General features: G+C 38.4%; 1 long non-coding RNA gene across 2 annotated transcripts; it reads left to right on the top strand.

Annotated features, from left to right (window-relative positions):
* Positions 1-33,229: 33,229 nt before the first annotated feature.
* LOC129426404 (uncharacterized) lies at positions 33,230-61,533 on the top strand. 2 transcript variants are annotated; one of them, XR_012368151.1, is made up of 6 exons: positions 33,230-35,738; positions 41,287-41,380; positions 47,243-47,850; positions 47,965-48,103; positions 60,854-61,041; positions 61,118-61,533. It is a non-coding gene; the product is annotated as an uncharacterized lncRNA (long non-coding RNA). The 2 variants fall into 2 exon arrangements; XR_012368150.1 differs by having other exon boundaries at positions 60,854-61,533.
* Positions 61,534-72,089: the final 10,556 nt, after the last annotated feature.

Raw genomic sequence — 72,089 nt, 5'->3', positions numbered from 1 at the left:
CATTCCAATTAATATCAATTCAACTGCAGTTGGTTTGTTTTGATTTAAACATTCATAACTTAAAAATACAGCTACGTAGCACCATAAAACAAAATAATAACACGATAACATCATAATAAACATGTTTTGACAAAAATTTTAAAAATGTATTTATCTCGTTTTGCAACGAAAATGCACTTGTAAATTGCCTTTTAATTATTAATACACAACATATATTCATTTCAGATCCACATTTAGACAACCAAAAAAAAAAACAGAGCACATGCATGAGAATCAGAGCGAAGAAGGCCGAGACAGATGAATGAGGGTCTGGCTGTTTTAATGGAGCGTCTCACAGCAGACACACATGCGGTAGAGTCATCCTGCAGCCTCTCTAAAGGAGGCAAATGCCTCTCCTCCCCGCACACAGGGCCTTTGATCATTGCCTGTTGTTATACATAATGATTTTGCCAGCGTCAGAGCAAAATCAAGAACACAGGCCGGGTACGAGTGTAGCTGTAGTTCATTATAATAGGCTCATCGATGCTGCGCTTGTATCAAGCCCCTTATTGGCATCATTCTGTAATGTGTGATTTATTTTATTTGCTCATTTTCCGCAGTCGCTTGTGATGGTTGTGCTTTCAAGGCTAAAGCCGCCTTTGAGGAAACCTCTCATCTTCAAATGTCAGAGCGCAGAAAAAAAAACGCACACATGCGTGCACTTGATCTGCATATGAGTGGGTTTTTTGGGGGCTTGCCAGGGTTTCGCTGAAGAAGACATCAGAGATGGTTTTTCCCACCTGGAGCCAATGCTTATTAGCCCCAGAGCAGCGAGGGGAGGAGGTCTACACCAACAGCTGTGAAATTACAACCTGCTTAATTCAATTACCCGTGCTAATTAATTCATATCTACAGCCAAAGGAAAAGGACTTGAGTAAAGAAGTCATTAGCCTAATTACTTAATGAATTGTCTGTGGCGCCCGTTCGCGCTGCGTCTTCATTATCCGATGTTTGGCCTTGGCACCAGTTTAGCATGTTTGATGAAATCCCGTCCCGGCGATAATTTCTCCCCGTCACGCTCTCGTAATGAGAGGTGTAGACGCTCCATATGGCAGCGTTTGCGCTCGAGTACCCGTTGAGAATGTCGCTTCCTCGTACTAAATCACACTGCTTTCCGAGTGCGTTTGTGTGAGGGTTCCTGAGGTAGCTGTATAATTTGCGTATGCATATATATATATTTTCCCTAGATGTGCTTCAAAGATATGAGATGTTTATTTTCAGCGTGACGTGATCCGGAGAGGGTGTGTGTCACCATCCATCAACAAACTACGACTGCTGCCAGCCTTTTGAGCTCCTCTATCTTTTCGCTCTCTTTTTAAATGTCTGTATGTCTCTCCCTACTCGAAATCTATCACTTTTCCTCAGTCGTACAGTCAGATCTGTTTTGCCCTTTGCTTTTGCACCCCGTGCTCACGTTGGCAAATCTCTGTCATCTTTACATTGGCAGGCAGGTTGGCAATCTGTCAATTCGATTTGACTTGCTGTGTTGGCATGTTGTATTCCTGTTCCTGGTATTACTGAAAATTCGTATGGCTTTATTAAGTGCAAAAATTATACGGAGACCGTTTTACAGTTCATTTACTACCCTAGGATTTGCCTTTAGTATGAAATAGTCTATTATTACCTTATTTGAAAGAGGTCTGCTTTGATTGACGGTTATGTTAGAGCCTGTATCAGATGAAGATACGTAATTTGAGGAATATCAATTGTTTGGAGATTGTTAATGGACGTTTCTGAGTAATAATTGTATGTTTTTTCAGTATAGACCCGCAAATATAACGTAAATAGAACTTCAGCTTAAATGTTAGCATATAGCGCTAACTTTGTTTTTAGCATTGTAACAACATTGTAATAATTTAATGTTGGGGACATATCTGCAGTGGCAGATTGGACGATTGCTAGTGATGGACTTTGTACTTGTATTTGTTCTTTTGGTGCCTTCCAAACATCTGCCATTGAGATGAATGGGAATGCAAATCGAGATTTTATAGTCAGGACATTGTTTTGATCACATAGTGTTTATGCTCATTGAGGAAATTTGCCTACAAATGGCTTGCTTATACTTGCCTTTACACATTAGGCTGAAATAGGAGAATGTATTTTAACACTGAAAAGATTTCAAACATCATTTGTATGCTCTCACTGTTTGTCTAAACACTAAAACTGACAACGGTACTATACATCTCCATCTAGCTTTTTCCAACATACCCTAATGTTACGCATTTTGCATGCGTTTAATCTCTTCGCATTGTTCCCTCGCATCCAGATCTAATTTTTACCCTTCTTCTGCGAAGAACAGCCCCGTCGCATCGCCATTTAGGACGTTAGCATACATTATCGAATTCTGTGTATTATTATCCCGAGAACATTTGGCTAACTGCACTTTTACGACCTCTGTGTTGGGTTTTCGGGCAAACAGGAGTGGCGAGGGATGTTTTACGCTGCTGCGGTGACTTAAGCAATTGGATAGAAATTGATTGAGAGCGTTTGTCCACAGAAGGCCTGGTTCGGGAAAAGCTAGATATAGGGCTTAATAACCAAGTCTCTGGTTCCAGTGTCAGTTCAGATTATATTAAATATTCAAGTGATACCTAGTGTTTGTGCTGAAAGCTAAGAAGCTTTTTTTCAATTTTAACACCATTGGCTGTGGTTTCTGGGAAAGCATAACCTGCGTCATTTATAGACTCTATAGATAGGCCCTAAATAATCCAAGTTTTATGGTCCTCTGCACGTTGAGGTAATGGACCGTCAATGTGATCAGCTGTTCTTGTGGAAACTGAACTTGTTATATTGATGAATCCATATATATAGGTAGCTGCATGCATATACATTTTTCCCTAGATGTGCTTCAAAGATATGGGATGTTTATTTTCAGTGCAGACGTGATCCAGGAAGGGTGTGGGATAAAAAACAAAGTCTTATATATATACGGGTTCCCACGGGTCCTTGAAATCCTTGAAAGTTTGTGAATCTGGGGGAAAAATTCAAGACCCTGGGAAGTTTTGGAAAATATACATACATAGATACAGGTCATTGAAGGTGCTTGGATCTATTTTAAGTTTTCTGGAAAAAAATCCATATTATTCCCTGTGTAGTGTAAGATAATATCATAAAAATTCTAGACTTTTTAAGCACACGTGCTAAACTGTTCACTTTAAATGCTTATATCTTCTGTATGCGAATGTTGATTCATACCAAAATGCTTTTTGCATAGTTCTGTTTGACAAATGAAAACGTCTCAGGTATGTAACTGTTGTTCCCTAAGAAGAGAACGAAACGCTGCGTCTCTCTTGCCATACTTCCTGCGTCCCTGTAACACCGTCTTTGACAATATTTCAGATAGCGATATACTTCCTGGCTCCCGCGTCAGCCTGTCTGTCTTAAGCCTCATCATTGGTTGAATTTGATATACACATTCAGACACACTTACTCCTGGAGGCATCCACAAAGTGTCTCCGCAGTGACGCAGCGTCAGTTCCCTCGAAAGGGAACTGTAACAATGTATCTTAAAAGGTAACAAGATGTAACCTTGCTCTTACTTGAAATGTCTCCCCACATTTAGCCTTGAATTTGAGGGTATTGGACCTGGAAAGTCCTTGAAATGTCCTTGAATTTGAAGTTAACTAAGGTGTGGGAACCCTGTATATACCAGCCCAGTGACATGAAATTACGTACCTATAGTCACATAATTTTTTTTATTATTTTTCGTGATATTGTCATGAATTTCTGCGTTTTTTCGTGATCGTATCACGAATTTCTGTTTATGTGTCATTGTCACGTATTGGTTACTCAACTGTTTTGTCCTATTACCTTTGTCGCTTCGGTTTAGGCTTAGATTTACATAAAATGACGTCCTTACCCAAACCCAACTATAACCCTAACGCCAGGGGACAATTTTTTTAAATGTAGAAAATATAAAAATAATAAATCAGAAAAATGAAAATGGTTTAAAAATAGGAAAAAGCAGTTGAGTAACCAATATGTTACAATGACACAAACAGAAATTCGTGATATGATCACGAAAAAAATGCAGAAATTCGTTACAGTATCACGAAAAAGAATAAAAAAATTATGTGACTATAGGTAAATAATTTTGTAAGTATTTATATATAGACTTTTTGTTTTAGAAGTTTTAATGTCCATCCATATTTATTTTTCAATCTATTTTATTAAGATACCAACAGAAAATACAGGAAATATGTACAAAAAAGAAAAATATAAATTTTCAGGACTAAATGTCTTCTTTGGGCATCATCGGTGTTTAATGTGACCTCTCTTGGCACTAAACACATTTTGAGCAGAATAAAGTAAAACATGTATTTAAAATTTGAAATTAGGATTTAATTTTATTTAGGTTTAAGAGACCTTGCAGTTTCCTTCTCAAGTGAAAGGGGAGTTTACCCTAAAAACTTGACACATCAGTGTACATTTATATATATATATATATATATATATATATATATATATATATATATATATATATATATATATATATATATATATATATATACAAACACACGTAAAAGTGAATGCCTGTTGTAAATGAAACCTCTATTTTTCCTTCTTTTCTGCATCATGCACAATAAATTATCAGTTTGTATCCATGGAGTACACTTCATAATGCCTGAAAAATCACGCTCTCTCTCATGTGTACATGACTCACCTGAGCTGGCTTGTGAATGGGAGATTGATTACTCTCCCTTGACGCAATCATAATAAATACACTCCATTTACCACAATGAAACTTTTCTAGGAATGCGCAAGTAAGGCTTTATCTCCGCCATAATGGGGTTGCGAGTTGATCATCTTGCGGCTCTATGCATCATCAGGCCACGAAGCATGTGAATGTGAAATAAGATTTTGACCTTGATGACCTCTTGGCCCATTTAAGCCCAGGCGCATGATGGGTTACAGTGAAGCTGCCATTGTGGCCTCGGCATTTACTCAAAAGGCTGTTAAGTGGAAAAACATGGGACATTTCAATGGTTTAATTATTTCGAAGGATAAAGCTCTATGCTGTTGCAGGGAAGGAGGGTTATTAATATATGTCAAAGATGTATTGTATTTACCTCTAGTCTCAATCTGTGCTTTGTGTCCGGATGCAGTACAATGATGATGGATTCTGCAGACAGTATAGTCGTCTTTAAGTTTATCTGTAACAGAGATTTAAAATCACCCACCTTCCTCTGTCACTTTAAACTTTCGCTGTCTTTGAGGTACGTCCTTGATAAATCACTTTATTTCATAACACCCGGACGGCTCTTAAAGCCAGTCTAACTAGCACATTGTCCTGGTTTCGATTTCATTAATATCTGGAGTGTTGGAAGAGCTTTGGCCAATCAGGGATTAAAGCAGGCGGGTCTCTCAGCCACAGGATTCGGTATTGGACTGAATGGGACACACAGACCCAGTTGAAATCTCCAGGGGGACTTTGATTGGCAAAATAATTAGCTTATTATGTCCTTTCCAGATAGGTCCCTTTCTCTCGCCAAAGCCCTGTGAAATAATATTTAGGTTTAAGCCCTCATTTCACATTTAGCAATTTGATATTCTATTTGGAGCTCTTCCGTTCAGCAGGGGTCAATTGAGACGTCAGAAATTATAAAATGAAGTTTTCATCATCTGATTTGCCGGTTTGAACACTATGGCCTTACGCAGCCGTGCCTTACGCAGAAGTAAGATCCTAAACGGTTATCAATTTTCTCCATTGAGTCGGAAAAGGCGTGAAATTTACTGTTCTTTTCACGAGACTAATTTCCACACAGTTTTGCTCTGTCCTGGAGATCTTTTGGAAATTGAGAATGAATGGAACAATCAAAACGGTTTTGAACAAATGATCGTGCCGCGCTGTTAGAAATGTTATGTCAGTCAACCTAAAATATACTTTGTATAATGACATATAAATTAACAGTTTTTAGAGAAATTTGACTACACTGTCTGAAAAGTACTCTTTTAAAATGTCCTATTATATACCATATTGGTGCTTTTCCATTGCATAGTACCCCACGGTTTAGTTTGGGGTGGGTTAGCTTACTTTAGGGGGCTTCCAAGCGACCCGAGCTGGTGCCAAAACGTGACGCGAAAACACTGTAGATCACTGATTGGTCTGAGAGAATCGTCACTACCAGCGTCATCGCTAAAATGTAAAAAATTAGCTTTACCTTCATGCTAGCCTGCGCTGTGCCGAGTAAACATGTTGTCATCTGTGCTTTGCTGTAAGTTCCCAAACTCCCTTTTAGCGATGAAAAACATCCACAGGTTGAGAATCAGGAACAGTTTTTTTCCAGACTTGCAGTTTGTGGCGGCACATTCCCGAAAAGCACGTCCGCATATATTCTTAAATGCAACTTAAATGAGGCTAAGCGGAGTGCGTCGACTGACACCACCGGTGTTTGTACAGAAACTTTCATGTGAGACAGAGGTAGTGATAAACACGATGTGCAAACATCTATTTGTGGTGGTCAATTTTAATTTTGTGGCGGACTGAGAAATAATTGAATGTATGGGAATGTACAACGAAGCAGGCAGCGCAAATATAACGACACGGCTATAATCCCTCCTACTCCGAAGTGTTACTAAACTCGATGGAAAAGCTAACAAAGGAAAGTGAGGTGAGCTGACCCGACCTGACCCAAACTACCCAGTCTCATGTAGATGCGTATAAATAGCACAAAGTGTGAAAATCGTGCAATACATACGCCAAATTCCAATTTGGCGTGCATATGATACGCCCTACCCATTCTCACCAAGATGCGTACATATGACACACAGTGTGATTATCGTGCAATAGATGCGCCAAAATCCGCTTTTGTGTTCATATGATACGCCAGTCCTTCCCATTCACTTATATGGTGAATCGCTTCGTGTCATTTTATTTATTGTTTTCTCATTTGTTTTCTGTTTTTTAAACCATTTTCGCTTGGGTTTAGGGTTAGATTTCAGATTTGTTTAAGCAGGTTTTTTAATATACAGGTTTATTTTCTATATTTAAGCCATGGTCGCTTGGAGTTGGGGTTAGAGATGGGGTTTGGGTTAGGATGTCATTTTTACATAACATAAAAGTTGTTCTAACCCTAAACCCAAGCGACAATGGTAAAAAAAAACAGAAAACAAATGAGAAACTAATAAATAAAACGACGCGAAAACGATTCGCCATATAAGTGAATGGAAAGGACTGGCGTATCATATGCACCCAAAAGCGGAATTTGGCGTATCTATTGCACGATAATCACACTGCGTGTCATTTGTACGCTTTTTGGTGAGAATGGGTTCGATACGCCAGTCCTTCCCATTCACTTAAACAGCGCATCTTTTTTTTGTCATTTTATTTATTGGTTTCTTAATTTTTTTTCGTTTTTGAAACCATTTTCGCTTGGGTTTAGGGTTACATTTGAGATTTGCTTAAGGAGGTTATTTAATATACAGGTTTCTCCATGTTTTTTGTGTAGGCCATGGTCGCTTGGAGTTGGGGTTAGAATTGGGGTTTGGGTTAGGAGGTTTTTATGTAACAAAAAGTTGTTCTAACCCTAAACCCAAGTGACAATGGTAAAAAATAGCAAAAAATTGAAAACCCATAAATAAAACGACAAAAAGATGCTCCGTTTAAGTGAATGGGAAGGACTGGCATATCATATCCACCCAAATTGGAATTTGGCATATGTATTGCACAATTTTCACACTTTGTGCTATTTATTTGCAACCCTGTGAGACTGGGTTGGACTCAAACCAAACCATGGGGTACTATGCAATGGAAAAGTGCCAAATATGTATCTTTGAAGTACTAATATGCACTCTTTGGGTACAAGGGTGTACCTTTTTGAAAAGGGACTGTCCCAGTGACAGCTTTTGTACCTTTATTTCTGAGAGTGTACCTTTGGGGTACTAATATATAAAGGTGCAAAGGGGTATTTTTTGACAGTGTATATTAATTTAACTGTACTGTGTTTTGGCAATTAAAAGCATACAATTGTTCAGGTTTGGAAACGACAGCTTTGGAAAATCATAAATGTTATCAACGTTTTCCTGTTTTCAACTTTATTTACTTGTTTTCATCTCTTTTACAATTTGGCTTAAGACATCACTGGAAGGCAGACTGCTGGAGCAGATGGGTCAAATATGAGATTCAGTAACTTTCGCTGCAACTCACCACAGAGCTGAACAGCCCATGACTACAGGCGCGCCTCGAAGACTAAACAACACCTTACAAAGCGAACAAAACGTTTTAACCACTGAGGTTTGTTTCTCTACACCTTTTCCACTTTCTCCTCTCCGGCAACACTCCCACACTCTTTACATTGCAACTATTTCTTACCCCATTCACCTGCGCTTTCAACTTTGCACAATGCACTGTGACCTTCCTATCCACAGATAAGAAACACAGAGAACAAACTCCACAGCCGCAGAGCTCAACTGCTAGACAATGAACTCGAGGGCAGAGCAGGACTTGGAAATGGTAGGGTTGAGATCTTTATTCCTGTCATAAACACATACTCTTCATTTTCTCGGAGACTCCAAATACTCCTAACGAAACTCGGAAAGATTCTGATAAAAACAGAGCTTCCACTGAAAATTATTTGAATTAGTCATTACCACCTTATATCCTTCCTGTCACCAGACATGTTGATGAAACCTATGGTAAAAAATTACAAGGTTTAGGTTTTTTATCTTAAGATCCTTCACGGATCTCACTAATTGGCTCGTGGTATATTGAGAGGTTTAATTGGCCTGTAGCAATGTTTTACCCGAAGGAATTTTGTGTGGCTAGCTGGTGAGATCAGAATTTCCCCTGGAGTTGGTTGTGTGTGCTGTTCATGTGTATATCTGTAAATGTGTATAAATGTATATAATATATATATATGTGTTCATATAATATGATTGTTGTTTGGTCTGCTGCTATCATGTATTTTTATATGACTGGGGGTTTCCTTCCCTACCAAGTCTATTCTCAGATCGCTAGTGAATCCCCAGATATACTGTGGTCTGCCTAGAGATATTCAGCTTATGTGTCTGTCTGTGTGTTAGTAGGGAACATTAAAAGTCCCTCACACATCCCAGCGTTGCCTCAGATAAATGTGAACCTCTAGAGTCCTTGCAGTCGCTGAGCGTCTGCTGTGGAACCTCCTGAGGCCACAGACGCTCCAGTCACTGCGCAGATCTGCTTTGTCTGCTAGAACGTTCCCTCTCGCTGCAATATGACAGGGCATAATGACACGCTTTCAACACACTTTATGCTGAAACACAAAGATGTTAAAAAGATGTGTTAGCTGACAAAGCTTTTACTGTGTGAATTCTCCTGTGCTATATACACATATGGGTGTACACAGTATGTGCAGCTATACATTACTGTTTACAGCTATACACTACTGTTACACTACTTAATCATTCTTAATTTTTTCTACATTTTAGAGTAATTGGAAACTCATGCAACTATGGAATAAAACATGTAACTTTGTGAATAATGTTCAAATTTAAAATGAATCGATACTATGTTATATTTTATATTTTTACATCACCCTTTGTCTAGAATTTGTAAAAAATGTTTTCTTGGCATTTTATCAAGCAGCTTCTTTTGAGGTCTTACTTTGAAATGCTTTATTAAATAGTATTGAAGGATTCTATTCTGTATTAGTTGGCTTTTGTTTATATTCAATAAAATCAATAAAATTGTAAACTTAAATATAAAAATAAAATTAACTCAGAAAATTTTTATATTTGACCCAACAATAGGTTGAAACAACCCAGCATAGGTTGAATTTGAGGGGCAACCTTCTGATATCTCTGATTAAGCCAATACGAAAGTGATTTAAACTGCAATTCACAGACTGACTGGTAGAGGCTGGCTCCAAAAGGGAGTCAATTCGACCTCCATGTTAAAATTCCCAACTTTACAGTAGAAAATAATGTTTACAGCCTGGTACAAAAATTGTTTTGGTCTATATAGCTAATTTTTTCCCTTTATGACAACTGTGAGGGGGTGAATTTCTCATCCGTTTAAATTATATTAAGCATTACTGTGGGTTCACACCAGCCGTGTTTAAGGCGTCAAAATCGCGCCTACCGTGTCTAGTTTGCCGCTTGAACATTTTGAGTTTACTCGCTTCATTCGCGCGTGAAATTCTAGTCATCGAGACATTCACTCGGAAATTCGCGTCATGGGAGGGGCTTCTGCTACTCCGCTTGCTTTCTGTAATCATGTCACTACTAGGACAAGCTCCTGATTAGTTAACGCGGCGCGTTTTTCTGCCAAAGTTCAAAATTTTCAACTCGCACATTTGCTGTGGCAACGCTCAATTCGCGCCATTTGCACAAACTAGACGCGAGAATGAGGTTGAACCGCGTCTACTGCTCCGCACTAAATGCCTCATTCGCGCCACGAGACCTCCAGACCCGCATCAACACGTCTTCACATTGACTTAATATTGAAATCACTCGCGCTTGACGCCTCTACCGCGGCTGGTCTGAACCCAGCATTAAAGTTTTGCATAATTAAGGGCATGGTCACTTGATTGAGGGGTAAACTGTCACTGCTATCACTAGAATCAAGCTAGGCGGGCATGTTTTATGCTGCGTTTACACCAGCCGCGGTAGAGGCGTGAAGCGCGAGTGATTTCAATGTTAAGTCATTGTGAAGACACGTTGACGCGCGTCTTGAGGTCCCGCGGCTGCGAATGAGGCGTTTGGCGCGGAAGACGCGTTTCCACCTCATTCGCGCATCTAGCTCGCGCGAAAGGCGCGAATTGAGCATTGTGCTCAACGCTTATGGTGGTTTTTGTGCATTTTGTGTTTGACGCGAATTGCCGGCTGACGCCCGGGTTAAACATTTTTAACTTTGGCGGAATACATAAGTGATTTAAACCGCAGTTCATCGACTGGCTGGTAGAGGCTGGCTCCAAAAAAGGAGTCAATTCGACCTCCATGTTTAAATGCCCAATTTTACAGTAGAAAATAATGTTTACAGCCTGGTACAAAAATTTTTTGGTCTATATAGCTAATTTTTTCTCTTTATGACAACTGTGAGAGGTGAATTTTTTCGTCCGTTTAAATTATATTAAGCCTTACCGTGGGTTCACACCAGACGCGTTTGAGGCGTCAAAATTGCGTCTACCGCGTCTAGTTTGCCGCTTGAACGTTTTGAGTTTACTCGCTTCATTCGCTCGTGAAATTCTAGTCATCGAGACATTCATAATTAGGGCGTGGTCACTTGATTGAGGGGTAAACTGTCACTGCTGTTTTCGGGTATCCGCGAATGATGCACGGTGACGCGCGGCCAAGATGGTGATGGCAGGCATCGCCTACTTTAATTTTCAAAAACGCTTTTCACAAACCTATGGGTGACGTCACGGCCACTACGTCCATATTTTTTAAAGTCAATGGTTGAATTACAAACCAATTGGGCTGGGTTTGACCCATTTTGACCCAAAGCTAGTTTGAAAATAACCCAACATACAAATATTTAAGCATACACTTTCAGATGAAATATGTTATGATCCTAAGAAAAAATGTAATGAAGTGTCCATAAACTTTTAAATGGCAGTGTGTGTGTACATTAAAAAAGTCACTATCATATTGACGTCATGTGGTAATGGAACACAACATTTTTCAGTGAGATCCTGAGCTTGACTAATACATATATCCAACACTGTGTCCTAAACATACGCGATATGATTCCAGCGACAGTCAAATTTTCTGTCCATACTGAATGCAAAAAAGGGGCGTGGCATGACACAATCACAATACAGATCCATTCAGAACAGGTTTTCTCTGTTTGTGCGCCCTTTCACTCTGCAGCTGAAGAGCGGCCACACATACAGAGATGCATAACTGTGCTTTTTATGGCTTCCCTTGTGCAATTTAAGGGATTTGGTATATATTTCTGCTTCAGTATTTCCTCGTTCATGTTTGATTAATAATATTTATAATGCGCAGAACTTTCATTAAATGAGATCTTTGTGTAGGCGGAGGCGGAGCTGTTAGTCGGGACATTGCATAAATAGAAGCGGTTTCTAAAATAAAATTCACAGCATCACACCGTGACTGGTTAGGACAAAAACTCCGATTAACATGGAAGGACACATTGCATTGCTGTAAAATTATGACATGCTGTTAAAGTCTGGATATATCCTATATCCCAATTTACTTGTTATTCAAAAGTGTACTATTAGTATATATTAGTATGTAGTTGAATTCATTCATGTCTCTCATTCAGTTTTGTTTTTTCTTTAATAATGCACAGGCAGAAACACAATCCGAAATGTGTGGGCATGATTTGGTTTCTCTCTGATAACTCACTGTCACATACAATCATAGCAGTTTATTGTAATGAAACAGCGGCCATTTTGTCCTCTCTCAGTTGTGACAGAGCGATGGCTGTATGTTTTGTGACAGTGTTTAAAGACAGCTTTTGTTGCAAATACAAATCCTGAAGTGAAAGTGAATGTATTAGTAATAGACTTTTCTAGCACGTTCCCGTAAGTGTTGTTTCTAATGGACAGAGTGATCCACAGAGCTTTAATCTTTCATTCAACATAGATGCGCTTGTCATTGGAGAAGACTCTCAAGGCAATGAAAGGAGCTCTCACCAACTTAAAAGAGCCAGGTGTTCAAAATCGTTCATTGTTGTCAGAGACGGTTTGGGGCTTTAGCTATCGGAAGAAGCCTTTCTCCAAGTTGAAGGCATTTGAAAGCCGAAATTTCCCTGTAAACTCGTTTCCCTAGAATTCCCAGTCTACATGCTATCTTTAAAAAACATTCAGTCTTTGTGTTTTCTCGTTGCGTGCTACAGACCTGACAGTGATGTGGAATTTACTTGTGGGTTATTTGTCAACACGCTTGGCATGTGTAAACTGGAGTAAGATTTTTTTAATCTGAATTTTACCAAAGTTTCTCAGTCTGTTCAGAAGAGTGTTTACTTTTTGCCTTGCTAGATTTTCACAGTTATCATATTGCATGAGACAATCTCTATGAAAATTTAAAAGGTAAAGTTACTAAGAATTTACTCCGCTTTTGCATGTTGAATTTTAGGACGAAAAATTTAGTATTCACTGTAGACAGTGCAATGTAGACAATTGTGTATTTTTTAGGCTTCAAAATTCATGCCAGTGGTTAAGACACCATTGTTATTTCTTATGCGGATAAAATATAATGCATCAAACATAATTCAATTCAGTTTGAAGCTAAAAGTTGCACAAAAATAACACACTTAACCTTTAACATAAAAATATAATGTAAAACAAGTTTAACTCATTCCCCGCCAGCCATTTTTTGTAAAGTGGCCCACCAGCATTTTTTTGTGATTTTCACAATATGCCTTCCAGGAAAATTTTCTTCTAAAAATATGTAAACATACAAATATATCAAATGAAAGAACAGACCATCTGCTTTCAAACAAACAATACAAATAAAAAAGGTGAAAAAAACCTCATCCTATCTATATTTTTTTCTCTGCTTATATACTCTTAAATATGTGTATTTTCTTTTAAAATACACATTTTTAAGCAAAAAGCTGAAATAATTGCATTTTTGTAAATTAATTTTGTTAGAGAACGAGATTCAGAACGATTATCAAAACATGCACAGGGTTTAAAATTAGTAAATAACGTTTTGACTGTATCATCAGGATTTTTTTAATGGAAATGTTTTTTCTTAATTGACGAGATGGGGGGGAAGGGGTTAAATACACTACTTACCTATTTATCCAAATCTGTTTTTCATCACCTGTGATTAGGGGTGCACCGAAATTTCGGTCGCCAAAAATTTCGGCCGAAAATGGCATTATCGGTTTCGGACCGAAATAAAAAATCCAGCCGAAAATGTCAACCGCGCCCCTCCCATCCGTGCGCGAGCCCTTGGGTTTCACTCAAGGTGATCAGTCGTCACCCACCCTTCCCATTCGTGCTCAAGCAGGTTTCACTCACGGTCGAGCTCTTTGCACGCGTCTGCAAAGATTAAGCATGTCCTGATGTGTAAACTTCAGAGAGAGTCGCGCTAATGTGTCTCATACTGTAATCCATTAACATACATTTGACGAATAAAGCAATGATAAACAACGTAACGTTTTTATGTGGAGCGACTGTTGCGCTGTTTGAGATTCACCCTCCGTCTCTGTGTGTGCGCGCGCGTTTAAGTGCCCTCAATAGTGCACACGAGAGAGACGCGTTTAAAAAAAAAAACAAACAAACATAAAATTATTATATTATTATAGTTATTGACAGGGCACATATAAACAAAATTATATCCACATTATTCTTTTTCTAATAAAAACATTTGTTTATGTCTTAAGTGTATATATAGATTACAGTCAGAAACCAGTCTGTGTTTAAAGATTAACCTACTTAAGTCTGTGTCATTAATGTTAATCAAACAACCCCTGACAAAGAGACAAATAGCTCTAAAAATAATAATATATTTAATTTATACAATAAAGACAGTGTTATGATTCATTTAATTTGATTTCTGTACCTAATGCTAATTTCAGACCTTATTAATGTACAACTTTGTTCTTTTTTATAAATGTTTGTAATTTCTTTATTGTTTATTAGATTTTTCCCACCCACTTTTTGCTGATCCGAAAAATAATCTGATCTGTGCCTCAAAAACTGTAATGTGATCCGAACTGTAAGATTTGTGAGTCGTCACACACCCCTAGTAAAGTTAGTACACAGTGATAGCCATAAATGCAATTGTACTAATAATTGGCATAATCATTTCTTTCAGTGTTTCGGTTTTCGGCTTTGGTTTCCTTTTTTTTAGATTTCGGCCAAGAATTTTCATTTTGGTGCATCCCTACCTGTGATAAAAAAGTTATCTTTAAATTTTGTCAGTGCATCAACAAAAACATGAGTTTAACATTTCTGCTTTTAAATATTTCAACCCACTTGCCTTTTAGCCTTTCATTGTAAAAGCATTACCATATAAACTGTTTTGTATATTTTACAAACTTGGGGATGAGTTGAAATTATAAATAACTGTTATATTAAGTGTATTACTAAATCCAGTTTGAGTCTGTCAGCAGCTCAAGGTTGTGCCAACATGCATACTATTCCCTACAACCTGCAAATCAATGTCCAACCAATAGAGTTTATTTCCTGTAGAGTTCATCACAGACAATAGTTAATAACCAAGAGCTGCTCGCCCCTGCAGTGGATTGGGCTTGTGCAGAGTAAATGAAGGACTTTTTCTTCATTTGAATGTCATTTTGAGCGGAGATGTGAAATAGTGAATTTAACGTTTTATGACTTCCATTGAATAATAAATGAGAACATTAAGGAAGCATACTAATGATGAATATAATTGGGTTTGGATTTTTCCTTTAAGCACTTTTCGCTGATTTTCCTCGGCTGGTGCATGATGGGATAGCTCATTTGGAGTAGCCAAACATTTTGCCCTTGAGAAAACAAAGACGCCAAATTTCAGCAGCTAGTTTCTGATATCATTGTCTGACCTTTAAAGTTCCTAAACACACCTGTTCGGATTTAATATGTCACTCGTTAGCTATTCACATTTTTAGCCGGGTTTTTGTTTTAATATTAATCACTAATGTAAGATCTGAAAGCAATCAGAAACCGGTGGATCCGGTTAATAAATAATGATTATCTTTAATAGTTAATAGCTGTCAGAATGGATAAATATCCGGATGGACAATGAGTAATTTGCAGTGAAGTATTATCAGATCAATAGAAATGTGTTTCAGCAGAATCGTCCCTCTTATTGAATTCTCATTTCTTGTTGTGGATGTGGAGTCCATGTAAACCTAACAGCGTGTACAAGCATCTTTATTTACCCAGGCTTTTGGAACATGCTGTTTATTGATAAAGCGATGTTACACACTCTAAAGTACAAATCTATACGTTTCACTGCAGTTTTTTTCCATAAGCTCCAGGATTTTACAAAGCAACCTTTCTATTTGAAAATCTATCTTGTAGTACAGCAAAAAAAGCTAATCTTTTTAGATTATATAATGTTTTAGGCATAACTACTTTCTTTACAAGGTAAACTGCATTACTATAACTACTGTACTGTAATTTGCATATACTATAGTTTTGTAGATGTTTAAAAAAAATACTGAGAAATTCGCCTTTAAAGTATTCCAAATGAGGTCCTTAGCAACTCATATTACTAATAATAAATACATTTTAGTATATATTTATGAAATGCACAAAATGTCTTTATGAAACATGATCTTACATAATATCCTAATCATTTTTGGCATAAAAAATCGACAATGTATTGTTGGCTGCTGCTACAGATATACCTGTGCGACTTATGACAAATTTTAAGGCTGTTATGATGTTGCATTAAGTACATGACCAATGCAGCATTACATCTGTCTATAGGAAGTTGAAATGATTGTTTAAAGTTATTTAAAGTTGGCCAATTAAAAACGATAACAAGCCAGCTCCTTGTCAGTACGTATATGATCATTGGTTACCGAGTCATTACATAAAATGCAAGAACCAATGATCGTTGCATGTAGGGGTGGGTGGATACCACTTTTTCCATACCGTTCCGATTTTAATACCTGAATTCTGAGTATCAGCCAATTCCATTCACAATACCACAATACTCATGTCAAGTGTAAAAACTTGTAAAAAAAGAATAATTGTGTTCTTAAATATTTATTGATAATGCCAGTTTTGAGTGGCCATACAACTGAGCAAATAAATAGTCAAGGGTAAATTTTTACTTAATTGTTTTTTGTGACCTTAAAGGATTAGTCCATTTTCTTAAAAAAAAAAAAAAAATCCAGATAATTTACTCACCATCATTTCATCCAAAATGTTGATGTCTTTCTTTGTTCAGTTGAGAAGAAATTATGTTTTTTGAGGAAAAAACATTACAGGATTTTTCTCATTTTAATGGACTTTAATGGACCCCAACACTTAACAGTTTTAATGCAGTTTAAAATTGCAGTTTCAAAGGACTCTAAACGATCCCAAACGAGGAATAAAGGTCTTACCTAGTGAAATGATTGTCATTTTTGACAAGAAAAATAAAGAATATGCACTTTTAAACCACAACTTCTCGTCTATCTCTGGTCCTGTGATGTGCCAGCGCGACCTCAGGTAACTGGGTAACGCCGTGGAAAGGTCACGTGTTACATATATGAAATGCACATTTGCGGACCATTTTAAAACAATAAACTGACACAAAGACATTAATTAGTATCATTCCACATACAACAACGTCAGAGCGGTCCTCTTTCTCCACACTTGTAAACACTGGGGAGTTTCGCATACGTCATCCGTTACCTTTCGGCGTGATGACGTATAACATGAGGTCACGCTGGCGCGACACAGGACCGGAGATAGCCAAGAAGTTGTAGTTTAAAAGTGCCTATTTTTCTTGTCAAAAATGACAATCGTTTCACTAGATAAGACTAGATAAGACGCTGAGCGTCGAGAGGTGAAAGAGATTCAACTTTGGGAGAAAAGCTCCGCTCATCAATGTCAGTTCTCACACGGCCGCCCAATCACAGTGGAGGAGGGGCGGGACATTACCACAGCAACCAACCGGCTCGCAGCTGAAGTATCACAGCTACCAAAGCGCTCAGCTGAAGAAAGCTGGTACTCAGCTGAACAACAGCTGGCATTCGGCGTCCTCAAGGCTTTTACAGCCGCGTTTAAAAGTTTTGTTGTGTCCAGCCCCTTATGCCTCGTTTGGGATCGTTTAGAGTTCTTTGAAACTCCGTTGAAACTGCAATTTTAAACTGAATTAAAACTGTTAAGTGTTGAGTTAAGTGTTAAGTGTTGGGGTCCATTAAAGTCCATTAAAATGAGAAAAATCCTGTAATGTTTTCCTCAAAAAACTTAATTTCTTCTCGACTGAACAAAGAAAGACATCAACATTTTGGATGACATGATGGTGAGTAAATTATCTGGATTTTTTTTTTAAGAAAATTGACTAATCCTTTAAAAAGTTTTTGTGACCTTAAAAATCTTTATATATGCATTTGTTTTTTGTTTTTTCGCATAAAGCTGTCGAATATATTATGGAAGACTTTATATATAGGTTATAAAAAAGTTATAGTTTGACTTTTCTATAGCATGATGGTAACAACCACAAGTAACGCACAGTATCGGATTTGGATCGGCCCCGTTAGCCCGATACCCGATCCAGCAAAAAAGGTCCGGATCGACCCAATACCCGATCCCAAGTATTAAACGTTTTTTATCTATATGCGTTTACATTCAAATGCGACGTATCGCTAAATACGTTCAAAATATGATTTTTTTCTTTCACAAACGTATTATTTCGCATCAAAATACAAATACCTCTATTAACCCACTAGAGTCATATGGATTCCTTTTTGATGATGATTGGGCTTTAAAAACCAGGCACTATACAATGCCATTGCTAAGCTATGAAGATCCAGGATATTATTTAAAATAACTCTAAATGTGTTCGGCTGAAGAAAGGAAGTCATATACACCTAGGATTGCATTAAGGGGAGTAAATTATGGGTCATTTTAATTTTCCTTTAATTTCTCTCCTATTCTCTTTCACTATCTCTGTTTTAGTTGCAGGCCAACAAGGAGAAAGTTAATAGCCCGGGCTTAGAAGTGGGCCCGTTCGAGTCCAAATTACAGGAAAAGACAGAACCGTCTCAACAGCTGCAGGATCAAATTCTCAAGCAGCAGGAGACTTTAAGTAGGGCAAGCCAAACTCTCAAAGACACCAGGAAAACAGCTGGCAATAAGGTAAAACGAGTCAAGAGTCTCTCTCTTTCTCTTGCTCGCTCACATTCCCATTGACTCCTCCACCCTCTTAAAGAAATAATTTCTTGAACTCCTCTCCCTTCCTGTGATGCCGAATGTGTTGTTTAAAAGAATATGGAGTCTATTACACAGATTTTACAGTGTCTTATCTAAATTTCACCAGTCAGAGACAGCTTGTATTTGTGTTGGCATCGGCTGAAACATGCACGCTTCAGTATTTTATAATCGCAAGGACTAACTTTCGGTGGAAAGAAAACAGAGCCGCTCTGTCAAATCCAAACTGGCGAATGTCTCTGTACTTAGTAATGCAAAACTGTCGTCTTATTTTCACTTGAAATAAATGTCAGACGAAGAGAGGGTGGAAATGTCTAAGTGTGACGCTTTAACCTAATTTTCTCTGAGATGAAGATGTTTGGTGATTTACCTTTAATTCCCCTGCTGCACAAACAACCGTCTATTTAACCCCATAACCCCTTTGAATAAATATACACATAGCCAAATTATTCAATGGGTTTCGAATAATCTCCTGGACTTTTATCTTCAGATGTCCTAGGCAAACAAAACAGACGTTAAGTTCTGCTTGGGTCCTGTTACTGTTTCACATCTGGTTCTGTTTCACTGTGAAAACCTTTTCTCTGATCTCATATGTTGAACTACTGTAACTTCGCCACTGTCTGTTTCCTGTTGGAAAAAAGGAGAGGAGGCAAAAAAATGCATTGAACAGTAATAGCTTTTGTTCCAGAAAGGTTCCTCCGTTAGCGCAGCTGAACAAATAGTCTTAACAGTTTGGTTTAAAGAAACCCTCCTCCTATTTGCTGGTGTTATGATATTTATGCTTTCAACAGAGCCGGACCAAGCCCCTCGTTTGTATTTCTAGACAAAAAGAAACTGTGTTTTTCTGGATTTGTTTGAATAGATTATCCTTTCCCCACAATGGAACGAAGTACATGGGGCTTGTTTTTACCTCCGTGCCTATGGTTGGATTTTCCAAATGCAACTAAATTAATAAGACGTCAAAAATTGCAAACTCAGTGGCCTCCATTAGAGAGAAGAAATGGGGAAGATCATTTGTCCTTCTGAAGTTAGTGCACATCAGAGGAGAGAGACAATTACATAGCCCTCGATCCGCTGTGGGGGTTATGATACGTTCCATCCATGCATTACCCGTAAGCCCCTGCTCCTGATATTAGGGCTTTGCAGTACTCTGCACTTCTTATCAAATGTCAGAATCACATCAAGTCCTGCTGTCTTGGAGTTTCAGTGTCTTTTCATGGATTTACAGTATGCTTAGGGTCATTGGGTCTCATTCACTTAGCATGCGTACGCACAAATTTGTTGGTAAAATGTGCATACGGACGTTTAACTTACAAATCATGATTTAACAAAAACTTTCATACTAAAATTTATTTTAAATGGCCTACCTGAGCATTGTTTCTGACCATGTCCATCCCTTTATGACCACCATGTACCTATCCTCAGATGGCTACTTCCAGCAGAATAATGCTCTATGTCACAAAGCTCGAATCATTTTAAATTGGTTTCTTGAACATGACAATGAGTTCACTGTACTAAAATGGCCCCCACAGTCACCAGATCTCAACCCAATAGAGCATCTTTGGGATGTGGTGTAATGGGAGCTTCGTGCCATGAATGTGCATCCCACAAATCTCCATTGCTATCCTATCAATATGGGCCAACATTTCTAAAGAATGCTTTCAGCACCTTGTTGAATCAATGCCACGTAGAATTAAGGCAGTTCTGAATGCAAAGGGGGTCAAACACAGTATTTGTATGGTGTTCCTGATAATCCTTTAGGTGAGTGTATTATAGGGTTCTTTTTCCTTGTTCATGATTATTGCACAGGTGTGGTGTAAGTTGTTCGTTTTTGCATACATTTAAAATACATTTTTGTATGAAAGTTTTCATTGAATCATGATTTGTAAGTTAAAACGTCCATACGCACATTTTACGAACAAATTTGTGCGTACGCATGCTTAGTGAATGAGACCCATTGTTTGCGACACGACAATTGTATCTCAGTTTAATCTTGACAGCGATTCTTTATAGGCTTCATGTTAAGGTAAACAAAGTGTCATAGTTAGATTAAATGAACAATTTGATTACTTAATAATTGTATTTTAAAATACGTTTTTATTTAAGATGGCGAATGCTTGCATGTTTATAAAGTACCTGCGTGATTTACAAGTGAGGGACGTCAGCCTGGTTCAGTTTACAAAGTCTCAATAAACTACCTGACTTTCTTTTCCCCTACATATTGGATGTGTGTGTCACTCAATTTGTTTTCTGTTTGTTTGTTCGTTGCATTTATCACTCTTATTCCCCGCACTCTTTCTGTTCTCTGTATAGGATGTCTAAACGTCAGCTGGGATCGTCTTATTGTCAGTATTTGAAGCCAGGGAGCGGGTTGAGGGGAGGGGCCGTAGAGATGCAAAAGGTAGTGATTGATTTAAAAATACCTTCTCTTTGATTTCAGTGGCTTTGTGTCCGTAATGCACATCTTGAAGTTCTCGTCTAAAAGTTTGTGAGTGATTGACCCAGTTGGCGGTGGGTTTGAGCTTTTTGCCAGCTGGTTGCGACTTGCCTTTCTTCGCTAAATATTCAACAAAGGCCCCCGCCTGTCACAAAACGACAGCCGCACAACTTATCAAGAGAAAAGTTTATAGTGCTTCACATTATTTTTGTAATACTTCTTATGCGTCCCCTCTAATGCACCGTAATGCAATTCCATATATTGTTGACCTTTATATTGGGGTCAGCGTGCCACAGCCTCATATGAGATGTGCTTCGATTTTATTACTCAGATCATCTGGCTTCATCTACTCTCGCTTGAGTTTTTTCCACCGGTCTTTAAGTTATTTATCTGTTGGTCCTAAATGAGCTCTTGTAGTTTGACATTTAATTTGATGCTGGAATATCGAAAAGGTAAAATGGAAATGAAGTGTATAATAACAACAAGTACAAACGACATTGTTTTGCTACCTCCGTTTCTGCATTTCTAATGTGCTATAAAAGCTGATTTGCTTTTAATGTTTCATGAGAAGGTTACATCCCTCTTTTAGGAGAGATGCTTTCACGATGCATTCTTTTTTTTTCCTCAATTTTTTTTCTCCTGTTGCTTTCAGATACGGTTAATGTCAGTCGCTGTGCAGTGATGCACATCAGATGTCAGGCCTGTGAAATTGTACTGCAATGAGCCTGTTAAATGTGCTTTGGAAGGGTGTAACGCAATATATTATGCATGCATGAAATGTACAAACACAATGAAATTATGCACTACAGATATGATACAGTTTCTGGAATGCATTCTCTGATGCATTTTAAATGCAATTTTTTTGGGCTATCGGCGAAATGGCGCTGCTGTCTAATGGTGCGTTCATGGACGTGAGAAACTCACTTAAAACCTTCACACATGCATATGCACACATCTTCATTTTCATGCACAAACTACAGATGACCTGGGAGACTTTTGGTTACCCACAGTATAATACAGATACTTTAAATGGGCTATGGTTAGACATCTACAAAATTTTCACTGAAAGACCAAATTTTGCCTTGTTTTAGCTTCGACATGTACTGTGTTTGGATGGCTATTAGTCTGTTAAATGCAGAATTGCTTGCTGGGAAGCTAGGAAAGATGAACATCATAAAAAATTAGGGCTGTTTCTCAATATGCGTTCTACAGCGATCTTGCGTCTTTGTGTTCTCGCTCTACGTCATCGTTAACTGTCGAAGTTCAAATTCCAATTCTTAAGAACGCAAGTACAGATGGACGCATGAAAATACCTGGATGTGTTCTTGATATCGAGGATGCATCGAGTGCAGACTTGCGTGCTGAAATTGCGCTACGCCCTAGAAGTCATTGCGGCAGAACAATGGTGGAGGTCAGGTGACCAACAGGAAGATCGCAGACATCTCAAATTTCTGTGTTCTCGCGAACTTCTGAGTTCGTTCTTCCAAGGTCAATCTCCATGAGAACGCAAGTCCGTTCTTGGAATTGAGAAAAGTCTAGATCTTTTATATTTATTAATTTATTGCATCATGTGCGTCACTACCAACACTTTTGTGCATAGTGAAGTACTAGCTTAACAGATACACAACAAGAGAGTTCCAGATGATAAATGGCGCATGATGAAAATGAAGACAAATCATATGAAGAGCTCAGATAGAAAAGCAGCTAAACGCCACCGTCAAAAATGAGATAATAATATTGACCGAATGGTCTATGCATGTATTATACACTCACCTAAAGGATTATTAGCAACACCTGTTCAATTTCCCATCAATGCAATGGTGTAATGGTGTGGGGGATGTTTCTTGGCACACTTTAGGGCCCTTAGTGCCAGTTGGGCATCGTTTAAATGCCACGGCCTACCTGAGGATTGTTTCTGACCATGTCCATCCCTTTATGACCACCATGTACCCATCCTCTGATGGCTACTTCCAGCAGGATAATCCATCATGTCACAAAGCTCAAATTATTTCAAATTGGTTTCTTGAACATGACAATGAGTTCACTGTACTAAAATGGCCCCCACAGTCCCCAGATCTCAAGCCAATAGAGCATCTTTGGGATGTGGTGGAACGGGAGCTTCGTGCCCTGGATGTGCATCCCACAAATCTCCATCAACTGCAAGATGCTACGTAAAATTAAGGCGGTTCTGAATGCGAAATGGGGTTAAACACAGTATTAGTATGGTGTTCCTAATAATCCTTTAGGTGAGTGTATGTTCATTAAATACTCAGGCCATTTAAAAAATACTGTTTTGTTGGCAGAATCTGTTAAACGCCATGACAAAAATTATTTTTCAGCAAAGTCCTCTAAATGCATGGAAGAAGAATTGAAAGTATGCCATTGCGCATACAGTACGTCACACGCATACATGTGCAAAAGTTTTTTATACCCGGTTAAAGGTGGTTTACTGAATATATTGGGATATTGACCCCATTGATTTTACTTTAATCAGAAGGACAGTGAAGAGAGACAGGAGACCTTTTTTAGAAGTTAAGATTTTGTGATTTTTTTAAATACCAATGAAGTGACATTTATGAAAACAAGGCATTTCAATTACTGACAAATAACCTTTTCATTGCCATTAAAGTATGAATACTGAACCTACACATAAAAGCCCGAAAAAATGCTTATTCGCAAGAAAACGTGTTAGACACACAGGGTTTTGCATCTGAGGTCTTCATACTTTTTTTAAATGTTTCATTTGAAATGTATTTTCCACCACAGATTTATGAAATTAATATACTGTACATAACTTGGAATGTGATGAAAAGTATTTTTTTCTAAACATTCTCCAGTCCAATAATCGTTGCTAAAGCAACACCTGTAAACTTTTATTTTATACTGATACTTTACTTACTCCATTTACTTTAAATTGTTATTCTAGGTTTCTCTTCTGACTGGATGTTGAGGGTTTGAACTCAAACCAGACATTTCAGTCATGAGAAATATCAGCTTCACTCTGAACTGGAGCGTTTGTCCTTGCTTTAAGCTAGAATGCCTTTGTTACTTAGTCTCAGAGTTGAAGGCTTTATCCACAGACATTTGGCCAATACAAAATTGTTTAAGCGCTGTTTCGATTGATCCCGACTATGTTTGCATAGGCCACAAAAGCAATTAAACTCTGAATATAGCTTTGAAAGGACAGCCAAAAGCAAACAGAAATGCGGGAATTACTGCAAATTGGAGACATTGGCGAGCTGTATTGGATGACAGGTTAGCCCTTAATGAAGGGGAAACTGAGGTAATTAAATCTCAGGCTGCATTTGTGTGGCTCTGCGCTCTGTCCAGCCCCTGTAAAAGTCAGGCAGGGAAAAGCTGTGAGAAACGTTTCAGTCCAATGTTCTCCGATGCTCTGTCATTTGAGACTGTTCTTCACGAGTGCAAGGTGAAGGTCAAGGAGGTATCTAAACTTCATCAATCCTGCGGACAGTTACAAACGACCTTTCACGTCCCATAAGATGCTCTATATGCTGAATTGGGGGCGATACATATTTCTGTGGTTAGGCGATGGGGACGGGCTATGTAAGCGCCTGTCGCGTTTTGCTAGGAGCGCCCGAGCGTGGCGAGATCTCTGGACACGGTTCGCTCACTTCACATGCCGATTGAAGCTAATACCTCATTTAAAGAAACAGGCTGCTGGTACCATGACCGAGATTGAAGATATTGCTGAAAACAGAGATGAACTCTTTGGAATTTAAAGACACTTATTAGAGCACACGGTCGAAATGAAAGACAAAAGCAAACAGTGAGTGCGTTTACATGCACAGAATAAGCGGATGACTATCAAAAATATACTTATTGTAGAAACCTATTTTTATGCATTTTTACATGCAAATCAATAAATTGCTTTTACACGAGGCTTTACACGAGGCTTCTCGCAAGCAGTGACGTCACCACCTATAATACGTTTACTTGTTAAACCTGTTTAAATCTGTAAACATAACATGAGCTTTTAATTTCACAGTTTGGCTTTTATATTGAAATGATAGCCGCATTAGACAAAGCATGAAGCGTGAAAGCAGAAAAGTTTTTCTTTGACAATATTAAACATGAGAAATTAACTAAAATTACCTAAAATACTAAATGTTCTCGTCTTTTATTTTGTTAGTTAAAGATTTACAGGAGACAAAAAACAAACAATAACAAAAACTCACAGCTGCCTCAAAGGAGACCATGAAAGCAAGTGGATTTTGAAAAGGAGTCATTTTGAATTGTGTTTTTCTACAATTCGTCCTCTTTCTTTACAAATGCATATATAATATAGTCTGCGTTCTGACAGCTTATTTTTGTGTTTGGCAGTAGAATGTAATTGTGATGGGAGTTTATATCTTTTCTTTTAGAAACTAGTCGAACTGATCCTTATCCATAATCCATCTACGACAATCATTAAAAAAATTATTTTTTTAAGATACTGCACTACTTATATTTAATAATATGAAACATTCACACATAGAGCATCTTAAATATACTAACATTACCGATTCTGTTGTTTATTCAACATGGTTTGTTGGTTGCCTGCAGGTGAGTTTACAGCTGAAGGTTGTGAACCACGGAGAAGATTGCCCAGGATGGACAGCAGGTGGTGAGGAAAAAAACATTACAGCAATAGTTTAAAGGAAAACACCACTGTTTTTCAATATTTTTCTATGTTCTTACCTCAACTTAGACGAATGAATACATACCTATCTTTTTTCAATCTGTGCACTTAATCTTTGTACAGCGCTTCGTGAATGTGTTAGCATTTAGCCTAGCCCCATTCATTCCTTAGGATCCAAACAGGGATGAATTTAGAAGCCACCAAACACTTCCATGTTTTCCCTATTTAAAGACTGTTACATAAGTAGTTACACGAGTAAGTATGATGGCACAAAATAAAACATTGGCGCGCAGTAACATCATCACTCCTGACTGCCCCCCCCTCTCGCTCAAACTTTAGTCAAAACGTCAAAGTGCTCTTCTGCCATACAATATAGTTTATAGTTTTTTTTATCCGCATAAAACATTGTTGGCTTCTTAATTCATCCCTTTTTTGGATCCTAAGGAATGAATGGGGCTAGGCTAAATGCTAACACATGCACAACGAGCTATACAAAGATTAAGTGCACGCATTGAAACAAGATAGGTATGTATTAATTAACTCTAAGTTGAGATAAGAAATAGTAAAATATTGAAAAACTGTGGTGTTTCCTTTAACTTAATGGCAGCAGACCAATAAAACCCTTCAGATTGTTTTTACTAAAGAGTCAAACCCTTGATTGTCACCATTTATGTCTTTTAGGGGTTTAAAGGAGGTGAATTCAAGATACACCATATTTAAGCCCTGGGAAAGAGGTGAGGTCAGGTTTGTAGCCTACTTAAACAAATTGTAGGTGTTTTAATAAGGAGGTGTGTGCTTTTGAAAGAAGTGTTTTGTATGGTTTAGTCAGAATGAATTTAGAGACGATCTGTTTCTTTTAGATCTAAAATCTAAAGCTACAGTTTTATATTTTAAAAGTAAAAAAAATGCCTTAAATCAACCTCATATTTAGATAAATTGATGATAAAATGGTCCTTAGCTGTCACTAGGGTGGTACCCTTTAAAAAAACTACACCTTTGAGGTACTAATGTGAACTCCAAAGTAACATATTAGTACCAAATGTTTACATATCTGTACCTAAATCATACATATTAGGACCTTTGTAAAGGTACTGCCCCAGTGAAAGCTTGGGATCATTTTTGATATTCTTTTTTGACAGGGCTGACCAACAAATGGTTATTTTTAAGGTTTAATCTGTTACAAATAACTTCTTATGGTAACAACTGCTAACACTTCATACAGTGTGGCAAGTCTGTGATGGGAAAATGTGAATGTGTTTTAGCAGACATTTAGATAAAAGACTGTGTATGCATTACTTGTGGGTTTTACAAAGATGCTCAGAGTTGTGTATTGTGCTTTAGGTCTAGTGTGTATGTGTGTGTGTGTTTAGAGTAGAAGGTGTGTGTCCTCCCTGACCCCTTCCACAGTTCTACCGCCACCCATATGTTTACTGACTCATGAAAAATTCATGAGTGTGTGTTTGGGAGCAGCAGAATAATTTTCAATATTTAGCCAGGCTATGAATACAGATGATGTTGAACTTTGGTGTATACGCGAAGGTGTCCGGGCATGCGTGTGTGTAGCTGGTTTGGCGGCGGGCTGAGGTTAGCCGGCTTAATGAGGGGGTGAGGAGGCTGCAGGTCCACGCGAGCATGTGCCGAGTGAGACGTGTCTCCAAGGAGACGTGTGATTGGCCCGGGAGGGGCGAGGCAGACTGAGGCTCCGCGGGCCAATCGCAACTAATGCGGCAGAAGGTTAGCAGCTCCTGTCAATCAAACGCAACAAATACATGTATAAGTAAATGTAGAGTAATTGAAGCGAATGAATAAAGCCAATAAACATCTTAGAGCTTCAGGCTGATAGCACGAAACAGCTGTAGAAGGAGAGATATAACAGTAGGGCTGTAGTGGAATCAGAAAATCCTGTTACGTCGGAGATGTGGCTTACATGCGCTTACATTTTTATCCTTGCTGTGCATCCCGCTATCGTACCTGGAAAAAGGCGAAATCAACAAAACTGTAACTGGACTTCAAGAGTTAATACTGTGCAGGTGTTTTGCAAGATTAATTAGGTTACACCGACTTTCTCGCAACGTGAAATAGAGCCCAAATATAGCTCTATTGTTCATTTGTTTATTTATTACTTACTATTTGCATTTTAAATAAATCTAGCATATGCTCAGCTGATATTGCACTGCAGGTGTTTTGTTAAGACGGTTTGAAAACATGTTCAAATGAGTAAAGCTAATAGTTTTTATAGCTGCAATCTTTTAACCTACTTTTTAAGGTCACATGTTTGTCAGGCCCGACCCTGAATCACACTGTCAGAAATTATCCCAAACTGTCACTGTGGCAGTACCCTTTAAAAAGGTCCCACGTACCATTTAGGTACAGATTTGTATAGCAATATGTACATTTGAGATACTTATATGAAATTTCTGGTACCAATGCCTACTTCTGAGGTACAAATATGACCTCTTTTTACTTTTTAAGGTCACATGTTTGTCAGGCCCGACCCTGAATCACACTGTCAGAAATTATCCCAACCTGTCACTGTGGCAGTACCCTTAAAAAAGGTCCCACGTACCATTTAGATACAGATTTGTATACCAATATGTACCTTTGAGATACTTAAATTACCTATCTGGTACCAGTATGTACATCTGAGGTACAAATATGAACTCTTTTTACTTTTTAAGGTCACATGTTTTCAGGCCCGACCCTGAATCAAACTGTCAGAAATTATCCCAAGCTGTCACTGTTGCAGTACTCTTTAAAACAAGGTCCCACATACATTTAGGTACAGATTTGTATACCAATATGTACCTTTGAGATACTTATATGAAATTCCTGGTACCAATACCTACTTCTGAGTTATAAAATATGACCTCTTTTTACTTTTTAAGGTCACATGTTTGTCAGGCCCGACCCTGAATCACACTGTCAGAAATTATCCCAAACTGTCACTGTGGCAGTACCCTTTAAAAAGGTCCCATGTACCATTTAGGTACAGATTTGTATACCAATACGTGAGATACTTATATGAAATGTCTGGTACCAATACGTACTTCTGAGGTACAAATATGACCTCTTTAGGTACAAATGTGTACTTTTTAAAAGAGTAATGCTTTTCTATAGACAAAGGCATCATTGCAGATTATAATCACTTATAGGGGAATACAACAATTTTAGCTTCATTTAAGTGTGATTTTGTGTTGTAAAAGATAAAATAGACCAGCAAATCTGACAAACTATAGTGTGTTTAAGGTCACTTGAGGTGTTGTTTTTTGTTAACATGCCATTGAAAGTGCAGATATGACCACATATTTTACATAAGAGTCATAAGAGCAGCATATCAAAGACATTATGTGCTGTTAATGTCATTTCTCAAAATAAAATGAAAAAATAAATCTCTTTAAAGCCGTAAAACTGTAATCAGATTCTGGGGTTACAAAACAGGTCTTTCATACAGACTAGCTGGAATGTGTACTCATCAAATCAAAATTAGTAAGCAAATAATGTTTCAGAGTATTTGATCTCTATGATTGGGTTAGACATAAATAAGCTTTAATTGTGCTTACGTCTACGAGGGCTTTTAACATTCATTTGAGGTCATATAGGAAACATGATGCCATTTCACATAAACCTTGAACTTAACAACAGCAATGCGGTAAACTGAGCCAGTGTGAATATTAAACCCCCTTCACTTCGATCTCATAGCATATTGGTACCAAAGAGTGCATATTATTACCTCAAAGATAGATATTTTCATCAAATGCATACACATCTGTGCATAAATTAGGAAGGGTACTGCCCCAGTGCCGGACAATTTTTTCAGACAGTGTATGGTCAGTATGGTCTGTAAATTATAATCCTTGGTAAATGTTTATTCCTGAATTATTCCTTGATCTTTCTTTGCATGCTTAGTAGGTTTAAAGATTTGGATTCGGGAAGGTGCCCCATATGAAAGGAATTTCAAATGATGAATGAGGATTTATGACATTAGTCTCATATTAGTATTGCTGTGTTCAGATGGCATGTTGGCTCTTTGAAATGTCGCATGCTAAATTCATTACAGGGGTCGATCTAAGTCCATGGCCGTATTTTACAACTTTTAATGACCCCGTCTCAGACTAAACCTTTAGCATGGTTCTTGCATGCTACATCACAATGCTCATCATAGGAAAATCCAAAGACTAGTTACTACAGTTTTTGATGCCACAGTAAAACCAGTAAATTTTCATTAGGGACCTGGCTAGCTCGGCACTGCAAACCGCCACTGACATCAGAAGGAGGAAATGAAAGAAAATGACTTACAGAGAAAAAATCAAAAGCTATTAAAACGGTTTAAATGAAATTCTTATGACTAGGGTTTTAATATAGTAAAAAATAGTCTTCGTAACTATGGCAATTTGGCAGAAAATGCGGTCACCATGCAAGACTTTATTGCTTTTTAGAAACCTTGGCAATTATTGTGCAGATTTTTCAATCATTTGTCTGTGGTGTTTTTTAGTAATGTTGTGTCCAGAAAGAAGTCTGAAGCATTTTTAAGAGTTGAAATCTTTAATAAATAAACTAAATTGAACATGCTGAAAAGGCAATGGACCAGCTAACAGAAAGCTGAGAGCAATCGTAGACAATCTGAAAGAAAAAATATATTAGGATGAAAAGGAAAAAGCAGGCAGTCCCCAAGAATGTTTTGTAATCAAACAAAAAATCTGTATGTAACCTTTCTCTGTCCCTGATTTTTGCGAACTCTGCAAAGCATGCTTTAGATATATTTGTATACTTCCATGCATTATTATTTTCTTCAGGGTGATGTGTCCATTTGTTTGGTCTCACGAGTAATATTTCATGTTTTAAAGAAAAGTCTGTTTATTCGGAGCATACGCAAAATGTACTAATATCTTCCAGCATTATCCTTGCCAAGCAATTTTGTGCCTGCGTCAGGGTTCATTAATACTGGTTAGCCGAAGTTGCCCTGTTCAGGGCATCCTGGGGTGACAAATGAATCAGGCACCCCTGATGTCACTTTGGTTTTGCAATGTCTGGCAACAAAATGAATCTTTTATATTGCAGAAAGATTTAATTTGTATGAGCTAAACTGCATCCTACAAGGTCAGACTGGCGGAATATAATTTTAATCAAATCAAATTTAATTTGTGTTTTATAAAAGAGTTACCGATTTGAAGAATGACTGCATTTTATACTTTGTTACATTCAGGGACTGATACTTTCTTCTGCTGTGTTGTGGAATATGTTTTTAAGAAGACCTTCATGCAATACTCCTGAGTTTGTCTTTATTAAGTGATATCTGTTTTGGAGAGGTTTGTTGCTGATTTGAAATGTTTCACACACAAATGTTCTTCTGCATTTGTCCATATACATAGTGTGGTACAAAAGTCAGAGACCACATAAAAAAATCCAGATTTTTTGAGTTGATGTCTTTTAAAAAGGTGACTTTTATTCTAAATGTGAATGTCTTAGTTTCTAATTAAATAAGTACATTTTAGAAGATTACCATTTTGTTCTTTATACAAAATGTATTTTTAACCTTAAAGAAGATGCTCTTTGTAACATCCTCAGATCATGCGGGCAAACATGGATCATCAGGTTTTGCACAAACTGTTGGAAAGCATGCTGCTATTAAAATAAATAAACACAACAAATACTAAGACATTTATAAGAAAATAATGCACACCCAAGGTGGTTATGCGGCGCGGAGTGCTGTTACACCGCGGGTGTGCATTATTTTCGAAAATAATTCAAAGGACCGGAGTCAATTATTCCTCTTATACCACGGTTACCACAAACATTGCTCTGGTGCCTATTTTTAAGACATTTGAAAATTAGGTGTGCGGTTATCAGAAATTAATGCGTATTGCATACCCACTGAAAATTTCTCAGCCAATCAGAATCCAGCATTCAACAGACCCGTGGTATAAAAGAAAATAATGTACAATTTATAAAACAGCCTCATTATTTGACTGATGATAAAAATGTATAAATCATTAAACTGCCAAGTCTCTTATAGTCTACAATCACTTATATTTCCAAACTCCTAAGATTTTTTTTTGGTGATTTAAGATACAGTTTTTCTTTTAAAACATTTGTATTCACAGATGAGGCAGATGTCAGTCTCTGGAAGAATAAGACATACATGTTATGATATGTACAGTATACTTTAACCCTTGTATTATGTTCCGGGTCAATTTCACCCGTTTTGATTTTTAAGTTAACCTGTGATTTTATTCTTGAAATTTTGTGACTTTTTCTCATTTATAGCCATGAACATGCATGCAAAATTATATACGATAAAATTTTTCGAAGTGTACACAAATAATTTTGTAACGATTTTGACGTTCGCTGTACGGTACAGACCCAAATTAAATAAATGTTTTCAGTGTTTGTTGCTATATCGGTGTTTTACTATCCTGAAATGGGGTAAAAATGCTTCTACTCACTCTTTTGAGTACCGAAAAAGACTTTTACAGATGCATAAAAGTGAGCTATCATTTCTATTTACAATGTATAGACTGTAAAAAATATTCGTAGAAATTACAATGTTATTGCAGCTGGGTTGCCGGTTATTTACCGTAGATTTACATTTATGTTATTTACTGGCAAGAGTTTGTTCAAAGTTAAATACATTTTAAATATTAACAAGTCTTTATCTTTACAGAATAAAACTATACAATAACAGCCTCATGCAAAGCATTCTGGGAACCTGAAATCATCATCAATCTTTTTCTGTTTTTTGCTTCAGATTTTGTTTCCCAGAATGTTTTGCTTGATGCTGTTTTTTAGTTTTACTCTGTAAAGACAAAGACTTGTAAATGTTTAATGTTCATTTAACTTTGAACAAAATGTTGCCGGTAAAAAACAAATTTAAATCTACGGTAAGTTACCGGCAACCCAGCTGCAATTTCTACAGAATTTTTTTACAGTGTATGAAATACTACTAAGTTATTTTTTTCTTCCAGACATTTTGTCACTTTTTCTCATTTAGGGCCTTGAACATGCATACAAAGTTAGTATACACTGATGTGTTTTGTAGTGTTTTTTTTAACACAAATTTCTCGATTTAGATGTTTGCGGTCAATTTGACCCATATTTTTTGCTCACTATTTTCAGTAGTGATAAAGACTTTCTCAGACACAGAAAGGTTAAAGGGAACTATAATTTCTATTTTTAATGTATATAAAAAATATGTAAAGCAGATATATGTTTTAAACATACGTATGTAAAAAAAAACATGTTGAATAAACTGTTTAAATGTTAAACGTTACAACAGTTTATTTTCAACATTTGTTAAAGCAAACATGTTAAAAATTGTGTTTAAATGCATTTTTTAAATCCTACTTTTGACATTAAGTGTTGGTAATGTGTGAAAAATACTGATACTAAAATGGTCCTGTTCATATCTAATTCCTTCTTGTTATCATAATGTGATATTTAGGGAATTGCATTGAATACAATTAGGGTCAATATTTGACCCGCTCCATCAAAATCGTCACAAAAATCGAACACAATACAAGGGTTAAAAACAATCTGGTACTACCATATTTGGTACATGTCCAAATAAAAAACAATATGGTATTACCATCCCAGAGGAATTTTTTTATTACTCAGGCTGCTGTATATCTCAAGAGACTTAGTCTTTGTTTAGTATCAAATGTGTCCCAGATGTTTCTTTTTAAATTCCTTAATAGATAGAAAGATACAAATTCGACTTGAATAATACTTGAACTTCTCGATATCTGATTTAAGACTTTGGCACATCTGAGCATAATTTGATACCTTATTGAGATCTCTTTTGAAACTCTAGAAGACAGAGATGTGACAAAACATCTCAGATGCCTTGTATTTGCATTAGTTTCACCTACTGCTCATTTTTTATTAGTGCATAACAACGAAATATGTCTTTATTTTTGGTCATTTATATCTGCGATAATACTTTTCAGCTTTTTAGCTTGTTTTAAGTACCAAAGGTGTGCAGACATTATGGGGCGGTTTCCCGGTCAGGGTTTAGATTTATCCAGAACTAGGCCTTGGTTATGGTTTCAGCAGTAACAACCTAAACACGCGGCTTTCGTGGTCATCACGTAACTTCCGGTAAACTCAGCTAAGACAAAATAACAACAAAGTCCTTTTAAAGTAGTTTATTTATATAACAGGCAAAATAAACAACACGTAGATTACCTAGCAAATCAAAACATTTGTTATTTTCGACGAGGTATTTTTTTAAGTTTCAGTTTCAGCAACCAGTCAGACCATTAAACAAACAGAAACCGAAAGTAAAGTTCGGATCAGATGCTTATCGCGTCATCGCACGTGCATCCGATAAAACCGTCTATACTAGGACAATTTAATAGTTTTTACAAACATACCTTAAAAAGACATTATTGATGTGCATCTAGCAATGACACTGTTATATTTTAAGATATGTCAGTGCAAGCTAATATTAGTTAGAACTCAAAAAAGCAATTTAGTCTTGGACTAGACTTGACATGCAGTTTATGCAGCGAATACAATGAAAAAGTGCATTATGTCAGCTAACCAATAACATATGTAAAGCAATTTGCTGGTGCAAACTTACATTTACATCCAAACGTCCGTACTTAAATAATATATACTCTTTACTCTAATAATAGTGATGCCCGCAATGTATCATGCAAATCACAGAAATTTCCCCCAAAGCAAAATTCCCATGCTCCTAATCCGCTGTGTGCTCCTGGTATCTGTCAATTATCCTCTCTCACCAACTTCCACATAGCCTCCCAGTCTCCATGCATCGTTCCTCTGTAACGTTTTCTGCTAGCGCTCCTGTCAAATGTTTGTTATGTTAGCAGCGCTCGCCAGCACTCCCAGTCGCCCCCTTGAAACCTCATTCATTTGGCCTGCCTGACTCTCAGCCCTTGCGCAACTGCATTGCACAAATAATTAAAGGCTTTAGTTAAATACATAGTTGGGGTATTTGGAGACTAGGGGGATCTGTAATAACATTTGCCATTATTCACTCAGGCTTTGATTGCCTGACAGAAACAAATTAGGCCCTAGGATTAATTTCCAGCAAAACGTGCCAAGTGAATGCAATTGACTCCAATTAAAGCATGAAAGGACACTAAATATTCAAATCAGCCGAGCGGGTGATAGCGGGCCGATAAAGAATGGCGTGGAATTGTGCCAAGGGAGAAAACCAGCCGTTCACGGGCACCTGAGGGAAAATAACAGGGTCGTGTAGCAATAATGTGTAGCTGGGGCAACAGACATGTTTCTGCGCTAGAACATGCCCCCGCTGGCGTGTTGTTTTGGTCGGGTCACGTCGACGGTCGTTCGGTGTTTGGAGCTGATTTGACTATCAAGGCCACATTAAAACACCTAAGTGCTTATGTATTATACATGCTAAGTGCTTGTTCAGGTTTATGCGGAGGCACGTTTTGTAATAGGCAGGGTTGTCACATACATGGGCGTAATTAGGGTGATTAAAAAATAATGTCCCAGAATGCAAATTTCACACTGATGGTGGCATCTGCAATCATAACATGTGCACTGTGGGATTGCTTGTAGTGTATGTACAGTAAGATTGTTAATAGTGCGATTAACTCGTTTCCGATTCTGGATTATATTTAACATCCGATACATTCAATTCTGTCTTAATTATTGATTTACATTGAATATATTTGGAGTATCTCAGCAGGTTGCAGTATGAGGTGCTGGATAGTTTGACCCTCGGATGGAAGTGGTGGCCGTGGATGACTTCCGTATGAACTTTTAAAGGCTGCAAAGTCATTAAACATGTGGTTGAAGAAGATTAGGCCTTGAGAAGCCCAGCTGAGCCAACAGCTGGCTAACAGCCCTGCTAACACAGACATTGGTAAGTTAAATACACTTCATTCGCTCTGAAAACAGCCTTGATGCTTGATGCCCTGCAGAACTTTTTATTTGTATATGTATAACTAAGTTATTGCACCTGCATACTCTATACATGCAGTGTTTGAATTAATAAAACAATATTTACTGTATGTTACTTCTGGGGCTGTCAATTGATTGAAAATATGTAAATGAATAGATTGCATTATATACTAATGACATAAACGAATCATAAACAAGGCCGGTTCGAGTTAGAGCGGCCAATGTGCAGAACTGTGGTTGTCTTCAGAGTAAAGCACGAAATAAATATTATTTTAGTGTTTTTGTTAGCTCTGGGGTTTAGGCTAATGATACAAAATTTTGATTCTACTCGTAAAACCCGGCTAAAGTGTGATTTACTATTTTCTAAATACAATCATCCTACATAATGTAAAGAACATTCTGTGAAAATCAAGAGTTTGGTTCCAAAACCCAAAAAATCTATTTTGACTAACTTCGGTTAAAAAGTTTTTTCTATACCAAGAAAGTGACAAGATGAAAACCACTATTTTCTGTTACAAACTTTCACAAAGCATTTGTAGGTTATAAAAACCATCAATCCATAATTTGATTTTTAAAGATTTATTATAAAAACTGATTCTTTTTTTACACAAAATGCAATAAATCCATAAGAGATTTTTTATTAAAATTTATTTAAATCTATTGAATCAGTATATAAATGTGCATTCATATTTGCCATGTTATATTAATTTAGTTGACTAGTGGTATACACTGATTAAAACATAAACATTAATGGCATTTATCAAAACACTTGTCAATAATGTGGTCAGTTATTACACTCTTAGTTACAAGTAAAACGGTCCAGCCCCCGTGTCTCTACGATGTTCTGATGCGGAGATATAAGGCTTTGTTTGTTCGGTTGCTAGGGTGCTCATATTTGGTTGCTGGGGCGTGGCTTGGCAGTGGTCAATGATGTGGCCAGTTATTACACTCCAAGTTACAAGTAAAACGGTCCCACCCCTGTGTCTGTACGATGTTCTGATGTGGAGATTTAAGGCTTTGTTTGTTTGGTTGCTCATATTTGGTTGCTGGGGCGTGGCTTGGCAGTGGTCAATGATGTGGCCAGTTATTACATTCCGAGTCACAAGTAAAACGGTCCAACCCCTGTGTCTCTACGATGTTCTGATGCGGAGATATAAGGCTTTGTTTATTCGGTTGCTAGGGGCGTGGCATGGGAGTGGTCAATGATGTGGCCAGTTATTACATTCCGAGTCACAAGTAAAACGGTCCAACCCCCGTGTTTCTACGATGTTCTGATGCGGAGATATAAGGCTTTGTTTGTTCGGTTGCTAGGGTGCTCATATTTGGTTGCTAGGGGCGTGGCTTGGGAGTGGTCAATGATCTGGCCAGTTATTACACTCTGAGTTACAAGTAAAACGGTCCAACCCCAGTGTCTCTACGATGTTCTGATGCGGAGATATAAGGCTTTGTTTATTCGGTTGCTAGGGTGCTCATATTTGGTTGCTAGGGGCGTGGCTCGGGAGTGGCCAATGATGTGGCCAGTGATTACACTCCGAGTCACAAGTAAAACGGTCCAACCCCGTGTCTGTATGATGTTCTGATGTGGAGCTATAAGGCTTTGTTTATTCGGTTGCTAGGTTGCTCATATTTGGTTGCTAGGGGCGTGGCTTGGGAAAGAAAAAATTCCCTTTATTTTATTTTTTGGGGAAAAAAAGAGAAAATATGACAGAATAACACTGCATTTTGTGTAAAATTAAGAATTTACTTTTAAATACTGACCTGATAAAATACTGATTTTGGCAGTAACTTTTTTTTTTTAAATGCCGTTTATCGCATTTTGGAACCAAAGTTTTCAAATATAACCTTGATTTTACCTTGAAATTAAAGTGAAATCAAACTTTGATGCTTTGATTATGAGACTTAAGTCTGGATTTCTCACACATTTTTTTAAAAATCCAGTACGAACTAATGCTTGTATCTGGCCTGAACAAGACAGCTAAGTCCCACATGTGCACAATGCACACAAACTGTACACACACAGAGCCAGGAAGTACAGCTCACCTTAATGATAGGCTATGTAATGGTAGCTGCGTGTGTGTGTGTATGTGTGTGTCTGTGTGCGCATGTGGTAATGATGCGATGCTAGCTGGGCTGTCTGTAGAGAACTACTCATTTGCAGTCTAGGAGGCCTTTGTTGTTTTGTGCAGACAGTGTTGTTACGCATGCAGGAATGTCTCATTAAGAATTAACGTGGGCATCCACAGTAGCGACAGAAAGCGGGAGAGATAGATCAATCCACATCCTAAAGCCAGTGGACCCTCTGACCCAAGCGCCTTGATTATCAGGAGTCATTTGAAACTGCCCTATTTGTCCACAGCATGCTGGTTATGATCTCACGCTGGAGCGTGCAGTGCCGACCGTCTCTCACCGTAAACGCCAAACATCTTTACTCCCTCATTACCCTGCCTCTGCAGATAAACACCCCATTGCTTGTTTTTGCACGCCTTCAAATGCATCTTAACTCGGTCTGTTTTACTGTTTTGATGCAGATGTGGCATGTTAGCGTGTAACGTGATAGTTACGTTTTCGATCCTTTTCCTCCCTGGTCTTTAGCGGTGTCTAATTTTGTGTCAGACAGTAACATCTCATTTGAGTGCTTTTGAGGCCGGTCGCGTTGCCGGGGACAACGGCGTCTCACCCGTGCATAAGATCGGTTCATCGTTTTATCACCTCGCCTGTGTTCATTCCCGCGTGTCACGGCAACAGTTTGAGTTGATGAGATGAGCGAAGATCCTCCGTAACTTCAAAGCCTCCCGAGGTGCAGCGCGCCGTATCGATTTCCCTGGCGTTTAAAATGTAAAACGTAAAGATATTGGTGCGGTTTGATTGGAATCGGTGTTGACCGGCCATAAGTGATGGATTGCATTTGAAAATCTCTTTTTTACGGATGAACGAGGGTAAAAATTAGAGGGAAAGAAGGATGTGTCGGTGACCATGAGAGTTCAAGTGGGTGATTGAACCGTATGAAGGCAGCTGGACCGAATCAAACCGGTAGATGAGAGGAGTGTTGCAGGCTTCCACAAAACAGGTGGAGAATAAGGCCCCGCCCCCTTTTCAATTCAATAGAATAGCATGAGCCCTCAGCACGTATAAATGCCGTATTTGGGCCAGTTTCTAAGGTTTGTTTGACCTATTCACACACCACGAGTGCAGTATTGTACAGATGATCGATCCAAGACCTTGTTGTTGAATGCCTTATTTAACAACATATAGGGTAGTTAGCCCAGCTCTGAATGTTTTCCTCAAGCAGAAATTCGCTTATCCACATTTTTTTGACAAAGTTTTATCCTCGAACGTCTGCGACATTGAAGATATGTCACGTGAAGTGCTGTATGCTGGTTTACATGAGTCTTTTGACCTCGGAGGTTTGAAGCGGTTAGCTGAAGGTGTTTATTCAGTCGCATTAAGGCCTTAAAATAAGCTGAGGAATAATACATTACATGCAGGAATGTAAGTTTATGCCGCAGACTGCGCCTATCCAGCAGAAACGGCAGCCGCTGATTGGATGGCAGTGACATGATTTATGATCCTGTTTTGCGCATCAGCGGCGCAGGGGTTGCCGTGGCGAGGGCCTGCTGGAAATGATACATGGCATTCTAATTGAAGAATCCACGCCGCATCCTTCCTACAGTAGGAATGTTTAAATGCAAACGCCGTTAATTCCGAAAAGGTGAAAAATCGCCGCTTAATGGGGTGAATGATGGAGGTTGCGAAGCCCGCGGTAGGCAGCGCTCATGATGCATATAAAAATATTACTGTAGGAGAGCCGGGCGCCCGCTGCGAGCTGCATCAGTGCATTTGAATGAAAGGATTACATTTAGCTCTGAAGCATGTAAAAATCAATGCTAAGTTTTGCTAAATACGGAACACTCATTCCTGTAATGTTCATTTACATTGTTTTCGCCCTCCGATGCTATAGGTTTGCGAGAAGTGCGATCCGGTCCGAGTTGTACATTTTAAACATGATGGTAATATCAGTTAGCTCTTCAGACTGAATCCCCGGAGTTGGGCGGTGCAAACTCTTCCAATACAACCAGATTACAGCAGATAATTGTGTTACACAGAGTATTGATTGAAAAATTGTTGTACTCCGGAAACATCCAAACACACAATTTCTCCGCTCTCTTTATTGCTCCATCCTACAATGGCCTGTGTTCTCCAAAACGCACCTTGCAGTGATCAGAAAAAATATGAATTATATATGTATTGCAATAAAAGAAAATGGTGAGTTGAAACATCAGAGAAATTACTTCTTCACAAGAATCTATTGATCACTTTATATCAAAGGGGAATGTTTGACATAAGATTACCTGCCAGTTTTAACATTAGGTACACAGTGTTATAGCCTGGGGCCGGTGCACGTCTGCCAAGGGGACTGTAAATAAGGCAGAAGCTGTAAGTGCATTTGGTTTTGGGCTACAGTTGATTCTAAGCCAGAGTACCGATAAACTTTTATTTGATACCCAGTGCCTATTGACCTGCATACGTCTGGATGTATGTCCGAGAAAGCCCCCAAGATACCTTTGGGGGATCGGAGGTTAGAATGATGACACTTGTAGGGGCGGTTTCCCATAGCACCCCTCCTGAACCATGAGACCCCAGCACCTCAGAACCTAAAGGGACACTCCACTTTAAAAAAAAAAAAATATATACCTGTATATGCTCATTTTCCAGCTCCCCTAGAGTTAAACATTTGATTTTTACCGTTTTGGAATCCATTCAGTTGATCTCCGGGTCTGGCTGTACCACTTTTAGCATAGCTTAGCATAAGCCATTGAATCTGATTAGACCATTAGCATCGTGCTAAAAAATAACAAAGGTTTCGATATTTTTCCTATTTAAAACTTGACTCTTCTGTAGTTACACCATAAGACCGACTGAAAATAAAAAGTTGCGATTTTCTAGGCAGATATTACGCACTGCCCAAAAATAGTCCCCTTGGTTACTTTTAATAGCAGGGGACTATTTATAGGTGCTGCGTAATATCACTACGCCTGATGCAGCCATTGTACAGCAGCAAAGTCCTTGATTATTACGCCAGAATAAGAGTATAGTGCCTAGCCATATCTGCCTAGAAAATCACATCTTTTTATTTTCAGTTGGTCTTAGTACACAATGTAACTATAGAAGAGTGAAGTTTTAAATATGAAAAATATTGAAACTTTTGTTATTTTTTAGCACGATGCTAATGGTCTAACCAGATTCAATTGATTATGCTAAGCCATGCTAAAAGTGCTAGCGCCAGACCTGGAGATCAGCTGAATGGATTCCAAAACTGTAAATATCAAATGTTTAAGCTGGAAAATGTGCATATTTAAAAAAAGTGGAGTGTCCCTTTAATTAAAGGCACACAGATTTTGTAGGTGGAAATAAGTATCAGGTCCTAAAACTTACATATTTATTCATAATGCATCGTGTTTGCAAAGCCGGTCAGAATTATTAACAGGTAAATTTGTTTTGTTTTTTTGCAGATGGAGGAGCCAGACACACTTAACAAACAAAGTGGAGATCGGTGAAAAGCAGTATCCCGTTTCGAGCACTCTTGACCTTTACCTGTTTTGGCTGGTGAGATTAAATACAGTTAGTGCTGAAAGTTAAGCTTAAACTCTCTTCATTCACAATCTCTCTCTTTTCTCCCTGCCGATGTTTATCGATTACGCAGATTTTTAACAACGTTTTACCTTTAGGTTTTGTAAGTCTAGTTGAAGCAGACAGAACGAGGACTCTATGTTTGTGCTTCATTAAATATTTAGTGATTTTATTTGGCTTTTCAATTTCCTATGGCTCGTGTTTAAACAGTTCGGACCCCGCGATGCTATAAATGAATCATTTATGGCCGTGGATTTTAGTATTCGGTTTTTAGTTGCCCTCTTTGAATCTTCCCCACCCGTCACATCTAGTAGACATGCTCAAAGCTGTATACAATATATTTATCACCACTCAGTAAACCTCGGATAAAACTATACTCGCCCTGAAATAAACCTGTATTTTAAAATATCTGTGTTTTTTTGTGACTGGACAATTACTGGTTGGGCAGTGTGTAAAATGCCTCCGATCTGCAAATTGTTTCTAACATTAAACTGTATGTAAAAATTCAGCACTGTATATCTAGAATTATATGTTTTGTATGCACACTTGATGTTGATACATTAGAGGCAGGCCAGTGTTTTGTTTTCTGTCTTTGCTGGGGTTTATATGTCAGGCACAAAGCAAATAGTGCCATCTATTGATGAAGACAGGCATTTTTGGTGTGAACAAAAGGTTTGTGCTCTGTGCTGTCTACTCTGTTTTTGCAGAATAATTATTGATGTAAGGCAACGAAAATTAGTCATTAGGAATGTCATTTGGTCTTAAAAATATAATTTGCATAATATGTATTCATTTTTTAGATGTTTTGGATATTGATTTGTCAATAATCAAGTGAAATGGTTCTCTCTCTCTCTCTCTCTCTCTCTCTCTCTCTCTCTCTCTCTCTCTCTCTCTCTCTCGTGTGTGTGTGTGTAATAATGTCAGAGGACTGGGCAGTGTATGAAAGCATTATAAAAGACCCAAGCAGTTCTGTATCACCCAGCGTACACACTTTAGTAAGATACAACATATTCTTGCTTTAAGCTGATGTTTTCTTATTTATAAAAATTTATAAGACATAATGTGTGTTACATCTAGCATATCAGCACACTTTGCAAAACTGAACTGGTTTCCCAGTTATGTCTTTCATTGGTTGGACAAACAAATTGTTCCACCTCAAATTCACACCATTTGTTGAAGCAATGCGGCAGTTTCACGATCATTAGGATGTTCAAACATAGAATAATGTTTTTATTGCACTACTGTATTTACCTTTCTCAGGTAAATCAACCTAGCCCTAATAGCTTACTTACTGTATATAGCAGCTGTCTCTGCTATTAAAACGAAATAGGGGAAGTATATTAAAAAAACTAAATAACGAACGTTAGTTTCACACCTACAGTATACAGTAAAATAAACACGAACACTAAATTCAGTCCATTACACATCACTCTTGCTATAAATACAGTGTGATTGCAGCAGGCTCATTTTACCAGAACTACAGCTACAGTTACATCCCATTTTAAGCCCCTCCCTGTTCACAGTCTCACCGTTTTTTTCTGTATTCTTGTATCTGTTTTGTGTATTGAGACAGTTGTATCTACACAGCATCTGGCTGTAATCTGTATGTGGTGCGTCAGTTCTTGTAACAAATGCTTTGCCCTTTGCAGTATTTGGTTTGATCTGTGTTTGCCAGATGACTTAATCAGTCCAATTTAGGTTTTTTTGCAAGTTGTTAACATGCGCGCCCACCTCTTGCAGACCGAATCCCATGTTTGGCCCTGAAATGTTAATTATTTAGCTAAGGCTTCATGAAAAAAACGTGTTTCAGTTGTTTTTGGGAACTGGCCTTTTTCTTCGTACTTTTTCTCATGGCCATGCTAAAATAATCGTACTTCTCTACTATAAACTGTACAACAAGTAGGAACATGTCTTAGTTCAATGATTAAAATATCCTTGAAATCTTTTTTGTTATTTTCTATGAATTTACAATCGGGGAAAAAACCCTTTTAAATGTTTTCCTCTTTTTATTGTTGTGGGTTTTTAGAGCGAACACTAAAAAAACGAGACTGTCCCCGGAAAATGGGGACATCTGGTTACCTTACTGTAAACTTGTATGCAGAAAGCACACTGTAAAGAATTTGCTGTAATTTTGCAGCTGGTTGCCAGTAACTTGCTGTAGAAGATAAAGACTGAAAATATTTCATGTTCATTTAACTTTAAATCTGCAGTAAGTTACTGGAAGCTAGTTGCCAGTTATACCCAGTAATACTTTAATTTTTAGAGAAAAATAATATGCAGTAGATGAAGAGTTTTGTAGCAAAACGAGATAACTCCGTTTTTTTTATTTTTCAGAAATCTCGTTTTTTGGTTGTGCATTCCAATTAATATCAATTCAACTGCAGTTGGTTTGTTTTGATTTAAACCTTCATAACTTAAAAAAAAACAGCTAAGCAGCACCATAAAACAAAATAATGACATGAAAACATAATAACATTTTTTTGACAAAAATGTTAAAAACTGAGTTATCTCGTTTTGCAAGGAAACTCTTCATTTGTTCATTTGAGTTATACTTTTTTTTTTGGTTAATGTTAGTACATAAAATTTCAGCGAACGTACAGCCTTTGAATAATTGTAATGCCTATTCATGTATTGTAGTTTATTTTTAATATCTGCTGTTTACTACATAACATCATCCTACATATCCTACATAATGTATAGAATATTCAATGAAAATATAACCTTGATATCTTTAATATTGACTGAGTAAAGCCATGTCTGAGATTGAGTAAAGCCGTGTCTAAAATTGAATTTAGTGTTCATTTTAAACCATAGTGGCACCAGAAAATTAATTTCAGTATTTAAAATCATTCATTTCTGTATGTAAATTTGAGTACTGTATTTTGAAGTCTATTATTCACATAATTTTTTACTGAATTTCACAGCTTCACATTTTTATAATCTATATAATTTTTTATAATCTATATAATTTAATTTTACTTATAACCTATATAATATACTGTCTAATGATATGTATGATTTATGCAGATATAACCTTTCTTCTATCTCTCTTGCTCTTAGGCATGGTCCGGTTACCAGTTTCAAGGTATACCGAGGTTTTAATCAGTCAAGATTTCAAAACCACTAAATGTTCTTTGATGCCGTCTCCAAGGTATGAGCTGTGTTTATACAAAATTCATTAAATCATTAAGTCATGTGATTGATTTGATGTTGACATTTAATATACATTACGAAAATATTATATATTTTTTAAAAGCATATTATAATTTAAAGCAGTGTTTCCCAACCAGTGGGCCGGGGCCCACAGGGGGGCCTCAGCAGATTTCCAAGGGGGCCTCAACATGACTTAAAATTATTAAAAAGTGAACAAAACAAGCATTAAAATAAATGAAAACAAGCAAATATCAAAATGTTTCTTATTTTTGGCCATTTTAGTTGAAAATATACATATGTCTAGTAATTCCAAGCTCTAGTTAATTTTATTTGAATAAAATTGAGTGAATGGGGGGCCCTCAAATATTGTTGTGGGCAACTAGGGGGCCTTGAAGTGAAAAATGTTGTGAACCACTGATTTAAAGGCTTTATTTTACCTGGCATTTGAAAAGAAAACATTTCACGGTAACATCGCAACACCGTGAAACCGTGGTATTTTTGCTAAAGGTTATCAAACCGCCAGAATCTTATATCGCCCCACGCCTACCTGCTCTCCCATCCAAAGCCCTCTTACAGTAGTTCCCTTTACAACACTCAAATTTCAGCTATGCTAACTGAGTCGCATTATTAGAAGTGGCGTGTTGTAACACAAGTACATGCAACAGTACGTGCCACTCTCTTCCTTTGCCAGACTTATTCGTACATACTGTGTTGTATCATTACTTTGCTCTCCAGGGCCTTTGTGCGGAGCGAGTGGACTCACCTTCCAAACCCTTTATTAAAGCCATTTCTGCACAACAACCAACATGCACTGCAATTATTCATAAACCATCATTCAAACGGTTCAGCTCCATCATATCAGCTGACTGATTGTGGCTGAATAGGCATTTGTGAGGTGTGTGTTTAAGTCTACTTTATTTTTTTACCCCCTGCCATTTGACTGCACTAATGCGGGGAGGAGGGGTAACCGCACGCACGTTCTCACCCCGCGAAATGTCCAGTGGAGGTTGTGGAAATTGTAATAATTTGTTGTATTGATCCCGTTTTGCCACGGCAGCCAGTTCCCATTGTGGCCGAGCAGAAATAGACACTTCATCGATTTCCTCTTTATAGCCAGACTTCCAGGCTTGGGAACGAGGGTCCCCGCTGCTGCGGGTCCCATTGTCTCCCATGCAGAGAAATTTGAATGACCTCTGATAAAACCATCTTTACGCCGTGCGGGAGGAAAGCTCTGCCTTAATCCAACTTCTCAGCCGCACCAGGACCGCTGCCGCATTCTCTGATGTAAGATTAGCGCGCGCTACCTGGCGCGCTTGCGAGGGGTGTCATTATGGCTGATTTAAGATGCCACGGTTACAGTAGGACTGGAGATGGATGTCAGAAAGCTTTGTGTGAATGACAGTGTTTGAAACCGCTCTCAAGTTTCATGCTAATGTTGCTGAATGAGAGTCATTATGTGGCACTGTGAGAACGGTGAGATTTGATCTGGATCAGAATAACAGACCTTACAGTTTCTGGGAAAAAGATATATGAGGCATGTTGTGCATGATGGGCTAATGCTTCAGTCATGTGTCTAGTGTAATTGTTCAATAATGTCTCTTTTTAAAACTAATAAGTATTAAGGGTTATTTTTGCGATCACAAAGATTGTAATCAGCGTGCTATTCCTTCAAAATAATAGATTCACATGAAGAAACAAGGATAGTTTTTAGAATATGGTGTTGCACATGCTTCTGTATAGCTAGCTCAGTGGTAAAGCATTCGCAGTGGTAGCAGCGAAAAAGGTAATGGGTTTAATCCCAGGGAACACATGTACTGATAAAATGCATAGCCACTTTGGATTAAAGGGATAATCGAAAATAGTGTCATTAATGACTCACCATCATGTCGTTCCAAACTCGTAAGACCTCCGTTCATCTTCGGAACACAGTTTAAGATGTTTTAGATTTAGTCTGAGAGCTTGTTGACCCTTCATTGAAAATCTATGCACGCTATACTGTCCAGAAAGGTAATGAAAACATCATCAAAGTAGTCCATGTGATGTCAGTGGGTCAGTTAGAATGTGTTGAAGCATCGAAAATACATTATGGTCCAAAAAAAAAAAATCCGACTTTATTCAGCATTGTCTTCTTTTCCACGCCTGTTGTGAAGCGCATGCGCAAGACTAAAGTCACGTGACTGCAGTGACGCGGATGATGTATGACGTGGCTGACGTGTTATCTGGTGCGCCCCAGCTTTTTCTTGTGCACCCGGGCTTCGTTTACAGTCTGAGGGAGACGCACGCTGTAAGTTTGAAAACAAAAACGTGGCAAACATGTCTGAGGATAACACATCAGCCGCGTCACTGCAGTCAAAATGTATTTTCGATGCTTCAACACATTCTAACTGACCCACCGATGTCACATGGACTACTTTGATTATGTTTTTATTACCTATCTGGACATGGACACTATACCGTGCATAGATTCCCAATGAAGGGTCAACTAGCTCTTTAGACCAAATATAAAACATCCCAAACTGCGCTCCGAAGATGAACGGAGGTCCCACGAGTTTGGAACGACATGTGGGTGAGTCATTAATGACATTATTTTCATTTTTGGGTGAACTATCCCTTTAATAGCATCTGCCAAATGCATAAAATGTAAATTTGAAAATTAATTACAACATGTTTTCATTTGTCTTGCAGAATAAAGCCATTCAAGGATTTCCCCAGAAAGAAACAAGGGCAAAAAAGTCTCTGCCCTCTCACACTGTCTAAGGGTCCGTTCACACCAAACGCGTTTATGGAAGTTGCAGGCGCCTTGAATGATTTTCTATGGGCAGTTAGCGGTATGCGCGCCGTTTATGCACACCGAACCCTTGCGTTTTCTCCCCACCATTATTAAAAGAGCGCTGAGAGCGGAAAAGTGCCCGACGTCATTCACGTTCTTCCATTGTCCAATCAAATAAGGGGCGAGACGAACAAGCAAACTCTATCACTCACTGTCTCCTGCATGTTTGTGCACCTCTCACCCTCGATCAAGGTCAGAGAAAGTGCCCTAATCTGACAGTTAACAGCAAATGAGCACTCATGCTTCAATATTTGATTGACAGAACAGCTGCATCAGTGGTTGTCTAGCTATATAAAAATCCGCCGCACTGCTCTTTTTTTAGAGTGACCAAAAAAAAAGGCGCACCTTGCATTTCCAAGCGCTTAAAACGCGCTTGGTGTGATTGGCTCTTTATTGTAACACTCCAAATGTCTTCAAAGGCCATCGAAGTCTGTTCCTACACTTCTCACTCACAGCCTTAAAGGTCAGCTAAGTCAAAACATATACGAAACGCAAGTACACCGACTGACACACGTATGCAACTACATTCGCCACAAGGCCGTAACCGCCTCTTTTTTATTTGTTTATGCACTTGAAGGTTCTGTCAGCAGGCCAGTTCTCCTCCGCAGGAGGTGAACTGGAGGATTTGGGATGTTCTCAGCTCTGATTAGCGGGGAATGTCATGTGACAGCACGAGGATTATCTTGTTCCAGTATGAGAGGACTAAGTGTGGAAAGGTACTTTAGAGCCTTAATTCCAACATGTAATATATCATAATGTCGTACATGTGGGTCTCAGATTGGATAACTGTTGTCAGGTAGGCGCTTCACAAAACCTGAGAGTTCATTAATCCAGGTCTCCTTTGAAATCATTTAAATTCCCTTCAACTCTTTCTGTCTTTTCCATGGTTAGAAACTTCCAGCGATAAATAATTAATGTTTGCTCTGTCTCTCTCTCTCTCTCTCTCTCTCTCTCTCTCTCTTTGAGGTGTGGGGTACGTTAAATACACCAATGGGTTCACAAAGGTAAAGCTTGAGGAAGCTTAACAGTGACTGAGGGAGATCGGGATCATTTTTATGTGCCGTTTGCTTCGTGATGGACCCTGCATACGCCCGCTAATTACAGTGGACTGAGACAGTGTCATATCGACCGCCCAGCTCTCTCATCACCTCTGTGAGAAAGAGAGAGAGAGCGAGCGAGAAATAAGAGAGAGATTTTTAATCAGCTACCTCACACATTCACTTCACACTTCTCACACAGTAGCACCCTTCCATTTGGCAAAAAGCAGGTATTTATTTACCTCATTGGTTTTGTTTGTAGAAATCGAGGCTTTCTACTCGAGCAAACTCGTAAGCGGTGCTTATTTATTTTGGCCACTGTGTTAAAATCCTACGTAGCGTCAGTTTAGCTGCAAGTAAGTTGCAGTAATGATACAGAGTTCCTGTAGTTTAATTGGTAGAGCATTGCGTAGCAACACAAAGGTCATGGCTTTGATCTTAGAGAACACAAACACTGATTAGAAACTAATGTACAGTACAGGTTGAATGCATTTGTAAGTCGCTTTGAATAATTCCATAAATGTCAATGTAATGACCTTGTTTGTGCCACATGCACGGTGGTGAACTAAGAAGAACAAATGCTTTGGATATCTTTTTATCAACAACGTCATTCGCATTGTAGACACGGATTAAGATTGATGCAAATAACACATGCAGTTACAGGACCATAAAGGTCCCGTTCTTTCTGTTTTTTTGAAGCTTTGATTGTGTTTACAGTGCGCAATATAAGATGTGTTCATGTTTCACGTGTAAAAAAAGTGGTATTTTTCACACAATTTACTTGAAACGGGCTGACATCTTCCTTATTCTATGAAGTCCCTCCTTCAGAAATACGTATCTGATTGTGTAGTTGTTTAGTGTGTTGTGATTCAATAGCAGCTTAGCTTGCCGTTAGCTTACCCGGTAACACTTTATTTTACGACCCGCAAAGTACCGCGTAATTAAACCGAATTTACAGCGTACCTATTTGTAACAACAGGGTACCTCCACAGCACGCACTTGTAGTTATAAGGGAACAACATTTCAAATTTGGGGTAATAAGGGGGTAAGAATATATGGAAAATTATTCTCTTAGTATTTCACAACCACAGGGTACCTATTGTAATATTGCGTGGTATGTATGACTTACGTCTATGGGTAATATGGTCTATGTGTAATATGTTTTTTTTTTCATATTTGCTACTAACCTGATGAAGTGTTTTGTATAGCCTACAGTTGATGTCTACAAGCCACGTCGGAAAACAAAATATAACACACAATAAAAATAATCGCAACTTGTACCTCTTTGATCTGTATATGTATACATGAGTTACCAGGTAACTCTTATATTTGCGGGCTGTAAATTAAAGTGGGGCTTATTCCCCGATTGTTCTGTGTATGTACCAGGTAACTCTCATATTTACGGGCTGTAAACTAAAGTGGTGCTTTGTTCACCTCTTGTTAATAAATGTTATAGGGTAAATACCATAAACATACAGAATATTGTTATTTTTATTTTAAAACAACTTATTTCAAAACATCTTTAAAACACTATAATTAAGCCAACACTTAATGTTTATTATCACATAACTTTTATTTAAAATAAAAAGTCATGACAATTTTTAATTGTTTTTGCGGCTTGGCTTCCTCTGTTCGTGTTCTTGTCCACTTGGATGATGAGTTGATGTCGTCTCACAAATGCTCTTCTGCATCACATATAAAAAACATAAATGAAAGCCTTCAGTAAATGTTTCTTCACTGTGCCTTGACAGAAACAGAGTTTTCTGAGCCAGTTACGTTAATAACTTTAGGCTAACTTATGTGCTAGCTAACCTGCGTGAGTCATGCATTAACAAAACCAGTCACCTTATACAGCATGCGGATCCTGCTAACATCACTCGCAGCCGTACTCCACAGTGTAGAACGTTTTTAAAACCTCTTAAAGAAATTTCACCTCAGGATCGCGTTCCGGCAAACCTCCTACAGACGGCCGCGCGCTCTACACCTGCGCAGTAGCCTACGCATGTAGTCGTCTTTTGCTTTAGCGGGAGCTGCTGTTGTTTCATTCTGGTTTGCCATTGCATAAATTATATTTGGCTAAAATACTTGTGTTTACAGTAAATACATTTCAAAGCACCACTTCAAATATGTTCGCAAATGTAGGAGTTTCCTGGTAAATAGGGAATAAGTTGCTATTTTTATTGTACTTACCTTAAAAAAAAGATAACCACATTAAATCAGCTGGACTTTTGTTATTAAAAGCAAGTATAGGCTACTAAAATAAAAGTGATGTGCTGTTATGTTTGTTTGCCGATGTGGCTCGTAGACATTGACTGTATACAACATTCAGTAGTCAATATGAAAAATTCACAATAAAAAATAAATAAAATAAAACATAATTTTCCCCATAGACTAAGTCATACATACCACGTAATATTACAATAGGTACCCTGTTGTTATAAAATACTTAGAGTATAAATAATTTATAATTCTTCATATTCTTACCCCCTTATTACCCTAAACTTAAAATATTATTTCCTTAGACCTACAAGTACGTACTGGTGAGGTACCCTGTTGTTACAAATAGGTACGCTGTAAATTTGGTTTAATTACGCGGTACTTTGCGGGTCGTAAAATAAAGTGTTACCGCTTACCCTGCTGAAAAAAACAGCATACCAGCAAGACCAGCATATGTTGTGTTTTGGTGCTGGTTTGTTAGTGAACACCAGCTAAACCAGCATCAGCACCAGCATTAGCACCAGCTAAACCAGCACCAAACCAGCATTAGCACCAGCTAAACCAGCATTAGCACCAGTTAAACCAGCATTAGCACCAGCATCCCATGCTGGTCATACCAGCATATGTTGTGTTTTGGTGCTGGTATGCTGGTGACCACCAGCTAAACCAGCATAGACCAGCATAATTCCCATGCTGGTCCATGCTGGTTTGATGCTGTTTTTTTTCAGCAGGGTAGCTGCCGACTGACGTATTCCTGTGGGTGGAGTTTAGTCAAAAAACTGTTCTAGTGACGTCATTAAAGCAGGAAGTAGAGGGCTGTAGTCCAAACTAGCCGTTCGCTGTAGGCTTTGAAAGGCGAATTCTGTTAAAGAAAATATATCGCCTGGCCGTGAACTTTAGGGGTGGTTTCCTATACATGGCTTAAAGGGACACTTGCCTTTTTTGTGAAAATATGCTCATTTTTCAGCTCCCCTAAAGTTAAACATTTGATTTTTAGCGTTTTGGAATCCATTCATCCGATCTCCTGGTCTGGCGGTACCACTTTTAGCATAGCTTAGCATAATCCATTGAATCTGATTAGACCATTAGCATCGCGCTCAAAAATAACCAAAGAGTTTCGATATTTTTACTATTTAAAACTTGATTCTTTAATAGTTACATCGTGTGCTAAGACCGGCGCAAAATTAAAAGTTGCGATTTTCTCAGCCGATATGGCTACTAACTATACCTTCATTCTGCCGTAATAATCAAGGATTTGCTGCCTTAACATGGCTGCAGCAGGCGGAATGATATTACGCAGTGCTCGAAAATAGTCCCCTTGGTAATTTTTTATAGCAGGGGACTATTTTTGTGCACTGCTTCATATTATTTTATAAAGAAAAAATATCAAAACTCTTTGGTCATTTTTAGCGCAATGCTAATGGTCTAATAAGATTCAATGGATTATGCTAAGCTATGCTAAAAGTGGTACGGCCAGACTCGGAGATCGGCTGAATGGATTCCGAAACGGTAAAAATCAAATGTTCAACTTTAGGGGAGCTGCAAAACGAGCCTATTTTCAATTCTAAACAGCTTGCAATATCTTAACATATATCAGTGGCATTTTTTTGATGATGCACACCAGTAATGCCTTTTGTAAGGTGCGCTTGTAGAAACTACTTAATATAACTAAGGCCTAGTCCTGGCTTGATCTAAACCCTGTTTGGGAAATCGCCTCTTAACGTTTTAAAAATAATCATTAACGCCAAGGCAGCTCTGGATTAAGCTCTTGTAGATTCGACACCACTGTGGGTGTCCACGCAAACGCCCGTGGAAATGCATTCAATCCTCTTTTATTTCTGGCAATCCATAACTGTGTTTATTTGAAATGAAATTGACACCTACATTGCAAATGAATCACGCCGTCCAACACTTAAAAAAGATGAAGCATCTCCGGTTATCCGATCAAAGCTTTTAAATAGTAAAAACAGCAGCTGGCTTTGTCGACAGCCGGGATAAATCCATATTACAAATTGCTTTTGTGAGAACTGGATGAGCAGCCGATTTTTTTGTATTGAACTTTTGTCCTATTCAGTGACCGCAGTGGGAAAAGGATACTGATCCGCCTGCGGATCAATACAGACCCGGAGCGCTCTCAGCTCTGTATCTCTCTCACTCTTCAACACACACACACATACACACACATTTCGTGGGAATACTTTAAACACATAGAAGGGTGAGAGGAGCAGGGGGTTCTCCATACTGAGTGCGCTTTTAGGCTGGTGTGTAGCTATTGTCCTGTAATAAACAGTCATGCTAAACGTCGGGTAATGCACATCATTTTAAACATGATCATTTCCATTCATGTCACCCTTCCCGTGCATCGCCTCATTACGTGTAACGGCTTGATGAGGTGTGTGTGTGTGGATTCGTAACATTAAAATGTCAAAAGAATTTTAAGGAGTACATTTCTCGCCTCTTCCTACCTGTGTGAAATGAAGCAGTTTTGTATCAGTCTATTTTCTCTTTCTCTCTCTCTCTGTTGCTCTGATGGCATCATTACTTCTAAGTGCCCACCCTGGCGCATCAGCTGTCAAATTAGCACGTTGGTTTTTTTTTCACCTCATCTACCAAATAAAGCGTGCCCATTGGCTCATTATTGATCTTCATTTACTCTGATTGGTCCCACTCGCCGAAATGATAGCGATTAAAAATCATTTTGAAATGCACAGTCGGGCGGAGAGGCACAGAGCGGGACGATCTAGATGCTGGGGGAGTGAGGGAGGGACAAAGAGAGATGCCAACTAAATGCAAACATGATTGGCAAGTTCCTGGTTGGTGTTCTGGTGTCACAGGTCGCTATGCTGCATTTATGTGTCCTTCAGGTCTCTATTACTGTGCTGAAAACAGGGGCTTATATGGCCATCATTACCTTACCGAATAATGGCCATTGACATTATCAGTATGGCCATTACATAAAAACAACTGCAGCACTGGTTTGGGTAATTTGGCTAATTTAAAAGGTTTTAAATGAATGCGTCGTATGCTGGTTTTTAGATTCGAGATGGTTTAATGAATTAATTGCATTATTCGGGTTTAATACGATTGATATACTTTTGAAGTAAGTGCAACTCTGCATCAGGTGATAAATGCAAATGCACCCAAGCCGCTTTGTAATAATGCTGATTTAATGCAACACAACTGCTGCATGCACTAAATGCAGCCTCAGCAGACTGATGTGTTTTAATGTACGCGTGCATTTTCTGCAATATTGCTCATCTAATGGCAGCAGGAATAGGCCACACTTCTTTGCTTTCCTCAGACACTTTAATTAGTGGCTTCCATTAAAGGTAATACACATTTACCGTGAACGAGCCTGCTGTCCGCACAAGCGAGCCCGTTTCTCGCCACCATCGCATGCTTTCCAAATGAGGTCTGGAAGATGAAATGGAAAAAAAGAGAGGGGAAGACATTACAGCGATAGCCAGACCCGTAATCTTAGGTATGAGAACAATGTTCTCACTTTTTCCTAACGTATTTTTCAAATTCATTTATATTAATGTCACAAATCTCTCAAGACGAGAGCAGATGTTCTTCTATCCGAGCTTCACCTCTGGGACCAGTGTTTTAATTTAGACTGACTTTACTGTAATAAACTTTTATATCATTCTTTTTATTAAGGATTAATATTAGACTACCTGTCACCCTACTGTAGCTTCATTGAAATTTTTTAATAAGCACTACAAGCTTTTGGCTGTCGAAGAGAAACAGTTTTTACATGTATGTTAACTTGTTGCCCCTGGTATTTAACTTGCAGTTGGGCTAAATGCTTCATCTGTCCAGGATTCAAGTTCCAATAACATACTAGAGAACAGCTTTAATCTGCCTTAAGTTGAGTTCATTTTTATGATTTGTTACTAGGAAGGAAATAAAATGTGCCTTGTTTTAGCAACTTCACTTAAAACAATGTTTCTTTAAGACTTTTGACTTTTCCAACGCAATCTATTTTTATTCACTGGCTTTCTTCAGACTAAAAACTAGCTGAAAGTTCATGTGGGTGTGGTTTGTAGGAGGGGTCAGGCAGAATGGGTGTGGCCATTGAGAGAAAAGGTGTGTTGACTTTATGCAGCGTTGCGCAGAGGCGTGTGAATTTGATGTATGGTTTTAAATTACCGCGAGCGCTTTGAGAGTAGCCGGCGAAGTGGAATTCTGATGACGAGACAGTTCTTCGTGATTAGTCACCTTATTTATGACAACTATCATGTGTGTTTCATGTTTTATCCAACCTTCAGTTCCACTAATAAACTTTATAAATTTATGTTTAAAAACAGGTAAAACTCATTAAAATACCTGAATATGTTGTTTCATGTAATGTTATAAAAATGAACGGAAGAAAAAAAAAATCTATTGGTATTTTAATAATTTAGGCTTATGTTTACCGTTATTTTTGGGCATACAGTATAAGTAGCAATTAAAATACCCAATGTTAATCTGACGTCAAAACCCAATGTCGGCCAGACGTCAAAACCCAACGCCGTCCCGGCGTCAAAACCCAACGGTGGTTCGACATCAGAACCAAACATTAATCTGATGTCAAAACCCAATGCTGGCCTGACGTCGAAACCCAACATTAATCTGACGTCAAAACCCAAAGTCGGCCTGACGTCAAAACCCAATGTCGGCCAGACTTCAAAACCCAACGTTAATCTGACGTCAAAACCCAAAGTCTGCCTGACGTCAAAACCCAATGTCGGCCAGACGTCAAAACCCAACGGTGGTTCGACATCAGAACCAAACATTAATCTGACGTCAAAACCCAATGCTGGCCTGACGTCGAAACCCAACGTTAATCTGACGTCAAAACCCAAAGTCGGCCTGACGTCAAAACCCAATGTCGGCCAGACGTCAAAACCCAACGCCGGCCCGGCGTCAAAACCCAACGGTGGTTCGACATCAGAACCAAACGTTAATGTGATGTCAAAACCCAAAGTCGGCCTGACGTCAAAACCCAACGTTAATCTGACGTCAAAACCCAAAGTCGGCCTGAAGTCAAAACCCAAAGTCGACCTGACGTCAAAACCCAATGTCGGCCAGACGTCAAAACCCAATGCCGGCCCGGCGTCAAAACCCAACGGTGGTTCGACATCAGAACCAAAACGTTAATCTGACGTCAAAACCCAAAGTCGGCCTGACGTCAAAACCCAACGTTTATCTGATGTCAAAACCCAACATCGGCCCAGGGTCAAAACCCAACGCCGGCCTGATGTTACTCTTACCCTGACGTCAAAACCCAACATCGGTCTGACGTCTAGCTAGCACACACAGTTTTAAAAGACTTGTAGTACAGTGCACAAGTCATAGGGACTGCTTATATAACACTGCCTTTGGGCTTGACAGCATGAGTGCACAGTTCAAAACACGACGTCGATCCAACTTCGCTTTGACATCAGAACCCGACGTTGATCAGAACTTGACGTCGATCTGATGTCAGAACCCGATGTTGATCTGACGTCAGAACACTCTGTCGAGCCAACGTCAAAACACATTGTCGATCCGATGTTAGAAACCGACATTGATCCGAAGTCAGAAACCGACGCCAAACCCCAACATATACAATATAAGGTGTTTCCAGTTGCAACTTTTTATTAAAAGGTTTGTTTTTTTAACAAATTAACCATTTAATTAACTTTATTCACAATAAAGTAAAGGAAACACGGCGACAGGTGTCCAACTTGACGGCTCCGTCTTTAACTCCTCTCTCGACTGCAAGAGGCAAACCTTGCCGATCGGTCTGGGCAGCTTTGCATGAACTTGAACATACCTACTGGCTGTCTAAGGGAAAACCTCACCTTACACCTGCCCTGTACCGAAATCACAGCTAGGTTTAATTGTCTATCAGTAAACACCTGGTACACTCGAAATTCTGCTGTGTTATTTTTAACCCAATGCTGGGTAAATGTTGGATTAATAAATAAACCTATGCTGGGTTGTTTCAACTCATAATTGGGTTAACAACAACCCAGCAAAGGTTCATTCATAACCCAACATGTGTTTTGCCCAATATTTACCCAGTATTGGGTTAAAAATAACACAGCAGAATTTAGAGTTTGATGATACAAAAAACTTTGCACATTATACGTTACATTTTACATTACATATGTACATTGTAAACATGCAGGTGTACATTTTATCAGTATGTGTGTTCCCTGGGATTAAAACCCAATAGTGTGCTAACACAGCGCTTTACCATTTGAGCTATGTACAATATCATATGTTGAGTTCAGAATTCATTTATCATCAAAATATTTCACTTCTAAAAACAATGTTTGTCCTACACAAGGTCAGGTCAGTGCTGGAATGAGTTGAAGATAATTGGTGGTCAGGATGAGGACAGACAGGGTCTGTTGAATGTAGACATGATGCCTGGATCATGAGTTTTCTTTGTTCCTGTGTGTCTGTTTTCCAATGGAGCATTAAACTTCTCTCTACTCTTGCCTGCAATGGTAGGAGTCAACCTGCCAGAGGATTATTATGGCTGGAGAAATGGTCAAGCTTGATGAATCTGAAGGAAATTGGCTTCGAAACAGCCTCATCTGCTAGGGTCAAAGCCATTACTTGCTATATCTTCTAAGTGGATTTTGAGTGTTGCAGAATTAGTTTAGAATTACCTTCACCAGACAGATATTTTGCCGCCTGCTTTTGTGAAACCACAGCAGAATGAAGGCCATTTGTCAGTATGTGCAGAAGTAATATTTTAATTATCCAGACACTCTTGCATTTGTGTTTGCTGTGGGCTTTTCAATGTCAATGTGAGGCCGTGGTGTGAAGTGTGAGGATATTTAAAAAACCTTTTCCTCTCTGTAGGGCTCATATCAAAAGACAGGCATTAAAAAAAGTCTAGTAAAGACAGGACTGTTTATAAAGTGTATGTACTGTATGCTGTGTATAACTCTACTTCTGACAGTATCTGCTCTTTACTTATTTGATGCTAATTCATGAAATTTAAAGAGAACCCCAATGTGTGTCTGTCCAACACAACAGAAATAACAATTTACAACAGAGTTACATTGGGGTTCTCTTTTTTCTATGTAAACTTTTTGCATACAATGAAAATGAATGGTGACCACAGCTGAATTCAGTTTAAGATTTTCAGTGAATAATACGTTAATTTAAATTTATATCAATCACAGATTTATCGTGTGTCTGTAAAATGGAAAATATACTGCATTCTAGTTGTTCAGACTATTTCTATCAAAACCCAACTAAATCCAATGTCGGACCGACGTCAAAACCCAAATTTACCGTGTGGCTGTAAAATGTAAAATATGATGAGAATATGAAATTTTTAATATAAATATTTTGTTTGGAAATGAAAATCGGGTTAATGCCAAAACCCGACGTCGTCCTGACATCAAAACCCGACGTCGGTTTGATGTCAAAACCCAACGTCGGGCTGACGTCAAAACCAAATGCCGGAGTGACGTTAAAACAACGTCGGTCTGACGTCCAAACACAGGGTCAGGTTGACATCAAAACCCAACATTGGTCAGACCTCAAAACCCAACGTTGGACTGACGTCAAAACCCAATGTCAGGTTAGCGCCAAAACCCAACGTCGGTCTGACGTCAAAACCCAACGTCGGACTGACGTTAAAACCCAAATTTACTGTGTAGCTGTAAAATGTAAAATATGATGAAAATATGATAAATTGTTTGGAAATGAAAATTGGGTTAAGGTCAAAACCCGACGTCGGGCTGACGTCAAAACCCAACAACGGGCTGACGTCAAAACCAAACAACGGAGTGACGTCAAAACCCAATGTCAGGTTAGCGCCAAAACCCAACGTTGGTCTGACGTCAAAACCCAACGTCGGTCTAATGTCAAAACCCAACGTCTGACAATTTTCTAGCAATCTGTATTTCTGCTATTATCCACCAGGTGGTGCTCTTACCCAACTTATAAAATCTGGAAGCAAACCCTTGGGGCAAACAGTAAGAACTCTGTGTATGTTTTGATCATCGCTCTGAATCTGATCTCTATCAAAAGTCTGTCATGGCTAGTCCGTGACATGTTTTGTGTGTTGCACTTATCCGTTTCACCTGGACTCTCATGGACTAATTACGCCAACACACCACACCTGTTGTATGTTTGATTGTGTTTGTATTTATACGCCTTTGTTCCGTCAGCCTGTGCCGGATGATTTTCACTCCAACCCTGTCTGTTCCTGTCTCTGTTTAGTGTTCAAATTTTACTCACCTGATTCCGTTGTCTTGTTTTCTCGTGTTTGATTTTCAGTGTCATTATTAAATGTTATTTATTTATCCAAGAACTTTGCACATGCGTCCTTACTTCATCACCCCAGAAACCAGTCATGACAAAGTCCTTTACAAAAATGCTATTATTTTTGAAGAAACCTACCCATATTTATAATAGAGAACAAATGAAGGCAGATGGTCTGTTCTTTCATTTTCATATATTGTATGTTTATATATTTAAAGAAGAACGTTTTCTGTAAGGCATTAAACATTTGTGAACCTCATAACAATTGGTGGCGCTGACTGACAACTTTTTTTTAAAATGCTGGTGTGGAAAAAGTTAAAACAATGTCAGGTTAACATCAAACCCAACATCGCCCTGACATCAAAACCTGATGTCGGCCTGAAGTCAAAACGCTGTTGAGTCCGATTTTGTTGAAAATGTCAGTTTTGATTCAGCAAACGTAATAAGTACGTAAAGCAACCTGCAATTTTCAGGGATGGCGATACAGAGGCAAAGTTACAGATTGCAGCTTTAAATAAATGTAGCTTTTTCGGTGTACTGTTCCTTTAAGGCATGAAACCTTATCTTTTTAGGCCATTTGTTTTAATACGGCAGCGAAATGACTACTTTGTATGAAAGAGGGAAATGACTTTGTGTACCTGCTTTGAAGCAGGATGACAGAGTAGTCCCTGTTCCCTTTACCTTGTTACATCTAATCTGTGACTCCCTGCTGTTTCGACAACAGCAAGCAATGCATACTCGCACTCATACACAGACCTGATTATCTCCACCACCAGAGCACTGCGTAAGCTCTTCAGACACGAAGACCTATTGCATAAGTTGTTTTGTGTGACCCTGTACTAAAGGCACAAGAATTTATAGTTTCCAGTCTGTCAGGTGAGCGGCAGATGATGCAGAGGGGTCTGTGATGTGAGCTGATCGAGTCTAATCAAGAGACAAATCACAAAGGACTTTATTTAGCTATGTTGTGATTATAAAAACACAATGTTGTTGTTCAGCTTACAGAAATGGAGGAATTTAATTAATTTGTATTATTAAGATCAAATAAAAGTAGATGGAGATCAAAGAGTTCACGGGTTCATTTCTACCTTTCGCCATTTGTTATATCAATAATATTTGCTTTATTTCATTTTAAATGTCAGCGGTTTATACGCCCTTTTACATCTTTACTTCCAGTCTGTAATTAAAGCAACAATTTCTCAACCGATGAAGAATTTGTTATACTTGGCAAACACGCTCCGACTGCGGTTTCTGTTTCTGTTGCGACTGTGCTATCATTTAAATCTCGTCTAAGAAGTTTTCCTACCGAATCAGCTTACATAGGGGTGCATGTTCTGTGTTTCTGATGATTCAAGTTGCTGTGTGTAATTTCTTTGCTATTAGTGGCACCAAAAAGAAATGGAGACAAAATGGTTTCCAACACAGAACCTCCTGCCATTGTTCTGCCAAACAGCACTGATTTAATGCGATTACTCTCTGATTTTTAAACTACAGTACAAATGTGACCCCAACTGTGAAATTCAGGTTAAAGTCTCATCAAGTAATTATAAGATTATTAACATCAAAGTTTGATCCAGTCATTGATTTAAATCGGTCAGTATTAAAGATATCAAGGTTATATTCTCACAGAATGTTCTTATGTAGGGTGATTTTACGTAGAAAACAATAAATCACAAAAATGACTTTAGCTGGGTTTTACAGGCAGGGTCACAAATGTTTCACTTGTAATTTCCTCTGCACATTCAGTGAATAAAGAGAAATGATTGAAAATTACATACTTCAGCTTTATCTACTGTACCATGTAGCTATGGAAACAAGTCACACATAAAGACTAAATGCCAGGTTCCAATGAGAACTTTAATACAAGTAAAATATTAACAATTGGGATGTTATTTAGTGTAAAATGAGGTGTTAGTATATTGAAAAGCTGCCTATTTGTTCTTTATTTCCCAGCATGCAACTGCACTCTGCAACCGTCCACTGCGTTTGCCTGATTAGGGTCTGCGATACAGTGATGGAGAGGATACGTCATTGGCGGTGAAGCTGAAGAAAACTGTGATGAACTGCGCTAAGATAACTAAAGCAAATCTTCACTGACCTTCAGTGGCAGCTGTAGTCCACGCAGATGTTGCAACACTTAGGTACATATGTACAAGTGTCCTTCATCTGTTCTTATCTTTCCTCCTCACCTCTTACATGATTCTGCCTCTCCTACAGACACACATTCATGGTGTCGTCATTATTCGGAGGTGTCATGGTCAACTCAATTCTGGTCTTGATTTGGGCATTTCTGAGTTTAAGTTTGCAGCAGTGTCTTTGTATGTAAGTCTAGTGTCTTTTGTACTACTACCAACATTAAAAACTAAATCCGGTAATTGTTTCAATGTTTATAACTAGCGGAGAATGCTTTTTGGTTTTGCCTCAATCATTCAAAAAAATTTGAGTTTGATTATTTCTATTTTTACACAAGCAACACACACATCTCTGCTACAAATGAACATTCGAAGTTTGTTTCTAGTACTTACCATTCTTGGACAATTACAACAAACGTGACAGAAGTGCAAATGTTACAACTTACCCCATAGGTGGGGTTAACTGTAACAGGCAGGGGGTTAGTTGTAACACTTGCTAAAAATTAAGTTTGCAGGCAAATATTTCAGTACCATTTTGTCTATGGGTATTTCCCAGAATTCGGGCCTATTTATTTCTCCAGAGTGTAATTTTATTAAAAACGAATAAAATCTAATACATTTTAGCACCATTAATAAGTATAAACAAAAACAAGCCTGGACTTTTTTATGGCTGCTCCTACTAATAATTTTATTACATTTTATTGGTGTTTTGTGGTACAATATCAGTGTTTTGGTGTTGGCCTTCACCAGTTTTCACGTGTCGTGCCATATTTCAAACATTATTTATCACAAATTAACAAAAAAATATATTAAATGTTACTTGAACTAATAAACTACATGTACAGATTAAGCAGATATATGCATTTTGTACTTTATTTTGCGTAATTTCTACCTGTCCCATGGTTTAGCTGTCATTACCAACATGCTCTGCATAAAGGGACTTTCCCACTGTTTTTCTTCAAAAGTTTATTTGGTAGCCATGGTAACCTAATGCCATAGTGGAGCACATGGATTTTAAGCTGCAAGACTGATGCCTTGATGTCCAGGAAAGTAAGTAAATCTACTCTTTATTCTTTGTGTTGGGCATGTACACTTATTATGCGTCATTACCATATGTGTTGTATTTCTGTATTTTTAAACATTTTTGAAATATTTTTATCACTTTAATAGATAAAATGGTGTACATTACATGTAGAAAGCTAGCTACACTTGCTTAGTCATCATCTTAGCTAGCAGGGCTAGTTTTTTTGACAAAAATGTCATTACCAGCACAGTCATTACCAGCACAATACATAATTTGCCAATAAATTATGTATAAATAACAAAAGCATCCTACAATTATACATTTCTAACAATGTTGGACAGTCTAAATGATCACTACTAAAAAGTTTTGATATATGGCATTCACTTAAATGAGCCTAGTTCAAGCCGGGGTAGATTGATGAATCAGAAATGTAGATACGTAAATGACTATAATTCATCTTGCAAGTAAAGTTCAAGATATTATTGAATTCGATGATGTGATGGTAAAGACACATTTACTTGACATAGTTAAGAATTGGCAAAAAATCATATATTCCCTTATCTTATGGTCTCAACCAAGCTCATAACGTCGCTCCTGACTTAAGGACTGATAATTTGATGTATACCAATTAGTAAAATTTGGAATTTTAATTTTCAAAATTGCAGCAACCCAATTTGGCCCTCAATCTGAGAAATACCCCTATATACTTGAAGTGGATATTGTTTATATATCTGTCTATAATAGACTTGTATTCACATTGTATTCATTCATCCAGCCCTTTTCTAACAAAAGTTTAATTATAAATGGATACAAATAAATGTCTAAATATTTGAGAAAAAGCAGCACAATTATGACAAAACTTTTTTATATATGTCACCCAGTCTGTAATAATCATACTAAAGTTTCAAAATCAAATTCTGAGATAATGAGCATCAAAGTCTGATTTTAGCCATTTATTTCATTACGATTTCGATCTTTCACTTGACTTTATTCAATCAATATTAAAGATATAAACAAAAATAAATTTGACACACAATTTTTGATAAGACAGTTACATTTATTTTGTTGGCAGCCAGCAATCATTCGTGTGTAGCCTATTTAAAACAACTGCAAGAATTACTCTAACGTTAGCGGTTTTCATATTGTAAGTGCTGAGAGGTTAGTTGTAACACAGCGTTACAATTAACCCCGCTGGATGAAAATATTTTCAATCTTACCAAAAAAGTTGCTAAGAGCTGCAGACATATTTCAAAACGATGCTATGTTTTAGTCAACAAGAAACTGATTAATATGAGATAGCATTAGATTTGGTATCTTACACACCCAACTTAGAAACCAAAAAAAAAAACATATGTTGAAAAAATTTACTTAAATGCCACCAAAACACTCGTTCATCAATAATTCTATGGAAAAACATGATACATTTTCAATAATTTGCGGGAGATCGTCTTTTGGCACCGTGAAGAAAATACCGGAAAAACAAAACGCTCAACCTTGTGCAACAATGTAAACAGTCCGTGTTACAACTAACCCCGCGATAGTTTTAGCCCCGCACACTCCTACACTTCAAGACGTCGCCACAAAAGGCCCGGTCACGCACAACAACCGTGCCGTTCTTTAGTGTCCCTACAGTTGTGAAGGCCAAGCACACGCTTTTGCCCCATTGTATAGTGCGACACAGCGTTACACGGACCCCCCACCCCCTTCCAATCACACATCAGCTTTTACCGAAATGTATTTACCATCTGGCCCTGATTGAAAACACTCATCCGCTCTGATTTAAAAAGGCCACACGTTTCAAGATGGAAGGACATGCCATCCGCCGCAGATGATTGGCTGTGACGAAGAGAGCCCTACAACACGCCGTCGTGAAGGGCATTTTGGACCATGTATAGGGGCTTGCTTAATTACTTTCCATAGCCCTGTTTTAAAGCATCTCTTGTCCTGTTTCTCCATCCCACCAATTATTCATCACTGGAGTGCCGTTACTAAGGCATTAGGATGGTCGGGATGAAAATCGTTGCTGGTAGCGGAGCAATTAACGAATCCATTAGTGTTATCTGTAAGGAATCGCGTGCACTCTGTCCACTTCGGGTTTTTAAAACGTAACTACGCCACGAGAGCAATCACATAAGTACATACTGTACTGTAAGACGAGTGTGTTTCTTATTTGTCAGACGCAGATGTTTAATTCAGTAGCGTAGCATTATAAATGTAACTATTTAACTAATTCATCATCTGCAGAGTCTTTTAATTTGCGAAAGAGATCAATGTTTAATGTTATCTTTAACAATACATGTGGGCAATATTTTAATTCATTAAGTCATGTTGATTATAGCCCTCCAGCGCTTGATGGGGCCTGGTGTCTCTTATTTAGTTTCATATTTTAATGCTGAACATAAGCAGACATGTAGTTTCACCAGGCAATGATAAAGTAAATAAAAACATACAGCACATTAATCCTGATAGTTGCTTTAGTGTCCACGTGCACTTAGTCATCATGCATTGTTACGATTCTAGGAAGCGATCAGAAGCTACAGACCCTTCACATACTCATGCATTCATCTCCAGTTTAAATCTTATTACTTTCTTCACTCTTTTCTATCTCCATGTTTCGGATTAGAATAATTCTTGAACCCGCATCTCTAGTGAACGTGGAGACCTCCCCATTTTGGGCCATGCGGTGTCAATAGCTGGCGTTTAATCCCTGATCCCCTGAGCACCAGTGCTTGACACATCATACAACAGATGTGTCTTTATTTCAGCGCTTGAGCGACATCCCTTCCATTCTGCGTGTGTCTGTCTCTAATCCATGCAGATGTGGGACCATTGAATCCGAGGAAAAGGAAATTGACACAAATCACTTCTGGATCCGTTTGTGTTTGCGTGCGTATGTGTGTCACAGGGGGAAAAGCAAGGAGCCTGATTTACAAGACAGCTAGCATCTGCATTGTTGACATCTTCCGTGTAAAAGAGGTTTAATATGCATAAAGGCAGTGGTGGATGAAAGTGCGCGGGTGAGAGAGAGACAGAGAGGGATTGAGTGGTTTAGGGAGCAAACAGCCATCTAAAAGTGCTTAACTTCACAAAGCGCTTCAACACTATTTAACACCTATACTGCGCCAATCCCGAGATTCAGAAGTGGCATGCTAAGATTCCTGTTATCCTGTGGATCTTCATCTTCTTTGTAAGCCAAACATTTGAATGTTTACTAAGGTTCACTTTGATGTTCACTTGCGTTTTACTTCACTGCAGTAGTTGTGGTGGATCTCATGGATTTAAGTCTAAGACACATTTTTGCATGATATCTTATATGCAGGTGATGTTTACATTTATACTCACCTAAAGGATTATTAGGAACACCTGTTTAATTTCTCATGAATGCAATTAGCTAATCAACCAATCAAATGACAGTTGCTTCAGTGCATTTAGGGGTGTGGTCCTGGTCAAGACAATCTCCTGAACTCCAAACTGAATGTCAGAATGGGAAAGAAAGGTGATTTAAGCCATTTTGAGCGTGGCATGGTTGTTGGCGCCAGACGGGCGGGTCTGAGTATTTCACAATCTGCTCAGTTACTGGGACTTTCATGCACAACCATTTCTAGGGGTTACAAAGAATGGTGTGAAAAGGGAAAAACATCCAGTATGCGGCAGTGCTGTGGGCAAAAATGCCCTGTTGATGCTAGAGATCAGAGGAGAATGGACCGACTAATTCAAGCTGATAGAAGAGCAACTTTGACTGAAATAACCACTCGTTACAACCGAGGTATGCAGCAAAGCATTTGTGAAGCCACAACACTCACAACCTTGAGGCGGATGGGCTACAAAAGCAGAAGACCCAACCAGGTACCACTCATCTCCACTACAAATAGGAAAAAGAGGCTACAATTTGCACAAGCTCACCAAAATTGGACAGTTGAAGACTGGAAAAATGTTGCCTGGTCTGATGAGTCTCGATTTCTGTTGAGACATTTAGATGGTAGAGTCAGAACATGGATCCATCATGCCTTGTTACTACTGTGCAGGCTGGTGGTGATGGTGGTGTAATGGTGTGGGGGAGTTTTCTTGCCACACTTTAGGCCCCTTAGTGTCAATTGGGCATCGTTTAAATGCCACGGCCTACCTGAGCATTGTTTCTGACCATGTCCATCCCTTTATGACCACCATGTACCCATCCTCTGATGGCTACTTCCAGCAGGATAATGCACCATGTCACAAAGCTCGAATCATTTTAAATTGGTATCATGAACATGACAATGAGTTCACTGTACTAAAATGGCCCCCACAGTCACCAGATCTCAACCCAATAGAGCATCTTTGGGATGTGGTGGAACTGGAGCTTCGTTTCCTCGATGTGCATCCCACAAATCTCCATCAACTGCAAGATGCTATCCTATCAATATGGGCCAACATTTCTAAAGAATGCTTTCAGCACCTTGTTAAATCAATGCCACGTATAATTAAGACAGTTCTGAAGGCAAAAGAAGGCCAAACAAAGTATTAGTATGGTGTTCCTAATAAGTCCGAAAGTCATTCGATTAGAATTAGAAATTAGGATTTAATTTCATTTCATTTATATTTCAGAGATCCTGCACTGCTATTGCTTAGGTGGAAGGAGAGTTTACCCTAAAAACTTGACAGTTCAGCTAATAATTTTATACTGTTTTTAATACTACATTCACATTTCCTGTATTTTCTGATTGTATTTTAATAAAGAGACTGAGAAATTATATATGATCACTATACAATTTCAAAAACAACAAATCTTAACAGTACTGTACATCATATATATTTTCATAATGTACAATCACTCTTTAGCCACCCTCCTGACCAATGTCCTCAAACTCTTGGATTTTGTCTGGATCTTGTGTTGATGTTTGTGCTTATGAATAAATCTGACTAATCGTGCCTTGCAGTGGCATTCAGATTGATGGATATATAGATTACCTTTATTTTACACCGTTGAAATCTCATTAGACTGTTGCTACTGAAGCTTTCTGTCTCTACAGGGAGTCTGGGAACACTTTGAGAAGAAACGCCTTGCTTATCTTATAGCATTAATGTGCGCGTGTGGCACAGTTGTGAAAAATATGGAATATATTAACAAAAGAGCTTTGCCCGCCTTTGACATACATAAGAGCGAGGTGCTCTTAAGTCACTCTGTATGCGTCATAGCCGTAATTCACACACTATAGTGAACACTGTGTGTGTTTCCTTTTCTCTTAATCGCCTTTCTTTAATCTCTCTTTTGATTCTTATATGTCTCTCTTTCTCTCTCTCTCTTTTTCTCTCCATGTCTTGTTGTAGTGAGTACAGAAAGCCACTTATTGGGGTTTACACAGGAGTGAATTTGGTTGCAGAAGGGAAAGTGATTTGCTGTAGCTTTATCAAATCATATCATATTAGCACATTCATATTTATTAAACATCAGTGTAAGTGAGACTGCCAAACATTTGAGAAGAATACAATAAATATCTATACCCAAATTTTCATAAAATCTGGTCATTTAAACTCTATTGTTTATATAAATCTCATGTTGGCAAACGTCTCTATTTAGTGTTTTATGCAATTATTTTTTTACCAGACACATTATATTACCACGATAATGGTAAGGAAAAACATTGAACTGAAAAAAAACTCACCTAAAGGATTATTAGGAACACCTGTTCAATTTCTCATTAATGCAATTATCTAATCAACCAATTACATGGCAGTTGCTCAATGCATTTAGCGGTGTGGTCCTGGTCAAGACAATCTCCTGAACTCCAAACTGAATGTCAGAATGGGAAAGAAAGGTGATTTAAGCAATTTTGAGCGTTGCATGGTTGTTGGTATTTGTGAGTATTTCACAATCTGCCCAGTTACTGAGATTTTCACGCACAACCATTTCTAGGGTTTACATAAAATGGTGTGAAAAGGGAAAAACATCCAGTATGCGGCAGTCCTGTGGGAAAATGCCTTGTTGATGCTAGAGGTCAGAGAAGAATGGGCCGACTGATTCAAGCTGATAGAACATCAACTTTGACTGAAATAACCACTCGTTACAATTGAGGTATGCAGCAAAGCATTTGTGAAGCCACAACACGCACAACCTTGAGGCGGATGGGCTACAACAGCAAAAGACCACACCGGGTACCACTCATCTTCACTACAAATAGGAAAAAGAGGCTACAATTTGCACGAGCTCACCAAAATCGGACAGTTGAAGACTGGAAAATTGTTGCCTGGTCTGATGAGTATCGATTTCTGTTCAGACATTCAAATTGTAGAGTCAGAATTTGGCGTAAACAGAATGAGAACATGGATCCATCATGCCTTGTTACCACTCTGCAGGCTGGTGGTGTTGGTGTAATGGTGTGGGGGATGTTTCTTGGCACACTTTAGGCCCCTTAGTGCCAGCTGGGCATCACTTAAATGCCACGGCCTACCTGAGCATTGTTTCTGACCATGTCCATCCCTTTATGACCACCATGTACCTATCCTCTGATGGTTACTCTCAGCAGGATAATGAACCATATCACAAAGCTTGAATCATTTCAAATTGGTTTCTTGAACACGACAATGAGTTCACTGTACTAAAATGGCCCCCACAGTCACCAGATCTCAACCCAATAGAGCATCTTTGGGATGTGGTGGAACGGGAGCTTCGTGCCCTGGATGTGCATCCCACAAATCTCTATCAACTGCAAGATGCTATACTATCAATATGAGCCAACATTTCTAAAGAATGCTTTCAGCACCTTGTTGAATCAATGCCATGTAGAATTAAGGCAGTTCTGAAGGCAAAAGGGAGTCAAACACAGTATTCGTATGGTGTTCCTAATAATCCTTTAGGTGAGTGTATTACATACGGTGTAACAAAATGTGTAAAATTTGACATTTTTGTATTATTATTAAAAACAGGTGGCATCTGAAGCCCTTTTAGGGTTTGAAAGCTACAGACTATATGCTATAGTAGATGCTAAATGAACCTTTACATTTACACTGTACATTTGTAATTTGCTTTTATAAGTGACTCATAGCATCTTCAAGGCTGTTTTACCAGTTTGTGTAATGAACCATGACCTGGGGATGAACCCTGACCTTTGCATTGCTAATTCTGTCCTCTACCAGTTGAGCTACAAAAACAGATAAACAAACCACACGTCTCACCTATACTGTGGTGTAATGAAAGTCATACACAAAGAAAGAGATAATGTCAAGCGATGTCACATCTATACAGAGAATATGCACACAAATCTCTCTTTAGTGGACACATTGTCTTCTCTTTCATTTTCATTGTACACATCGCAGGTGTACAGAAATGAATCTATCCTCACACACACACACCCACAAAGACACAAATATCTTGTCCGCCACCCCCCATTAGGAGAAACAATCTAAATGTTAAACAGGTTTCTCCTGAAGTGGTCCACATTCCCCTTCTTTTGAGAAATTTGGCCTGTGGTGCTTTTGTCAAGATGCCAGTGTTCTGTCCGACACACACGGAAACAAAAGAACGATGTGCAATTTGGACCTAATCATAACATCTGTACTTCACTGCTATTTACATTTTCTCTATCAGGGCGGAGTAGAAATGTTAATTTTAGATGGGTCTTTTTATGAGTGGTAATTACTGTCATTAAGAACGCTCGAGAGACTCCGGGGGAGCCGGGACTGAGATGTAGTTTGACGTGTTGTATAATTAATACTGAATTAATGTCTTACTTTATGAGGTGGGGAAGAAAAGCCCCTAACAGCTTTGAGAGGTGGCTTGTGCCATTGTCGCACTAATATGCACGTAGATACACACACACACACACATTTCCACTGGCTCAGCACTGTAAATTACGGTGGTCCGGTCCTGTTGATGAGTTTGTTAGTATGACACCCCACTGGCTGTTATTGTCTTGTTTAGTCATTCCACATCTCATCTGCAGTATGTAGAGCGACTATATGGCAGCTTCAAATCTGGATTTTTTTATGCTTGCACGTACAAAATTGCACCATTATTTACTGTAGTAACAGTGTAACACACACTGTGAGCTCAGATGTTGATTCATATACTCAAAAAAAGTTTTTGCTTTCTTAGATTTTTACAGTAAGTACAATCTAAGTTTAAATGACATGTTAAAGTGCACCTATTTTATTGCTTAAAAACAACGTAATATTGTGTATTTGGTATAATACAATGTGTTCGCTTGGTTTATGGTTCAAAAAACACATTATTGTCTACATACCGTACATTTTTGTAGCTCCCGATTTCACTCTCTTCCTAAAAATGCACGGATTTGAAAAGCTCTGCGCTGATTGGCCAGCTAATCTGTACGTTGTGATTGGCCTGAATACTGTACCTCTGACATCAGCAGGAAATGTAACTCTCCTTACCATATTTGAAAGATTTGCTCACAATGCAATGCTTATGCTGCGTTCAAACCAGCCACGGTAGAAGCGTCAAGCAGGAGTGATTTCAATGTTAAGTCAATGTAAAGACACACTGACGCGTGTCTGGAGGTCTTGCGGCGTGAATGAGGCATTTAGCGCGGCGCGATAGATGTGATTTCGCCAAGACGCGCGAATGGCGCGAATTGAGCGTTGCCGCGGGAAACACGCGAGTTGGAAAATGTGAACTTTGGCGGAAAAACGTGCCGCGTTAACCAATCAGGAGCTTTCTCTAGTAGTGACGTGATTACAGAAAGTGAGCGAAGTCGCAAAAGCCTATGGAAGGCCCTCCCATGACGCGAATTTCCGTGTGATTGTCTCGATGACTAGAATTTCACGCGTGGCAAATGTTCAAGTGGCAAACTAGACGCGGTAGACGCAAATTTGATGCCTAAAACGCGGCTGGTGTGAACCCACAGTAACAGGAGTTAACTTACAGGGTGAGTCCGAAAGCGGGGGAAATTATGATAATGTCGGTCTTGTCTACATCACCAATCCCAGGAAGTAAACTGTTGCCTACAATCAATGTGTTTGTTGTAGTCCAAGAAAAGAGATTTATGTTGACGACGATAACTCGCGTCATCGTTTACTTTGGGGTTTGTTCCCCATATCGTTAACATGTACTAATGCAAACCTACATACCAAAGGAAATGTAAAATCATGAATCACAGATTTGTGCTAAATATATTAATGAAGAAATGGAATCTACTTATACACTGTCTGTCTCATGCTGTCACTCGGACACTACCATCAAAAAGGTCCTAATACCATTTAGGTAGGAATAGGTATACATTTGCTACCAATATGTACCTCTGATGTACTAATATGAACTCTTTAGGTGCAAAGTTGTACGTTTTGAAAGGGTACCACCACAGTGACAGCCATGGGCCATTTTCTGACCATTTTCTTCTGACAGTGTAACTGTGACATGCAGTTTTTGCAGTTCTAAACGTAGGAGCCTAAACATTCAGGCCTGTCAATCATCATTGTGAGCGTATATAATGCAGCCTCCAGACCTCTGCATCCAGGTGCAATTCTTCCTGCATCCCTTCTCCTTCCCATCTCCTCCTTCACCGCTCTTTTTCTTCCTTTGTGCAGTTCTATTGCGCTTGGGGGTTGAACTTGGGGTCTCGGCCTTAGGTGCGCTTTCTCTGAAAGTTCAGAGCTCAGGTACAGAGCTCCCTTCGAGGACAGCAAGCTAAGTTTATTTACTGTAGTCATTAGGACTGAATGCACAGGCGAACTAGTGAATAGTTTATAAAAGTGTTCAGGCAGAGATTTAAAATGAATGACATATTTCTCAGAAACCAGCTGCATTGAGATATCTATAATAATGCAAAGCCGCTGTTTAACCTGTAGTTGCTGTAGTCATGCCGCAAACACAATTATTATGGTAAATATGAAGGTTTTATGAAGGTCAATACGCAAAAAAATCACCCAACAAGTGTATGCTGGCAAAAACTGTGGTACTGTAGTAAAATATTGCCCATGTTTCTCTTTTTTTACCAATTTCATTACAACCATCGTAATAAGGAAAACTGCCAACCCAATCTCACAGCAAGTTGCGTTATAGTCACAAAATATTTGACTTATTTATTCGTATTCATGGACA

The sequence above is a fragment of the Misgurnus anguillicaudatus genome, chromosome 25 (assembly GCF_027580225.2).
Source record: "Misgurnus anguillicaudatus chromosome 25, ASM2758022v2, whole genome shotgun sequence".
Taxonomy (NCBI): Eukaryota; Metazoa; Chordata; class Actinopteri; order Cypriniformes; family Cobitidae; genus Misgurnus; species Misgurnus anguillicaudatus.
The sequence above is the reverse complement of the archived record's forward strand: the minus strand, read 5'-3'. Positions and strand labels throughout refer to the sequence as shown.